General features: G+C 39.1%; 2 protein-coding genes across 2 annotated transcripts; both read left to right on the forward strand.

The window, feature by feature from the left end:
- The first annotated feature begins 22,785 nt into the window (after window positions 1–22,785).
- On the forward strand, window positions 22,786–23,190 carry LOC113352107 (putative wall-associated receptor kinase-like 16). The gene has a single exon (XM_026595975.1). The coding sequence runs from the start codon at window positions 22,786–22,788 to the stop codon at window positions 23,188–23,190; it is 405 nt and encodes a 134-aa protein (XP_026451760.1).
- A 1,029-nt stretch (window positions 23,191–24,219) lies between these two features.
- LOC113349310 (wall-associated receptor kinase 2-like) lies at window positions 24,220–27,177 on the forward strand. Its single transcript, XM_026593262.1, has 3 exons — window positions 24,220–25,392; window positions 25,623–25,790; window positions 25,868–27,177. Exons 1-3 carry the CDS (start codon window positions 24,417–24,419, stop codon window positions 27,061–27,063), a joined length of 2,340 nt encoding a protein of 779 aa, XP_026449047.1. The 5' UTR covers window positions 24,220–24,416; the 3' UTR covers window positions 27,064–27,177.
- Window positions 27,178–72,089: the final 44,912 nt, after the last annotated feature.

Raw genomic sequence — 72,089 nt, forward strand, 5'->3', positions numbered from 1 at the left:
ATTTGATTCACTCGAATCGGTTCATGAACTTTAACAACCATGGTTTGCAAATGCATTCCTTAGACTTTTAAGATTAAGTTCAGAAATCATCTTTAGATATATAACCTTCTAAAGTTCGCAGACTAGGTTCGCGGACTTAAGACACCAGATAGAGTTTACAAACTCCAGCAGAAATTCTTGGGTTCGAGAACTACGCTGGTTCGCGAACTGGGTTCGCGGACTTGGCTCACGCAAGTAGTTTGTCAACTCCAGCACAAATTCTCGGGTTTGAGAACTTCGGCAGTTCGAGGACTGAGTTCGCGGACTTGGCACTTGCCATACTTCCGGTTCTCTTGATCAAAAAATTTCGAGAACTTCGGTTCAAGGAATCCATTGGTTCTGTAATCTAAAATCTCATTCCAATCATTGAAACTTTCTTAGGGGACGTTATATAGTTGTTACACTATTTCTCGTCAAAGCAATTTTCAAAGTGATTGAAACATTCATGACTTTCGTCACTAGGTAAAGATAAACTTGGTCGAAGCGAAAAGCTTACCAACACATATTTCGAGATATAGATAGGCGAGATATACTCGGCTCGAAATACCAAATGTGTATGATCTAGTCTATATATATAGCATACGGATTTCGTCTCAAAGAGTAGGAGATAGAATAGATAGACTTTTGAGTGATAGATAAGTTCAAGTATCCACATACCTTTTTGTCGAGAAGTTCCACCGGTTCCTTGAGTAGGTCTTCTACTTGTATGATGAATCTCCATGAAGTCCTTGAGCTCAACTACACTTACTATCCTAGTCCGAGACTTAGATATAAAAGACTAGAAATCAAGACTTATAGCTTTGATCACTAACATTGACAAACATGCTTGAGATAACAACGCATGCGAGTTTGACCGAGCAGTGCTCTAAAAATCTCCCCTTTTGTCAATTTTAGTGACAAAACTATCAATACATATGGAATACAAAAGAAATAATGAAACTTTAGTAGCTCCTATTCCACATGTCTAATCTTCAACATTCCTCGAAATATTCGTCACTTCCAAGTAATCCAATGATCCCAAAGGTTGTAAGTTTAGCATCACCGTTTTTGAAGATCCGTAGCTATAACAATGAGAAGCATCGGTCTCGATCATTGTTATACAGTGTCATAGTATTATTACACAGTGTCAAAGTCCAATTGTATCACAACTTCAACAATAATACTATGGTGATATGTATCACTCCACCTTAGTCAATACTCCATCTCACATGAAAACCACTCCCCCTTACACAATAATCCGAAAACCATATGTATTTGTAGTGTGAACTGCATATTAATTCTCCCCCTTTTTGTCAATAAAATTGGCAAAGGTACAAGAACGGGTTCATAATGAAATTTCCGTAAGGGACATTTCATGACTAAGAGAAATAAACACACATCATCTTATTTAGATGCAATCATATAGCCGAAGATAACATCATTCATCAAGGAGTTTAAAGATACAAGATAACCCCTCTAAAATTCCACAGCTGCACACCCCTCAAGATATGACCATTAAGCACAAGTTCAAAAGAACTCTCCCCCATTTGATGTCATTCCCAAGGGAACAACAACGAGCGACCTTAATTTCAAGAGAAACGAAGGATTTTATTGGACACCAAAACCATGAGAATTATTTTTATATCCTACACTCAATCAAATTATTCATAACTAAACCCATGAATAATCTAATTGGAATACATAATCAACATAACCACAAAAGTGATCAATTTAATTAGTTGTGCTCAACATTAGTAAACTTACGGAGCAACGACTAAGTTAATCATACAAGAGATTGATTGGCTTAATCGTTCATATACTCAACACAAGAGAACTTATGGAGTAATAACTAAATAACCAAGAAGATGATTAATTTAGTTCTAAATGCTCAACATAACGTACCTCACGGAACAACCAACCAAGCTAATCAAAATAATCAACTTAGTTGTATCGTTCTCAACATAAGACACATCATGGAGCCTCACGGTAATACAAAAAGATGGATCAATGAAGATCTATACCGTGGAATACACAAGGATTCATTATTTTGCACAAGCATATACAATAGAAATAATCCTTGGATACAAAAGATTTTAACCTATTTTTCGTCAAGGGTTGACAATATAGGCTTAACTTTTGTATATGTCAAAAGTCTATTCATTCTTAAACCAATATATGAATACCAATCGTGAACGACTTTACTTTTAACAAAAATATGGGACAACAAAGTTCACGGACGTAAACACAAATATCCCATAACAAGTTGCAATATAACAAAATCAAAAATATTGCAAAACATCATCCTCCAAAAAGTTTTAGAATTTTAAACCAAAAAAAACTAAAAACAAGAAGATGAAAATAATAGCTATGTGTAGTCACAATCATCGCTATTCAAAGCACTAGTTATTCTTCCAACTAACCAAAAAGAAGACATACCAGGCAACTCAAAAATAGACTCTTATGCCAGAACCAAACATTAACAACATCAGATAGACGGTTCTGGAGGTTTGTGATTATCGAGCTTATGAGTGATAGCAATCTCTGCAACCTTTGAGGGAAAATCCTTTTTGGGAGGATCCTTAACACGATTCTTCATGAGAGAAAGACTACAGCTAACATTTTTTAACTCAGCTCTTACAACATCAAGACACTTTATAGTCCCTACAAGTTGCTGAGCATCAACAACCACCTTAGTTGGAATCTTCTCCCCAATATCTGAGTAGGAAACAGGAGATTGAGGAAAGGATCTTTCAACTTCAACAAGAGTTCCCTTCTCTTTATCAAACTCAAAATATATACCGTTGTCAACGAAGTCTTCAGGCAAATCCCACGAACAAGAAGAAGACGCCATTGAGAAACCTAGAGTGGAATACTTCTACTCAATAGGAAAGGTATATAAACGATTTGTGAGAATTAAGGTTTACAAGATAGGTATATGAGACAAAGCCCAAAACTGTGCATGTATCCTTACGAGAACAAAACTTGTAGTTTTTGAAGGTTAAGAAGAAAAACAAGATAAAATAACAAAAACCTTAAAAAGGTAAAATACTCATGTAAAAGTATGTGATTGATAATCCATCTAAGAACGATAAGGAATTAGATAGCTAATCAGAGTTACTTTACAAAGAGTATACCTATTCAATTCTCACACAACTAGGATTTTTGGTGGGTGAGATATCAACCTTGTGATTAATTTGCACAAGTATGAGCATTCATCTCATTAAATGAGCGTTGTTTTTGTTTAGCCTTCCTTTGATTATCACTCAGTCCAGAAAAATAAGACATAGCTTGTTCAGCATATCCTTTTGAAGACTTTCTCTGAGGACTAAATCTAGTACCTCTTGCAATTGGTTCAAGGGGATAGGAATAGATGGGAATCCATTTTCTAGATTTAGATTTACCAAAAACATTCTTATAAATACAGGGAATACTTTCATAAAAAATACGAGAGTTTATTCGATTAGAATGTACTTGTGCCCTGTGATGAATTCTAGAAAGAAAATCATGTTTATAAGGTTCTTGGTTTTCTGCGGATATTCGATTCACTGCAGTATTCGACTGACTGTTTGTTCCATTGACAGAGGATAGAAGCAAATTGCGAAGTTTAGAAATATGTTTCTTTCTGGCAAAACAATGGATATCATAGTGATTCTTTTTCCCACAGAAGGTACATGTTCGTGGAGGAGAAGCAACAACTGGTACTTGTTTAATCTTCATAGCCATCAGAGAAGATTGTAAGTTATGAATACTTTCCTTGACACAATCTTCATCTGGAGAAAATTTCATTCTGTGCAGTAACTCATGAGAATTAGTTTGTGAAGAAGAATTTTTTCTTAAGACAAAGTTTTCCTTTTCCAAGGATTTTCACTGTCCATGGGCTAGAACAAGTGATGCTTCAAGTTTCTCTTTCTCAATACGAAGTCTGTCAGGATTGGATGAATGAGCCTTGATCAAACATTTTTCTCTAATTGAGCCTTCTTTGATCAGATTTTCAAGATCACCAATCTTTTCATGTTGTAGATTATTCTCTTGAAGAAGTTTCTCAATATCCTTAGAGAATGACTCTATGATGTTATGGAGTACATGTTCACGATCAATAGACATTTCAAATTCATCAATGAGCTTTTCATGATTCTGAAAATCAACAAACTTAGTAGAATTTTTTGCAATTCTGGTGAGCTCCATTTCAGCTTTTGCTATTGTGTCCAATGTCTCATTGGAGGAAGAGTGGCCAACACAAGATGGGACAATCTTCCTACCTCGGGATTCGGAAGAATCAACTAAGGAGTAATCCTTTGAGGTATTTCCGAGACACTTGACATAGTTGAAAGCTTTAGGAGGCATTTTGGTATGCGTACGAGATTTCGTCCTCAGACTTAGATTGCTACAAACATACACTTGTAAGGTCTTGAACGTGTTTTCCTGCTCTGATACCAATTGAAAAAGAGACTCAATCTAGGTAAAACTATCTCAAGGAGTTAATATCTCTCTCTTGTTTTGATTTACTCAAGCTAATAGAAATCATCGAGTTCTAATGAAATACAAGGAATAACTCGGATGGTACCAAAGACCAATATCCGAGGATCAATCAATGACAATCAACAACTAAAGGTTGGATTACTCTAATTGATGATCTAACGCACAACCTGTATTATTTCAATTATAAAGATAAAAAAATATAATGCGGAAACTAAAATAACACAGACACCAGAAATTTTGTTAACGAGGAAACCGAAATGCAGAAAAACCCCGGGACCTAGTCCAGATTGAACACACACTGTATTAAGCCGCTACAGACACTAGCCTACTCCAATCTAACTTCGGAATGGACTATAGTTGAACCCCAATCAGTCTCCCACTGATCCAAGGTACATTTGTACTCCCTACGCCTCTGATACCAGCAAGATACTGCGCACTTGATTCCCTTAGCTGATCTCACCCAAAACTAAGAGTTACTACGACCTAAAATCGCAGGCTTTAACAATAAACAAATATGCCTCACACAGACAAGTCTATCAAAGGATCAATCTGTCTCCCATAGAAAAACCCTAAAAGTTTTTATTCCGTCTTTTGATAATAATCAAGGTGAACAGGAACCAATTGATAATCCGGTCTTATATTCCCGAAGAACAGCCTAGATTAATCAATCACCTCACAACAATTTTAATCGTATGGTAGCGAAACAATATGTCGTGGAATCACAAACGATGAGACGAAGGTGTTTGTGTTTACTTTTTATATCTTGCCTATCGGAGAACTCTCACGATCTCTAGACAATCAATATGATTGTACTATTACGATAGAAGAAGCAAGATCAGATCACACAACTATGATAAAAGTAGTATCGGTCTGGTTTCACAATCCCAATGAAGTCTTTAAGTCGTTAACCTGGTTTTAGAAGAAGAAAACCAAAGGTTAAAGGAGAAACGACTCTAGCACGCAAACTAGTATCACACGTAAGGTGTGGGGATTAGTTTTTCACAATACTAGATGTTTCCTTTATATAGCCTTCAAATCAGGGTTTTGCCTTAGTTACAAAGCAATCAATATTCACCGTTAGATGAAAACCTGATTTAGATTCAAGCTAATATTTCTCAACCATTATCGAAAACTTAGCTTGTCATACACAAATGACTGTACGTTTCTAGGTTTGTTAACCGCACCCAAACGTGTACATTGTTGTTTCAAAAATAGTCTACCCAAAGAGGTTAACCATATGAGCGTTTCATACCAACCATGTTCTTCTTCACCATAACTAGTTCAATTGACTCAAATGAACTGGTTAAGAGAGTTGTTCAATTGCAAGGAAATCTTATGTAACTACACAAGACACAATTGAAGCAAAGATGATTTGATTCACTCGAATCAGTTCATGAACTTTAACAGCCACGGTTTGCAAATGCATTCCCTAGTCTTTTAAGATTAATTTCAGAATTCATCTTTAGGTATATAATCTTCTAAAGTTTGCGGACTAGGTTCGCGGACTTAAGACACCGGATAGAGTTTACAAACTCTAGCAGAAATTCTCGGGTTCGAGAACTACGCTGGTTCGCGGACTTGGTTCACGCAAGTATTTTGTCAACTCCAGCAGAAATTCTCGGGTTTGAGAACTTCGGCAGTTCGCGGACTGAGTTTGCGAACTTGGCACTTGCCATACTTTCGGTTCTCTTGATCAACAAAGTTCGAGAACTTCGGTTCAAGGAATCCATTGGTTATGTAATCTAAACTCTCATTCCAATCATTGAAACATTCTTAGAGGAGGTTATATAGTTGTTACACTAAGAGACTAGAAATCAAGACTTATAGTTTTGATCACTAACATTGACAAACATGCTTGAGATAGCAACGCATGCGAGTTTGACCTAGCAGTGCTCTAACAGTTTCAATGATTGAAATGAGAGTTTAGAATATATAACCTTAGAAGGATATAAACATTGTGTGGTAACACATACATGTGTAAGTCCTTATTCCTTGAACCAAAGTATGCGTACTTTGTTGCTCATGAAAACCGGAACTAAAGTCGCGTACTGTCGGAAGTTCACATCCCGTGAATTTCTGCTGGAGTTTGTGAACTAAAAACAAACTTATTCCGGGTACTTAAGTCCGCGTATTTATGCGTACTTAAGTGGGTTAGTTTCTAAAAATGGTTATTCGTGAACTTAAACTTATATAAACTAAGGAATGCATAATCACAAACCATGGCTATAAAGTTCATGAATTGATTCTAGTGAATCAAATCGTTTTTGCTTCGATTGTGTATTGTATACTTCTATAAGATCTAAGCAATTAAACAACTCTCTAATTAGTTCTTTGAGTCATTTGAACTAGTTGTGGTAAAGAAGAATATGGTTGATATGGAAGTGCTCATATGGCTAACCATTTGGTTAACTACAGTTGAACCAACTAAGTGTACATGTTTGGGTACGGTTATACAAACTTAAATAAACGTGCATTTCATTTATGTGTAAGAGCAAGTCTTATGGTGGAATCCAACCTATTCCAAGTGTGGAAAAACCATGGAATGTCAAGTCTAGTGGCTTCCAAGTTGGTGTCTTCCAAAGAAAATCCAAGCAGGGTTCCACGGTTTCCTGGAAGGGTCCGTGGAATCCATGTGAACGCCAATAAGAATAGCGCAGTCGAAGACAAGAAACGCTATTAAGAATGGCACAAAAAAAAAAGTTATTAAGAATGACACAAAAAAAAGCTATTAAGAATGGCACAAAAAATCCGTAGATTTAAAATGAGTTGCTGAAATCTAACGGCTGAGAAAAAACGCTATTCTTAATAGCATTTTGTGCCATTCTTAATAGCATTTTTTTGTGCCATTCTTAATAGCTTTTTTTTTGTGCCATTCTTAATAGCGTTTTCACTATTCCACCATTACACTTGCGCTTCCATCCACAATTCCAAGTGCTGAGGTGGCATGGAAGATGGAAGATGGATGGATTCCACCATAATACTTGCTCTAACAAGCTAAGTTCGATCTAACAGTTGAAAGATATTGGCTTGAATCTAATCAGGTTTTCATCTAACGGTGAATATTGAATGCTTTGTTACTAAGCTAACATTGATTGCAAACCCTGATTTGAAAGACTATATAAAGGAGAACTCTAGCAACTGGGAAACCTAATACCCAAACCTCATGTGTGTTACTAGTTGCATAACTAGAGTCGATTCTCCTTTAACCTTGGGTTTCTTCTTGAGACCCTGTAGGTTAAAGACTTGAAGACTTCATTGGGATTGTGAAGCCAGACCCAATAATTTTCTTTGTAGTTGCGTGATATGATCTTGTTGGTTATATCGTATTTGAGTACAATCGTAAGATTGGCATGAGATTGATTTCTCCAATAGGCAAGATATAAAAGAAGTCACAAACACTTTCGTCTCATCGTTTGTGATTCCACAATATCTTCTTTCGCTAGTCGATTAAGATTATTGTGGGGTGATTGATAATTCTAGGTTGTTCTTCGGTAATATAAGTCCGGGTTATCAATTGGTTCCTATTCACCTTAATTTATCAAAAGACGAAACAAAACTCGTAGGTAATTCTGTGGGAGACAGATTTATCTATTACCGTAGACTTTTCTGTGTGATACAAATTTGTTTATTAAAGTCTTCGACGTTGGGTCGTATCAACTCTTAGTTGTGGGTGAGATCAGCTAAGGGAATCAAGTGTGTAGTATCATGCTGGGATCAGAGACGTAAGGAGCGCAATTGTACCTTGGATCAGTGCGAGATTGATTGGGGTTCAACTACAATCCAGACCGAAGTTAGTTTGTAGTAAGCTAGTGTCTGTAGCAGCTTAATACAATGTGTGTTCAATCTGGACTAGGCCCCAGGGTTTTTCTGCATTTGCGGTTTTCTCGTTAACAAAACTTCTGGTATCTGTGTTATTTCTTTTCGGCATTATATTTTTTTATATAATTGAAATATCACAGGTTGTGCATTGTATCGATCAATTGTGAAATCCAACCTTTGGTTGTTGATTGGATATTGGTCTTTGGTACCATCCAAGTTTATATCTCGTATATTCAATCAGGCTCGCAGATTCCTATTTGCTGATTGCAGATTGAGTTAGAGATTGAGATATTTAACTCCTTTGTATATATTTCTTAAAGATTGAGTCTAACTGTCTAGTTGATTCTCTTGAAAGTATATCGGAGTTAGTCCATACAGATTGCTAATCGAAATATTGGGTGTGGTTGTTAGACCCCCACTTTTTCAGTTGCTATGACCCAAAGTCGAAGACTTGATCAGCAAATCTGTCTCACACAGAAAAGTCTATTGAATAGATAAATTTGTCTCCCACGGAAATACCTACGAGTTTTGATCCGTCTTTTGATAAATCAAGGTGAACAGGAACCAATTGATACACCAGACTTATATTCCCGATGAACATCCTAGTAATATCAATCACCTCACAATAATCTTAATCGTATGGTAGCGAAACAAGATATTGTGAAATCACAAACAATGAGACGAAGATGTTTGTGACTACTTTTTATCTTGCCTATCGGAGATTAAAATATCGATCAAATCTTAGAGGAAATAGTACTCAATACGATAGAATACAACAAGATCAGAACACGCAACTACTGAGAAAATAGTTGGGTCCAGCTTCACAATCCCAATGAAGTCTTCAAGTCGTTAACCTACAGGGTTTTGGAGAAAACCTAAGGTTAAAAGAGAATCGACTCTAGTCGCAACTAGTATCACACAGGAGGTGCGGGGATTAGATCAATGTTATATAGTCATCAAATCAGGGTTTGCAATCAATGTTACCTGGTAACAAAGCATTCAATATTCACCGTTATTTGGAAACCTGATTAGATTCAAGCTAATATTTTTCAACTGTTCGATTGAACTTCTCTTGTTACACACAAATGAAACATACCTTCATTTAGATATAGGTAACCGTACCTAAACGTGAACACTTGGTTGGCTCAACAATAGTTAACCGAAGTTAGCCTTATTGTTAGAGCATAACTCGGTTAAAACCACCAAGTGTTGGTATGTCAAGTTTGGTTGTCATATTTTAGTGAACCAAAACGCATTTTAAAAGTCGCTTGATTATGTACTAGAGTCAACTTCGTATAGGTTAGCTTGAAAGTATTAGGATATGAGACATTACAAGTATTGCGAAGACTTGAAGAAGTGAAGAAGTTAAGAAGCTACAACGACAACATCATCCTGCCACTTGAGGTTAGTGATATTTGACTTGAATTGTTTCATTCCCTAACGTATCTTTCAAGTCGTGCATATTGAAAACAAAACTGCGAAGCATGAACACTCTAGATAGACATAGTATTAAGGAATACAATACGAGGTTTATTGCTTAACCATTAAACTTTGTAGATAAGACATCGACATAATCGTTTGAATGCTATTGTGATTATGTATGGGTATGAGGTGAGGATTTCATCCTAGGAAACAATGTTTTACATGTGTTTTAAGGAAGTAAGTTCATGAACTTTTTTTGTGAATCGAAAAGGAAATCGACAGGCGTTATTGGTATTGTTATTCATTGCATATCTTATGAACTACCAATATGTGTGATTAGTATAACCGCTAATGACTTGTTTGTGTTCTTGGTAAAACTATTCACAAAAACCTGACTTTTGTATTGGTATGACTTTTATTAGTGAAACCGATCTTAAGTAATCACTTGAGATGGTATGATCGATTTTGTGATTTTGTGTATGACCAACTCTGGGTAAAGGGGAACTGATCCTAGTAAGATGTGCAACACATCAGAAAGTGGAATCGATCCTTGTATGAGGTGCAGCAAGTTTGTAGCAGAAAGGGGAACCGATTCTACGGACATGTGCAACACGTTTTTAGGCAAAGTTGAACCGATCCTATGGACATGTGCAACACATACAAGTTAGATACCATATATATGTGAGGAACCGATCCTAGTACCTAGTCAACCGAATTTTGGAAAGCTAGTGTGACTACGCACAGTACTCACATGGAGGTAGAACCGAAACTTGTTTTGGTAGAACCGTTAAACCCATGATTTGTGATTGAGTGTTCTTGATCAATCACATAGTTCTTGAAAATCAGATGAACCAATTCTAAACTTGTTTGGAAGTGTGGCAAATCGGTTTCAAGGTTGTAAGTATGAAAGAGGACTTACAAAGTAAGGATGTCGACATACTTTGAACATGTGCAGTAACGCTTATCTTTAATTGTTCAAAGTTATTCCTTAATAGCTAAAGGAAGAAAATCCCAGGATCGAAAAATAAATAAGTTAAGAATCTTTTATTTAAGGTTTTTAATTTTATTTTAGGAAAATGAGAATTAGTAATGTGCATTTACTAGTTGAAGATTTTCCAAAGAGATTTTCGGTCAATATTTTAGACAGAGCATTTCCAGGAATTATGAAAACCGAATTTGGAATTTATTGCATATCTTGAGAATATTTTCGGTTTTGGAAATTCCTTGGTGTCCAAAATTCCTTGTATATAAATACTTAAAGTTTGCATTTCTAGCAAACTAACCCTTCGTGACATCAAACTTCCTCGGTTGTGTTGTTACTGGTGAAGCCTCCTATTCGGAAAGGAGAGTAACCTAATTAGGAGAAATCTCTTACGGCCGCTCAGTTTAAAGTCTTCTTTGGGATTGAGAAGCTCTATTGTACCGTTGGTGGGAAACTAGATAATTATGGTTTATCTTTTGTTTTCGATTGATTTGATTGACTAACGGTGGTTGAACTTTGATTGGACCTAGTTTGTTTATGTTTGAAAATCTTCTCTTCTGATATAAGATTCACTCAAACTAGATCGAAGTTTCGACATGGATCTTTAGACTGTTTGTAGTTCTAAAGACGATCTTGGGATAATCCATTGTTAACATACTTCGTTCTGTGCGTGATTAATCACAAGAGATTCAAGTTGTTGTGTGCGGGCGTTTACTGAAGATCTAATAATATTTGAAGACAAAGAAGATATTGAAGATTTCTTATTTGGGTTTATAATATTTGGTGTGCACAATACTTGTTTCGGTAAAAGAGGATCCAACTATAATCTGTTTATCCTTGTAGTAGATTAGATTGATTAGTTGTGTAGATCGGCATCAATACAATTCTTTGTGATTAAAAGTATTGATTGCAAAATATTAACAATTACCTTTGGTAGTTGGGAATAAGATAGATCTAAGATCCTGATGAAGGAGTTTATTGAGATAAACAGAAGAGCCTTTGTCAAACTCACATCACTTGGTTGAAGAGAGTTGATACCGAACAAATTTGTTGTTCCTTTACTTTTTGGAATACGAACCAAAGGAATTTTTCAAAGTACGTGACTCAATACAGGTCAGAGGCGTGGGAATACATACGGAACTAGGTGAACTATAGGATTAGTTGCTTGGTCTCAACTATACGAAGTTGGTTTGATATTGTATAACGGCTTAATCCTGAGAGTATTCAATTCTGGACAAGGTCCCGGGTTTTTTTTGCATTTGCGGTTTCCTTTTTAACAAAATCTTGTTGTGTCATTTACTTTTATTTTCCGCAATTATCATTGTTGTTATTATAATTTAAAGTAAATTACACAAACATTAATTCCTATTTACTTGATAGTAATCCTATTGTGTTTGGTTAAGTCTGAACCTCTTATCAAGTAAACATACTTCGTTGTTGTATTGTCTCGATCTCGTATCCATAGACGATCACACGAAGTGTGAATCGATTAGTTGTATTGTCTCGACTCAGTCGATAGACAATCACTTTCGTAGAAAGGAGTTATAGCTGGAAAAGTTTTAGCTTAAGGTATATTTGGGTACCCTCGCCTTTTCAATTGGTATCAGAGCAGGAAAACACGAAAAGATCTAACAATCTATGTTTGGTGCGAGCCAACCTATAAGAATTGAATCTAATGAATGATTCTTTTAACGTAAAGCAAGACATCAAGAGTGTTGAATTACACTTGATGATGGCATCTACGATTCAATATCTGAAGAAATCATCTCTAGAGAGTCTACGGGACAAGCTAATATTTTTAATGATGTAGAAACCGATAACAACTGGAAAAAATTCTAGAAGAAAGGATGGATGAAATTTCCGATGATGATGACTCGGATTTTGAACGAGAAGTAGAAGAGGATATTTCAGAATACTCTAAATTACTGAATCCTTTGAAAAATAAAAAACTGAGTTCTTCAGATTTCGTTAGTCTTATAACTCCTCTTTGTAGTGAGAACAAGAAATTGAAGAAGGTTTTTCAAGGATATTATATTGGTTACCAAACCAGTGACTATGTTCTTAAATATCGTACAGACGAGCTAAATTCTAAGAAATTAGAATGTGAAAATCTTCGAAGAGATCTTTTTTTGTCGAAAAAGAAACTTGCTGAATCTGAAGCAAGGGTTAATTCTCAACCAAAGAGTTTTGAAGAGAAAGAAGGTGTATATCTCTCACGAGAAAAACATCTTAAGGTTGATCTAGCTGGTGCTCTTGATAAAATCAAGACACTGGAAGAAGAAATTTTGGACCTTAAAAAGTTCAATGTTAGCTCAAACAATTTCACCTCAATGTTAGAAGCAAGTAGAAATCATCGTGATACACGAGGATTGGGATATAAGGGAATAAATGCTTCAAATATTAACAAAGAGGTAAAATTTGTTAAAGCTACTAATTATTCTCAACCAGAGGCTTCCACTGTTGTCAAAATTGATACTATTTCTTGTAAAGAAGTAAAGCCAGTCAAGCCTAAGAATTGTGTTCAACCAGCAGCAAATCAAAGAGAGCACTTCTGCTAATGTCAAGAAAGCAACAACGTTGAAGAAGAAGAAGAAGAAGAAGAAGAAAAATAAGAAGAAAACTCGTCGAGCTCCAATGCAAGAGGATCCACAAAAAGGTAACACTAAAACTCATACTTCGTATACTTATACTAAGCATTGTTATTATTATGGTAATAAAGGATACTTGCAATGGGGATGAAAAGTTCGTAAGATGCAAGATGCACTTTCTTTTGTATCAAAGAATTGGCTAAGATTGCTCCCCAAAGGAACTCAGATCGGTATTGTCCTAAGTTTAGGCAAAAGAATTATTATAATGATAGTTCAAATTTTGCATATCACTCGATAAGGTCATTTCATAAAAGACCCAATTATAGAAAGAAAGATGACTTTTTAAATGCAAAAACAAAATCTGATGTTCCAAATTAGAGAAAGGGTGTTTCGCAAAATATTCAAAAGGACGATGATCCTGATGGTATAAATGATAAAGCTGCTCCTGCGAAACCCAACTCTAAATGGGTCCCGAAGTCCTCCATAGCCAAGAAGGGACCAAAATTTAGTCACAAGAATGACTCTAAGCTGTTAATTGTTGGTGACAATAATTACAAGAGTGTTCTTGAAAGACTAAAGAAAGACATCATGTCTGAAATCTCTTGTACTAGTGAACGTTGTGATAATGACACTCTTCATCACAAGTCAAAAAGGAAAAACAAGAGATGGAACAAGAGAAAACAAACCAAAAAAGAGGTCAAGAATAATGAGTCTGTCTTAGTCACTCGTGACGAACAAGACAAGGCTCAACTTTACACAACCTAGTTGTGTTAGAATGTGCATGATCACCTTAGTGATCAATCTTTTTAAATGTGATGAAGCACATGAAAAACTGAGCACATGATCTCTCGGTTATTATATGACTAATTAACATCTTTAGGGAGATTTTCTTCTCTTCTATTCTCATACCCTCTCTATCTATATTTGAACTTTTGATAGAAACGGTAATTTGAACTTTATGATGTTGATATCTTCTTATCATATATGTGCAGTTCTTGTTTTTAAGGTTAAAACGAGCCAAAAATCACTAAATTCGGACATCGTATGCAAAAGTTATGTCAAAAAACAGTTTAGTATTGTGATCCTTCACTAGAAACACATGGGTACCGATCCTCGTGAGAGGTGAAACACATGGGTACCTATCCTATTGAGAGGTGAAACACATGGGTACCGATCCTCGTGAGAGTTACAACACATGGGTACCGATCCTAGTGATAGGTGCAATACGAAGGAGTGTAAAATTGTTTTGCCTATAACTTCTTCGTCCGAACTCGGAATGAACTCACTCTTTTTGCGTTGGTTTTGTAATTCAATTTCCTGCAAGATTGAGGTAATTGAAATACTTTATTTCATGTTGAATATTTATGGTGTATTGCAAATTGATTTATGAGATGTATGTTTTCGGTTTTATTACCTTGATATTCGATCTCATAATCTTATGGTTTGGGTGACCTTTTGATTTAGCGGGATTAAGTTCTAGACCATGTTGGTAGGCTTTATCAAAGGATCATGTGGGGTTCTAATAGAAACAATATGTGAAAAAGTCATAATATGTTTAATCTGTTTTGGTTTAGCATAAAAGCATATGTGTTTCGAGGTTTTCAATTTTTGCTTGCAATAGTTAAAAACCTGTTTTCAACCTTTCTTTGGTAAAGGTTGGTTGTTGTTATTATTTTGTTTTGCATAAGGATGACAACATAATGATATTTCAATATCAATTCTCCCTGGAAGAAGATGCAAATATATTGGAGAAGTGGATGCGAAATTTGAGGTAACGAGTTTGTTAGTAATTGTATTCTTGTTTAAGAAAAGCCTGATTTTATTGCGTATGTCTTTATTGCTTTTGCTTAACAAAATTTCGGTACAATTGATGTTTTATTACATTATGTGTGTATGGATGTGTGTATGATTCAATTGGTTCAGGTTAAGAAAAACTATTGTTATGTTGCTTTATTGTGTGGTATCAATTGTTTAGGCTTACAAAATTTCGGTGCAATTGCGGTGCTTTAATATTTATGTTGTTTCAATTGCTTCCGGTGGAGGTGAATAACTATGAAAGTTGATTTAGTTGGTTTGTATGAATTGTTTATGGCTTAACGAAAGAAAATGTTTACGGGATGAATTGTTTAGTCCAATTCGATTAACGGATAAGAGAAACTAAGTTAATTTTGATCTTAGTTAGAATTATCAAAGTGGAGGTTTCGGTTTTTCAAGTCTAATCGAATGCCTTAACAAGAAATACTAGTTCACTAACCTAGTATTTGTCTTGTTTAAAAGTTAAAGGTCTAAGTTATATGGATATAACCTGATGAGAAAAATAGAGTTATCTTTATTTTGTTCTTATCGAATGAAGCGGTTGTATTTGTACAATCGGTTTAGCAAAGGAACTAATGTTCTTAGTTGTTTTTTTGGTATGCTAAACTATTAGGGAAAATTTCTTCGGGAAATTATTTCCTTGGTAACATATCAAAAAAAATTACTTTGTAGTTTCGGTTTTGATATTGGTTATCAAAAATGGTGTGTGGAACCCTCGTGCTTAACTCTATAGGTTGCAAGTCTATTTGAGATTTGTAAGATCCTTTCGGTTTGTCCTTTTTTTTTTCGTTTTTTTGTTATTTTGTGACAAAAGGGGGGAGAAATATATGGAGTAAACAAGTGATACTGGTATTGATTTTATATTGATTGGTATCATTAAGGGAAAGGACATTGGTGCTTAAACGTTTATCTAAAGAAAGAGTAAAAGAATAGACTAAGGGGGAGTAACATATCATTACAAAGGTAATAACAAAGACATGCGGATTTAAAATCTACCTATCTCACCTTTAGGGGGAGTATTATCTTTGTTATTATAATGTCAACAACGGCATTTAAGGATTGAATGTATACAGGTTATTGTGCTGTTGAATTCGGGAATCAAGCGTATGTGTAATGAATTCTTGTAATTTGTTTATCCATATGATGTAAGAGTTTTGTCACTAAAATTGACAAAGGGGGAGATTATTAGAGCATAGATCAGTTGAACCCACCAAGCGTTGGTATGTCAAGTTTGGTTGTCATATTTTAGTGAACCAAAACTCATTTAAGAGTCGCTTGATTATGTACTAGAGTCAACTTCGTATAGGTTAGCTTGAAAGTATTAGGATATGAGACATTACAAGTATTGCGAAGACTTGAAGAAGTGAAGAAGTAAGAAGCTACAACGACAACATCATCCTTCCACTTGAGGTTAGTGATATTTGACTTGAACTGTTGTTTGTGGGTGAAAACCGTTTCTGCTGATTTCGGTAATTTCGTGTGAGTGCGGGTGAGAAACAAATCTAAACCCAAAACAATGTACTGCACGGGAGTATTTTTGATTCGAGAGATCAATCTGTACAATCCTGGACTAAACCAAGAAATGGACGTTCCAGGCTTGCTTCGGTCACAAAGTTAAGGGTTGGTCTTAGGGAGGGAAGCGAAGAAAGTGTTGAGGCCAGAATAGTTGATTCTGGAAGTGTGGGTGTTTTGCGACTTGTATCCGAAAGTTGAACTGGCGATCTGAATGGAAAGTTACCAGGTGATTTCTTGATGTGTATTGTTCTCCTGACCAAAAGCTTGTCGTTTGGTGGAAATTGGTGAAACTTATTTATACAAGTCGTAATAAAACGTACCTGGCCTCGTAAGAAGTGGAAGCGATTGAGTGGTGGAAAAGTGGTAATGGGTAACGCCTGGAATTGATGTTTCCATAATAAAGATGCGTTTCACCACTTATTTCTTTCCATTACTAACCGCCTCACTCTTTTGACACTTTCTTCTAAAGGGCGTATTGCATGCCACACGTTGTAAACCGCCAGACCAACACTCTGATGAGCATCCCCCAGTTTGTGACATGTTTTTATGTCTCGAGTGTTTTCATTGGAAAACGTATAGCATGTTGTTATGTGCGGCAAGTTAAGATAGAGAGGCTTGCCGGTTCAATGACGACCTTCGACGTCCGAGATTTTGCATCTCAGGAGGAAGGGTAGACGTTGATCGCGGCTACCTTCCGTTTGGCGGCCAGTGGCGTGATCGTGGTGCTGGCATGGATTGCGCATGCCTTTGGCGTGGCCGAATTAGGGATTGACACAAACCGTGAAATTTGTCATTGCGGCAAGAAGTTGCCACAGGCTTGGTGGCGAACTTGTACGGCTGAGATCCGCACCTCAAGAGGAAGGGTAGCCATTGATTATGGGTACCTTCCGTTGGTGGCCAGAGGCGTGGTAGCGTGGCTGGTATGGCTTGCGCATGCTTTTTGGCATGCGCGTGCGGCATGTGTGTCTGGCATGTGCGTCTGGTAAGCGCGTCTGGCATGCGCGTCTGGGAAGTGCGCCTGTCAAGCGCGTATGGCAAGCGCGTCTGGCATGCGCGTCTGGGAAGCGCGTCTGGTAAGCGCGTCTAGTAAGCACATCTGGCATGTGCGCCTGGCAAGCGCGCCTGGCAAGCACGTCTGGAAAGCGCGTCTGGCAAGCGTGTCTGGCATGCGCGTCTGGTAAGCGTGTCTGGCATGCGCATCTGGTAAGCGCGTCTGGCATGCACGTCTGGGAAGCGCGTCTGGCATGCGCGCCTGGCATGTGCGGCATGCGCGTCCGGGATGCTGGCGGTTTTTGGGAAGCTAGCGCGTTTTTGGGAAGCTGGCGTGTTTTGGGAAGCCAACTTAGTATGGCGACCTTTTTGAGGCCGTGGCAAGTTTTGGAGCAACCCGATTGGTTGACGGGAAATGGGGCCAGCATGCTAGGGTGTGGCCATACTTCCAACGCGCGGTGGCGGATTTGAAGCGAACTGATTGGTCGACGGAAAGAGGGACGACATGATAGGGCGCGACCGTACTTTTAGCGCGATGTGGCGGATTCGGTTGCCTAGCTTGTTTAAGCATGGTTTCGACCAAAGGGGTTCAGTATACTGCGCGGGGCGCGAAACCCTAATTTGCAAATTAGTTGGGTTTATGAGTTTTTTGCGAGTTATCACAATAATTAGCTGGTTTTTGTATGCTGCCATACAAAAATCTTTATCTACAGGATGCAGTGTGCTTTCTATCTGAGCATTTCCTGCAATGGCCTTAACTTTGGTACTTGGAGGTTCATGCTACTCCGCTGCGAGTGAACATAAATCTGTCATGCCATACCGATTAAGGGTTCTGCTGGGGAACATAGGACATGAAAGTACTCAGTGAGTCTCGTATTGGCGAGGTGCCGAAATTTACAGAGTGTTATGGATAAAAGTGTATTGAGCGGATCAATAAATGTGTCGGTGGAGAGGTTAGCACTCGCAGCACCGTTTCCGTGCAGAGTGACGTCACATATGATGCAAGGTTTTATGATTTTAACCCTAAGCTAAAAACCATCATCAACATTAAGTCCCCTGCTTAGCACGTAACAGTGACATTGTTGCTGGGTAAGCATGAGATGGTGACATGCGAGAGTAAAATCGAGAGAGCAATACGTGAAGAGATCGCCAAGGAAATTCAACTAACCTTTAGTGGAAGGCATAAGAAATCTGTGATCCTTGTGCTGGAGGATTTTGCATAGATTCGTCTTGGCGTTGGAACCGGTGCTAGCTTGACTTGGGCACGGCTTGGCTTGGTTTGGGCGTGACTTGGCTTGGAGCGGTTTGGAAGCGACTCGGCTTGGCGCGGCGCGGCTTGGACGCTGCTTGACTTAGCGCGGCTTGGACGCGGCGTGGCTTGCGCGCGCAGATGGCTTGGCTTGGATCCATTGTCTTAGCTTGGCGTAGAGATATCTTGGACGCGGAGACGTTTGCTCGGCTTGGGAGCGCAACTGTTGGCTAGGCTTGTCTTGGTCGCCCTCTTGCGTCGTTAACGCCTCTGTGGAAGGAGAACACATTCCAGGTACGCGTCTGTGCCAGGGTTCCGAGCTGGAAAATATATTCCTCCCTTGAATATTTGACCGATTTTTTTATTTGGGTTTCGACATGAGATTTCATTGTGGATGATTTTTCGGTTGTCATGTAGGCTCACCGCGTTTTTCCAATATCCGTTTCTTTCTAGGGTTTCCGCAATATATATGCTGGTGAAACTATATCATCCTTATGTACTGAACTAGTACGATTGATTTGAGATTCAAGGATTGTAATCGAAAAACAGATAGAAATTCAATTAAAACTCTGTCGTAGCGGCCTCAGTTTACTCATTCATCACATAAGCAAAAATGGTCGATTTCTTACATAGATAAAGCAAGCAATGGAAGGAGGACATTCCAGATCGGGATTAGCTAATCCTAGAGTGACACGTGTCACTTAGCTGTTAGCCACTCAATAATTCTAACTACACCCAGATGATTAATAAAGGCAACCCAAGGTTATAGTCTTGTCATATGCAGGTATATGAAAAATACCTCCCTCATTACCAAATCCTTGTCCTCAAGGATTAAACTTGGGAAAGTGGTGGTGAATGTGAGCAGAGTCTTCCCATGTTGCATCTTCTGGAGTTTCATTTGTCCAATGGATGAGAAGTTGTGGCACAATAACCCCATTGCGTACAATTGATATGGAAGCAAGAGAAACATCAGGGATGACCAAGACCTGACCTTTTTTGTTGATGATGGGAAGGCTGGGAGCAGGAGCATGCTTGGCTCCTATGTGCTTCTTCAGCTGAGATACATGGAATACATGGTGTATTCTAGCCTCTGCAGGGAGTTGCAACTTGTAAGATACACTGCCAATCTTCTGTAAAACAGGGAATGGTCCATAGTACTTGGCTTCCAATTTCAAATTCCTTCTCAGGGCTACAGAAGCCTGCCTATAAGGTTGGAGTTTTAGATAGACTAGATCACCCACCACAAAACTTCTCTCTACCCTGTGTTTGTTGGCATATAAACTCATCCTTTCCTGAGACTTGTGTAGAGAATATTTAAGTAGCTCCAAAATAGCATCTTTTTGTTTTAAATACTCCTCAACAGCAGCAACAGAGGTAGTAGTGGTGGAAGGAAAATCCAAGTGGGGAGAATTATAGCCATACAGCGCAGTGAAAGGACTTACTTTTAAACTGGAGTAATAATTGGTGTTATACCACCATTCAGCCAAAGGTAACCATTGATGCCATTTCTTTGGTTGATGACCACACATGCACCTGAGGTAGCTTTCCAAGCAAGAGTTTGCTCTTTCAGTTTGGCCATCAGTCTGTGGGTGGTGGGTTGTGCTGAGGTTGAGCTGAGTTCCCATGGCTTTGAATAAGTCCCGCCAAAAATGACTAGTAAACATTTTGTCTCTGTCAGAGACAATGGATGAGGGAAGACCATGGAGCTTGAAGACCTGAGAGATAAATTCTTTAGCTACAGAGGAGGATGTATAAGGATAATGTAACCCAATGAAGTGTGCATACTTGGTTAACCTGTCTACCACCACTAAAATGACATATTTGCCTTCACTCATAGGTAACCGTTCTACAAAGTCCATAGAGATGTGCTGCCATGCATGATCAGGGATGGGTAAGGGCTGCAATAGGCCAGCTGGGAAAGTGTGTTCATTCTTATTCCTTTTGCAAGTGTCACAGGTAGAGACAAGCATCAGTACATCTCTCTACAAGGCTTGACAGAAGAAGGTAGCCTTGGCTCTCATATAAGTGGCTTGGATGCCAGAGTGGACACCCACAACAGAGGAATGTATGGATGCCAAAATTCTGTTTTTAACAGCAGTGTTGGAGCCAATGTAAAGTCTGTACTTGTACCTGAGAATTTGCTCCATGTAGGAGTAATGAGGAAGTGTATAAGGGGAGAGAGATAATTGAGCAATGATGTGTTGCACCTTTTGATCACCAGCATCACTGTCAATAATTTCTTGTTCCCAAGATGGCTGAGAAACAAATATTGTGTGACAAACATCTTCAGCATGAGATCGTCTGGAAAGAGCATCAGCAACCTTGTTATCAGACCCCTTTGTATATCTGATTTCATAATCAAAGCCCATAAGCTTCACTAACCATTTCTGTTGTAATTCAGTGTTGATTTTTTTTCAAGGAAATACTTGATACTCTGGTGGTCAGTCTGTATAATGAAACGATTTCCTTGTAAGTATTACCTCCACTTGGTGACAGCTTGGATAATAGAGAGTAGTTCTTTATCATAAGTGGATAAGGCAGCCTCTCTTGGTCCAAGTGGTTTGCTGTAGAAAGCCAGTGGTTTACCTTCCTGCATCAGAACAGCCCCAAGACTAGCATCACAAGAATCAGTTTGCAGCACAAATTGTTTGTTGAAGTTTGGTAGAGCTAAGACTGGAGTTGTAGACATTGCAGCCTTAAGTTGAATGAAAGTTGCAGTAGCTGATGGAGACCACAAGAAAGCATTCTTCTTGAGAAGGTTTGTGAGGGGTCTGCTGATTAAACCATAGTTCTTGACAAATTTTCTGTAGTACCCTGTGAGGCCCAAAAACCCTCTGAGTTCCTTGAGGTTTGTAGGAAGTGTCCAAGTGACCATGACAGAGATTTTAGCAGGGTCAGCTTTAACTCCTTCAACAGTAATAATGTGGCCCAAATACTCAAGCTCATTTAGGCCAAAGCAACACTTGGAAAAATTTGCAAAAAGTTGGTGCTGCCTCAAGATGTCCAATGTAGTTTGCAAGTGAGAAATGTGCTCTTATAAGGTGGAGTTGTAAATGAGGATGTCATAAAAAAATACCAATATAAACTTCCTTAAATGCTCCTGAAATATTTCATTCATGAGTTCCTGGAAGGTGGCAGGGGCATTAGTGAGTCCAAAGGGCATTACTTTGAACTCAAAGTGACCATGATGAGTTCTAAAGGCTGTCTTGTAGATGTCAGCAGAAGTACCTCTAATCTGATGATACCCAGCTTTAAGGTCAATCTTAGAGAAGAATTTCTTACCATATAGCTCATCAAGTACTCCTCTTTGATTGGAATGGGGAACTTATCCTTAATTGTGATGCTATTAAGCTTTATGTAATCAACACAGAACCTCCATGTGTTGTATTTCTTTTTTACCAAAAGTATAGGGGCTGCAAAAGGACTATGGCTGGTCTGTATAATTCCAGATTGAAGCATCTCCTGGACCAATGTTTCCACCACTGATTTTTGGATGTAGGGACATTTATAGGGCCTCAAATTGACTGGTTCTGAGTTTGGTTTGAGGGGAATGAAATGATCCAAACTCCTTTGTGGGGGAAGAGTCTTGGGTTTAGAGAAAACATCTGAGTAATGTGTAAGTAGCTCTGAAATTTGAGGGGGCGGAGTGGGTGGTGGGGTGGATGTGGAAATGGTGAAAAGTTGGGCAATAATGCCATGAGTATGTTTCTTAAAGAATCTCTTAACTGCAGGACCACTCATCATGCTCAATGAGGCTTTATTTGGAGACCCAGCCAGTGTAATCTTCTTACCATTATGCTTGAAGGAAATGATAAGTTTGGGAAAGTCGTTTAAGGATTGCTGCTGAAACTGCCTCAGCACTTGGATATTTGCACTCTGCTGCCGCTGTACCAGTAATCCATAGAGATATGAAGTCGGCTAACATCCTTTTGGATGCAAATTACACTGCAAAAGTATCAGATTTTGGAGCATCAAGGTTGATTCCAATGGATCGAACCCAAGTAACCACACTGGTACAAGGCACAGTAAGATATTTGGATCGCGAGTACTTCTTTACCAGCCAATTGACCGCGAAAAGTGATGTCTACAGTTTTGGTGTGGTTCTTGTTGAGCTTTTAACAGGAAAAATACCAGTATGTCTTGAGAGATCTCCAGGACAAAGAAATCTTACAGGTTATTTTATGTCATTATTGGAAGATAGAAGATTGTTCGATCTTCTTGATGCTCGAGTTTTGAACGAGGGAAAGGAAGATCAAATTCTTATAGTTGCAAGGCTTGCAGAAAGATGTCTAAACATCAAATTCCGTACTTGAGCCTGTGGATCTTTATATAGTGCCATCAAACGTTGATCAATGTAGTTCGGAGACAAATACCATTATGTCTATGAACATTCCGCGATGATTGTACTTATAAGTGTTGCTTATACTCCATGGTCTCCGATTTTACAAATAAAATTTCTTTATCTTCGATTTTGTATGTTACTTTAGTTGGAGATATAAAAGATAGAAGGTAGAACAGCAAACAGAAAACAAATAACTAAAATCACTTCATTAACTGGTTTTTATTTTATTTCATTAATTTAGCTAGTGAGCTTATCAAATAAACCGACATAACTCAAATGGGTGAAGGTTCCAACCTTCCATAAGTAGAGTTAAGCTTCTTACCTTTCTGTACATTTACTGTCACTGGAACACACTTTTTTGTTACTCCTTCCATAAGTAGAGTTAGAAGGTACATACATGATACATGCACAATGTTTCAGTCTAACTACTCAACTGTTAACTGAAAACCTTATTAACTCGACCTGAATATGAAACAGGACGTGGGGGAGAGACTCAGCTGAGAGAGTGTACCAGGAGTTAATGTTTAAGGCTGGCCACTAACTTCTTTTATTTTGTTGGATCGGACTTGGTGCAGTCCCTGCATGATTTATCTTATCATGTGTCCCCACTACTTGATTTATTTTTCAAATGCAGCTCCATCTTTTTCAGCAAGTTGGTTACTGACCTTCATGTTGTGAGGTAAGAAGTGCTATCGCATTAGACTAGTTCTTCCTTGGTAGAGAACAAGAATATACTCCTCAATATACAAGGATATCCTTAACTACTTCTCTGTACATTGTACTTGTTGTATAAATATAGTTTACCAATTCATAGATAATTTAAAACAAAATGTTGATAATAAGGTTTAGGTCCTATCAGGTGTGGTTACTATTTGGAAAGTCTTCCATCCTATAAAAGAGAAAAGAAATCCAATGCTCAGTTATATGTATAGGAGCAGACACTGCCATATAGATGAACTAGTCAGCATGTGGCCTTTCACTAAGTCAACAGAGAACAGGCAAAGAGAGGACAATTTATCTGGCTTTAGCCAAGAGTTCCACCTAATAATCTATTGCAACTTGATTATAGACTAGCAAGCAATCAATTAAGCTATCATGTCCGTCTATCTATCCATGTATGCGCTTGCTGAAATGAACAAAGAAAGAGAGAAATAATTGCGCAAAAGATAGTACTGCAGATCGTGTGCTCTGATAATCATGATGATGTTGAAAAACTTCTCCCAGCTGATACTCTTCTGCTGGGTAGTGTTACCGTTTCAGGCGGCAATGGCTGCATCATTAATCCAAACAAAGCCCGGTTGCCTAGCCAAATGCGGGAATCTTGATGTTCCATATCCATTTGGTATTGATATCACTATTGGCGGCAGCAGTGGGAATCAATCAGGTTTAAACTGCTCTATTGGTGGATTCGGTAAGGGTTACAGCTTAAGGTGTGATGCTTCTTTTGACCCTCCCAAGCCCTTCTTGGGTATGGGCGTTGGCGAAGTTTTGAGTATATCAGAGAGTGAAATACGAATGAAGAACCAGCCAGCAGGCCACTTTTGTTACAATAAAAGTGACATAGCTCCGACTTCAAAGCTTCATCAAGCCCTACAGATAAATCTAGTTAGCACCCCACATACAATCTCATATAAAAAAAACAAGCTGTTTGGGGTCGGGTGCGATACAACCGCCTATTTAACCGGATTTGTCGTGGGTAGTAACATCAGCAATGATGGTAACGGTTATTCAAGCCTGTGTAAGTCCTCCTGTAATAGCAAAGAAAATGTGACAGAAGGATCTTGCCATGGCAATGGTTGTTGCGAGTTGTCCCTCCCAAAAAGGCTGAACTTCTTTAAAGCATTGGTGGACTCATTGGATAACCATACAAAAGTATGGCCTTTTGATCCTTGCAGTTATATCATGGTGGCTGAGCAAGAGCAGTACACCTTTCGTGCGTCAGATCTTCTTCCAGACACCAATTTCCTTGAAAGAGCAAAAGCTATGCCTTTTGTTCTGGATTGGGCGATAGGGAATATGACCTGCGAAGAAGCACAAAAAGGCTTGGCCAGCAACAACACTTTCGTTTGCAAAGAGAACAGTAATTGTATCAACTCTGATAACAATCCTGGATATCGTTGCACATGCTATGAAGGTTACGAGGGAAATCCATATCTCAGTCCTGGATGTCAAGGTACGTATATGTTACACATAAATACACAGAGGGGATATCTTAGTACGTGGCTATTTAAACTAGTACATTTCATTTATATATCGTCATTTGCTCATGTTACTTTTCAAAAAATAAAGTAAAAAATCATTTGCTCATGTAGCTTTTATTATCTTGATAGATATGCAAAATAACTAACTAATTCGTTCTTTATAAGTTAATTGGTGAGATTTCCTTGCTTTCTCGCTTAACAGACGTGAATGAGTGCGAGGATCAAACCAATAATCCTTGCGTAGGGATTTGCACGAATACTGAAGGAAGTTACACTTGTACTTGCCCTAAGGGAAGCAATGGTGATGGGAAGAAAGACGGGAGTGGTTGTACCAAGAAACAAGAATCTCCATTATTGCGGATCACTCTCGGTATTAACTGATGATAACCCTCAAGTTACACAAGTATTTTCATCATGGCCATGTTTCTGAAGCAAATTTTCCTGCAGGTGTTGGCTTAGGATTATTGTTTTTGATAATCGGCCTTTCTTGGCTATACATAAGCATAATGAAGAGAAACCGCATCAAACTCAGAGAAAAATTCTTCGAGCAGAATGGTGGATTGTTACAAACCCAAAATGTACCCTCAAGTGAAGGTGGTGTTGAGTCCACTAAGATTTACACAGCAAAAGAGCTAGAATTGGCAACCAACAATTATGATAAGAGTCGAGTACTCGGAGAAGGAGGTTATGGAACAGTTTACAAGGGAGTTTTATCGGACAATCGAGAAGTTGCCATTAAGAAATCCAAGATAGTTGACCAGAGTCAGATTGAGCAGTTCATAAATGAGGTTATCATTCTAACTCGGATTAATCATCGAAATGTGGTAAAACTATTGGGTTGTTGTCTAGAGGCTAAAGTTCCTTTGCTTGTCTATGAGTTTGTCTCTAATGGCACCCTTTTTCAACATATTCATTACAATAAAAGCGAGGCTGAGGCATCTTCTATTTCCTGGCATGATCGTTTGAGGATTGCTACCGAAACTGCAAGTGCAATTGCATATTTACACTCGGCAGCTTCAACACCCATCATTCACAGAGATATTAAGTCCGCAAACATTTTATTAGACGAAAATTACACTGCAAAAGTAGCTGATTTTGGAGCATCAAGGTTGATCCCTTTGGATCAAACCGAAATAGTGACGCTCGTTCAGGGGACCTTAGGATACTTGGATCCTGACTACTTCAAGACCAGTCTGTTGACAGAGAAAAGTGATGTTTACAGTTTTGGCGTAGTTCTTCTTGAACTCCTAACCGGAGAAAAACCGGTTTCTTTTGCAAGATCTGAAGAGCAAAGAAATCTTGCATCGTTTTTCCTTTTAAAAATGGAAGATGAAAATGCTCTACTTCAACTTCTTGATGCTCAAGTAGTAAAAGAGGAAAAGTTGGAGCATATCCTCCCAATTGGAGAGCTTGCAAAGCGATGTCTTGCACTGAAGAGTGAAGATAGACCTACAATGATGCAAGTAGCAGCGGAGCTGGAAGATTTGAGAAAGCTGGCAACCCAAAACAAAGATACGAGGTCTGTACCATCAGAGCCAACAGATTTGTATAGTGTGCCAATGAGCTTTTCCACCATCTTCGATTCTGGACAATATAGTTCTGACACCACAAATACAACAATGTCAATGGGGGAGCCCCGGTGAAATCAAACTAAAACAGATAGAAATTCAATTAAAACTCTTGTTCCTAACCCCTAAAATCACCGATTTTATCAATAATGTGAACCCAAAATTTTATAGATGCATTATTTGATATCAGTTTTTATTGATGAGAATGGGTGGTGGTGGTGGTAGTGCCTCTCACTGAGTGAACGTATCTGAGAAGCTAATTGTTCTCTGAAAACACAAAGTTTCCACTTTCCACATGTCCATTTTCTTCTTCTTTTCCATTCATCGTCTTTTGCCTCCTAAATTTCTTGCAAACTTAAAGCCCGTAAGGAAACTTAAATCTCAAGCAGTCAATCTGTAATGATTCGTACTTTAAATCTAAATTACAACAATATTGCAAATCTTATCAGGACGGACCCATAAACAGGAGGAACTCCAGTAATTCAAAATAACGACGAATCAAAAATTCTAGAAAAATTAGGTGTTAATACAATTTTATACTCTCTCTAAATTATCTGATGAGAAGGATTCGCTGCAATTATTTCGAGATTCAGACAAAAGGCTACATCACCTTCCCCTGATGTTAACACCTGCGGATCAAAAAGAAGCTAGTATTCTGCTCGTAGTGGTTTCAGAGGAAAAAGAGAAAGATGTGTTTGAGAAATCTCCATATACACAACAAATTGGTACGAATTATTTTAAGTCTTTCCCAGCCGTCCAAGACAGATAGAAATTCAATTAAAACTCTGTCGTAGCAGCCTCAGTTTACTCATTCATCACATAACCAAAAATGGTCGAGTTCTTACACAGATAAAACAAGAAATGGAAGGAGGACATTCCAAATCGGGATTAGTTAATCCTAGCGTGACACGTGTCACTTAGCTGTTAGCCACTCAACGATTCTTACTACACCCAGATGATTAATAAGGGCAGCCCAAGGTAATAGTCTTGTCATATGCAGGTATACGACACCTTCCCAGTTCACGACAAAGATTTCTCCTGTTGAAACCACATTTCTTTCATCTGGGTGTAGTTAGAAGTGAATCTTCCTCGAGCCAGCCTGATTCTTCAGTTAAGCGCGGAAGTTCTTGCTCCTGCGACAATTCCCCATCCGGATTATCCGAGTCAAGAAGATCATACCGGTATGCTTTCATTAACCAATAGATATTTGTTTATTATTGCTGGCGAGTGACGAAAGGAGATTTTCTTTTGCGCAGAGATATCCAACTGGGACATGTGTGACTGTCGTTGATGATGATGATCTGACCTCCCCCCTTTCTTCGAAACCGAGCACACCGACCGTTGCTGATTTGGCATCTCTTGCTATGAATATCCCAGTGCAGGCTTGTCATTTGAAATCCGCATGAAATGTTTGTCTTCTAGCTACCGAAGCGTCGGTAAATTCCTGGTGCGGAAGGAATTTGTGACTCTGTATACGAAAATATGGCCATATTGACACCAGGAACATGGTGAATCATTGTTCGTCGTCTTTGGTTACCACAATAAATTGTCTCCTGCCTATGATCGTTGAAATGGAGGGAACATCCATCCGCGACGGAATCAACTATTGAAAGGTGGGAAAACATGGTGTCTACCTGTGAATATCTTGAGTTCAATGTAAGTTGGCTGCGGCATCGCCTTGACATTGTGAAGGTTGACAGAGCCAGTATTCTTGCCAACGTCGTTCCTGCCACAAAAGCCGTTTTGGAAGAGGAGAAGGCTCTGGCAGTGGAATCTCAAAAGGTGGGAAAGGTTATCCAGGACTTGAAGAGTAGAACTGAAAGGTATCAAAACAGGTTGAAGATGATGCTTTCAAGGAATTATAATCTATTGGACGGGATTTTCTGAGTTATGTAGTTGTGAGACATCTGGTTTTCTTTCTAGTCTCGAACATATACATTTTTTCTTGTACTGGTTTTGGAGAAATAAGATAATTTTCATTGATATGCTTTGACTAAAATGAAGTTTTAATAACTGGGATGTGAAGGAAACATAAAAATGTCTGGCTAGCCGTGCCATGAGATGACAATGGGTGAGGTAATAGTTAGGTGTAGTATGCCTTGAGCAATTTTCCATTCATGACCTTGTAGTATCCGCTGTTGTATGCTTTGGTGACCACATACGACCCTTCCCATTTTGGGGAGAATTTTGGTGCGGTCATGTTTTGTTGAATGTGTTTGGCAGTCTTCAACACCAAATCTCCTGCTTGAAAAACTCGAGGTTTCACCGCTTTGTCATACGCTCGGGAAACTCTATTTATGTATGCTTGTGCATGATCCTATGCTTTAGATCTCTTGGAATCTAAAGTGTCTAGCTCCGCTACCCTGGCATTCGGTGCTTCGGCTTCATTCCATTCGACTCCACTTGCATCGGCAATCCTTGCTGACGGGATTTTAATTTCCGCTGGGAGAATGGCGTCTGCGCCGTAGACGAGAGATTAAGGGGAGGCGCCAGTAGAGATACTTGGTGATGTCCGATATGCCCAAAGCGCCATGGGTAACTGTTCATGCCACGTTCGAGGGTTATCGTGCACTGTCCGGCTGAGGATTCGAATTAGAGTCTTGTTGGTGCTTTCGGCCTGCCCATTACCTTGGGGGTAGTAAATGGTGGAGAAAACTTGTTTAATTCCATATTATTCAAGTAACTCCCGCACTTGTTTGTTGGCGAAAGGAGTGCCGTTGTCGGTGATGATGTGTTTAGGCACACCAAAACGGGCAAATGATATATTCCTTGATGAACGCTGTAATTATGGCTCCAGTAGTCCCTCGTAAAGGAATGTCTTTGACCCATTTAGTGAAATACTCCGTTGCGGTTATTATGTACTCGTGTTGTTTTGATGATGACGGGTTGATCTTCCCGATGATGTCGAGTCTCCAGCTATAAAACGGCCACAGACTACTTGCCGAATGCAGCGGAGTAGAGGGTGCGTGTATAAGATTCCCATGAATATGACATTTGTGGCATCTTTGAACAAAAGCAGCCGCGTCGTCTTCCATGGTCGGACAGTAGTATCGCTCGTGTATCTGGAGAAACAACTTCCTTTTCCCTTGGTGCTCTCCTTCGTGCATTTCTTTCAACATGATTTGGATTTCTGCCTTGCCCAGGCATCGTAATAAGTCTCCCCCAGAGATTTTACGATACAGGATTCCTTCGTGAAGTATGCATATTTTAGATCTTTGCTTTACCCTGGTTGCATATCTCTTGCTGGTAGGAAGTATGCTGTCGCGAAGATAACTGATGTACGGCTTCTGCCAGTCTCCAGCGTGGTTAATATTGAAAACTTCCAGTTGATATGGTGGTGCTTGGCAATTGGAACAAGATCCTTTGAGCAAACAATATTGAGTCTCCATTTCTGGCCAGTAGTAGCCAAGGCGTTGCAGACGACGGTTAAGCAGTTGTTGCGCCTCTTCATCTCCGAGGCATCTTGATAGGGAACCATCTGGGTTCCGATGATACAACATCCCGTGAAGCATGAAGAAGTTTTGTAAGGTTTTGAGGCTGATTTTCTCTTGAGAAAGCGAGTTGTTAAGTTCTTGAATAATCGGCATTCTCCAGTCTCCTTGGATCGTGAAATCCATGTTGATGCCATGGTTCGTCTCTTCACTGTCAAGGTTTCTTCCAAACCCTCGAAATGCAACTTTGATGCTAATGTGGCTAGGCAGTCATCATGTCTGTTCTTACTACTGCTGAAAAAGCGGGGGTCTAACAACACCACCCAATATTTCACTTAGAAATCTGTATGGACTAACTCTGAAATACTTTATAGAGAATCAACTAGACATTCAGACTCAATCTAGGTAAAAGTATCTCAAGTAGTTAATATCTCTCTCTTGTTTTGATTTACTCAAGCTAATAGACATCAACGAGTCCTAATCAAACACAAGGAATAACTTGGAGGGTACCAAAGACCAATGTCCAAGGATCAATCAATGATAATCAACAACCAAAGGTTGGATTAATCTAATTAATGATCTAAACGCACAACCTGTATTATTTCAATTATAAAGATAAACAATATAATGCGGAAACTGAAATAACACAGACAACAGAAATTTTGCTAACGAGGAAACCGCAAATGCAGAAAAACCCCGGGACCTAGTCCAGATTGAATACACACTGTATTAAGCCGCTACAGACACTAGCCTACTTCAAGCTAACTTCGGACTAGACTATAGTTGAACCCCAATTAGTCTCCCGCTGATCCAAGGTACAGTTGTACTCCTATGCCTCTGATCCCAGCAGGATACTGCGCACTTGATTCCCGTAGCTGATCTCACCCACAACTAAGAGTTGTTAGGACCCAAAATCGCAGGCTTTAACAATAAACAAATCTATCACACACAGACAAGTATATCAAAGGATCAATCTGTCTCCCACAGAAAAACCCAAAAATTTTGTTCCGTCTTTTGATAATAATTAAGGCGAACAAGAACTAATTGATAATCCGGTCTTATATTCCCGATGAACTGCCTAAATTAATCAATCACCTCATAACAATCTTAATCGTATGGTAGCGAAACAAGATGTTGCGAATCACAAACAATGAGACGAAGATGTTTGTGATTACTTTTATATCTTGCCTATCGGAGAAATCAAACAATCTCAAGCCAATCAATATGATTGTACTGTTACGATATAATATACAAGATCAGATCACACAACTATGATAAAAGTAGTATCGGTCTGGCTTCACAATCCCAATGAAGTATTTAAGTCGTCAACCTGGTTTTAGAAGAAGAAAACCAAAGGTTAAAGGAGAATCGACTCTAATCAGGGTTTTGCCTTAGTTACAAAGCAATCAATATCCACCATTAGATGAAAACCTGATTTAGATTCAAGCTAATATTTCTCAACCGTTAGATCGAAAACTTAGCTTGTTATACACAAATGAACTGCACGCTTATAGGTTTGTTAACCGTACCCAAACGTGTGCATTGTTGGTTCAACAATAGTTTAACTGAAAGGTTAACCATATGAGCATTTCATACCAACCATGTTCTTCTTCACCATAACTAGCTCAAATGACTCAAATGGACTAGTTAAGAGAGTTGTTCAATTGCAAGGAAATCTTATGTAAGTACACAAGACACAATTGAAGCAAAGATGATTTGATTCACTCGAATCGGTTCATGAATTTTAATAGCCACGGTTTGCAAAAGCATTCCTTATTCTTTTAATATTAAGTTCATAAATCATCTTTAGATATATAACCTTCTCAAGTTCGCAGACTAGGTTCGCGGACTTAAGACACCGGACAGAGTTTACAAACTTCAGCAGAAATTCTCGGGATGAGAACTTCGCCGGTTTTCGGACTGGGTTCGCGGACTTGGCTCACGCAAGTAGTTTGTCAACTCCAGCAGAAATTTTCGGGTTTGAGAACTTCGGCAGTTCACGGACTGAGTTCGCGGACTTGACACTTGCCATACTTCCGGTTCTCTTGATTAACAAAGTTCGAGAACTTTGGTTCAAGGAATCCATTGGTTATGTAATCTAAACTCTCATTCCAATCATTGAAACATTCTTAGAGGACGTTATACAGTTGTTACACCATTTCTCGTCAAAGAAATTTTCAAAGTGATTGAAACATTCATGACTTTCGTCACTAGGTAAAGATAAACTTGGTCAAAGCGAAAAGCTTGCCAACACATATTTCGAGATATAGATAGGCGAGGTATACTTGGCTCGAAATACCAAATGTGTATAATCTAGTCTATATATATAGCATACGACTTTTGTCTCAAAGAGTAGGAGATAGAATATATAAACTTTTAAGTGACAAAAAAATTCAAGTCCCCACATACCTTTTTGTCAAGAAGTTCCATCGGTTCCTTGAGTAGATCTTCTACTTGTATGATGAATTTCCATGAAGTCCTTGATCTCAACTACACTTACTATCCTAGTCCGAGACTTAGCTATAATAGACTAGAAATCAAGACTTATAGTTTTGATCACTAACATTGACAAACATGCTTGAGATAGCAACGCATGCGAGTTTGACCGAGCAGTGCTCTAACAATCTCCCCCTTTGTCAATTTTAGTGACAAAATTATCAATACATATGGAATACAAAAAAGATAATGAAACTTTAGTAGATCCTATTCCACATCTCTAATCTTCAACATTCCTCGAAATCTTCGTCACTTACAAGTACTCCAATGATCCCAAAGGTTGTAAGTTTAGCATCACCGTTGTTGAAGATCCGTAGATATAACAATGAGAAAGCATCGGTCTCGATCATTGTTATACAGTGTCATAATATTATTACACAATGTCAAAGTCCAATTGTATCACAACTTCAACAATAATACTATAGTGATATGTATCACTCCCCCTTAGTCAATACTCCATCTCACATGAAAACCACTCCCCCTTACACAATGATCCGAAAACCACATGTATTTGTAGTGTGAACTACATATTAATTCTCCCCCTTTTTGTCAATAAAATTGGCAAAGGTACAAGAACGGGATCATAATGAAATTTCCGTAAGAGACATTTCATGACTAAGAGAAAGAAACACACATCATCTTATTTAGATGCAATCATATAGCCGAAGCTAACAACATTCATCAAGGAGTTTAAAGATATAAGATAACCCCTCTAAAATTCCACAGCCTCACACCCCTCAAGATATGACCATTAAGCACAAGTTCAAAAGAACTTTCCCCCATTTGATGTCATTCCCGAAAGAACAACAACGAGCGACCTTAATTTCAAGAGAGAAGAAGTATTTTTTATTGGACACTAAAACCATGAGAATAGTTTTTATATCCAAAACTCAATCAATTATTCATAAGTAAACCCATGAATAATTTAATCGGAATACATAATCAAACTAACCACACAAGTGATTAATTTAATTCATTGTGCTCAACATAAGTAAACTTACGGAGCAACGACTAAGATAATCATACAAGAGAGTGATTGGCTTAATCGTTCATATACTCAACAGAGAACTTGTGGAGTAATAACTAAATAACCAAGAAGATGATTAATTTAGTTCTAAATGCTCAACATAATGTACCTTACGGAACAACTAACCAATCTAATTCAAAAATAATCAACTTAGTTGTATCGTTCTCAACATAAGACATATTACGGAGCCTCGCGGTAATACAAAAAGGATGGATCAATGAAGATCAATACCGTGGAAAACAGAAGGATTCATTCTTTTGTACAAGCATATACAATAGCAATAATCCTTGGATACAAAATATTTTAACCTATCTTCCGTCAAAGACTGACAATATAGGCTTAACTTTTATATATGTCAAAAGTCAATTCATTCCTAAACCAATAAACGAATACCGATCATGAACGACTTTACTTTTGACAAAATATGGGACAACATAGTTCACGGACGTAAACACCAATATCCCATAACAAATTGCAATATAACAAATCATAAAGATTAAATACTGCAAAATATCATCCTCCAAAAAGTTTTAGAATTTAAACCAAAAACCTAAAAATAAGAATTAGGATGATCTTCTTCTTCTTCTACAAGAGTAACATGAAGCATTAGGATGATCTTCTTCTACAAGAGTTCTTTTCTTCTTAGACTCGACAATAACTTCTTTGTCAAGGAATCCTCTTGCAAAACCACCATAGCAAGATGAAGAAGAAGACATACTTGATAACCCAGAAACCACCCTAGAGTGTGCGTACGCGGCCTTTGCAACTTAGGGTAAAACTTTAAATGTTTCCCGAGGGAAGGTTTTTAGGGTTTAAATAGTTGACTCGTGCCAGAGTAAAGATACCCGAACGAGTAACACTACCCAGAAACGTAAAGCACACAAGTAAAACTCTTGAGATTAAGGCACAGAAAACTCAAGTTGTACCAAGGACCAAGATAAAGACAAACTTCCTAACAACGAAAAACGAAAAACGAAAAAAAACAAAAAAAAAACAAAAACAAATACTTTAAGTAGAGTTGGTCTGCAAAAGTTTATCTATAGACGATAAGAAAATAGTTCCACTCAACAGACCAAACAACCAAAAGTATACTTATTACCACATCTTACTCAAGAGGATTTTTATGAGTAAGCTCTTTAAACCTTGTGATTAATTAGCACAAGTATGAGAAATATGCTCATCAAGATATTTGTGTCCATGGCCAAGTTTCTTTTTCCTTCCGAGACAAGGAAATGATCCCTTGTTATGTGAGAAATTATCATAAAACTTACTGTCATCAAAATATGAGACATAGTTTGAGTTCTTACCAGAGGAACTTAGGTTTGATGAGGAAGACAACCTATTGACGAATTCTTTATACCCTTCAATCATTTTCTTCAGATTATCTCTCATTTCATCAATTTTCTTCTTTTATCCGAACTTTCTTTCTCAACAGGAGCAATGTTATTTTTAGAGATCATCACAAGATCTTCCTTTAGACGATGTTTATTCAGATGTCTGTTTTGTTCTCGAGTGTTTGAGGAACTCATTGAACTGACTTTCCTGGTAACATACACATGTTAAGTACGAAAACCAATTAGTTTAGACATACGAATGTCAGTTACACCTTTAAGAATCAATTCTAAGGTGTGCTGAAGTTGAACCAAGGAGTTTTTCTTGAACTTAGAGATTCACTTTCGTTTCACCGAACACTTTGTTTCACAGACAAGACATACTTTCTGATCATCAGAATGATTAGATAGTACAACCTTAAAAACATCGTTAGAATATTTCCTCCATTCATTTGATGTGCAGCCTTTTTGATTGATGGTGACTTTAGGCACATTCGTTTTACAAGAAGGATTTTCAGTTTTTGCTTCTAAGCAAGAACCATCTTTTGTGTCAGAATTACTTGGTATATTAGATTGCTTTGAGCATCCTTGAATAGAGAGTTTACTCAAGCGATGTTCTATTTCCAAGGCATCTCTTCTGAGACTAGCTTCAAGAGACGTACACGATGACTGAACATCAGAATTTCCTTTGGATTGGGAATATCTTATTACACCAAATAGAACATCGACATGATGTTTTAACCGATTAAATCTATCAGCTTGGATTCTAGCAAGATTTAGAATCAATTGACTCTCTTCAACTGTTTCCCGTTCAATTGAAGGGTTATCGGAAGAACTCATGTCGGTGTTAGTCTGTCTCGTCGGTGTGGAAGGTTTATCTATGTACAATATAGTAGAACTCTTCTTTTTAGAATTAGACGATTTAGAACTTTTACTTCTGGTAATGCGTTTATCATAGATAGTACTCTTATCCGTAGATTCAAGTCGCTACAAACACAGACTTGTGAGGTCTTAACATGGTTGCCTGCTCTGATACCAATTGAAAAAGTGGGGGTCTAACAACACCACCCAATATTTTGTTTAGAAATATGTATGGACTAACTCTGAAATACTTTCTAGAGAATCAACTAGATAGTCAGACTCAATCTAGGTAAAAGTATCTCAAGGAGTTAATATCTCTCTCTTGTTTTGATTTACTCAAGCTAATAAAAATCAGCGAGTCCTAATCAAACACAAGGAATAACTTGGACGGTACCAAAGACCAATGTCCAAGGATCAATCAATGATAATAAACCACCAAAGGTGGGATTAATCTAATTGATGATCTAAACGCACATCCTGTATTATTTCAATTATAAAGATAAACAATATAATGCGGAAACTGAAATAACACAGACACGAGAAATTTTGTTAACGAGGAAACCGCAAATGCAGAAAAACCACGGGACCTAGTCCAGATTGAACACACACTGTATTAAGCCGCTACAGACACTAGCCTACTCCAAGCTAACTTCGGACTGGACTATAGTTGAACCCCAATCAGTCTCCCACTGATCCATAGTACAGTTGTACTCCTACGCCTATGATCCCAGCAGGATACTGCGCACTTGATTCCCTTAGATGATCTCACCCACAACTAAGAGTTGCTACGACAAAAATCGCAGGCTTTAACAATAAACAAATCTGTCTCACACAGACAAGTCTATCAAAGGATCAATATGTCTCCCACAGAAAAACCCTAAAGTTTTTGTTCCATCTTTTGATAATAATCAAGGAGAACATGAACCAATTGATAATCCGGTATTATATTCCCGAAGAACAGCCTATATTAATCAATCATATCACAACAATCTTAATCGTATGGTAGAGAAACAAGATGTTGCGGAATCACAAACAATAAGACGAAGACGTTTGTGATTACTTTTATATCTTGCCTATCGGATAAATCAAACAATCTCAAGACAATCAATATGATTGTACTGTTACGATAGAAGATGCAAGATCAGATCACACAACTACGATAAAAGTAGTATCGGTCTTGCTTCACAATCCCAATAAAGTCATTAAGTCGTTAACCTGGTTTTAGAAGAAGAAAACCAAAGGTTAAAGGATAATCGATTCTAGAACGCAAACTAGTATCACACGAAAGGTGTGGGGATTAGTTTTGCAGAGTTGCTAAATGTCCCGTTATATAGCCTTTCAAATCAGGGTTTTGCCTTAGTTACAAAGCAATAAAACCTGATTTATATTCAAGCTAATATTTTAAACCGTTAGATCGAAAACTTAGCTTGTTATACACAAATGAACTCCACGCTTCTAGGTTTGTTAACCGTACCCAAACGTGTGCATTGTTGGTTAAACAATAGTTTAACTGAAAGGTTAACCATATGAGCATTTCACACCAACCATGTTCTTCTTCACCATAACAAGCTCAAATGACTCAAATGAACTAGCTAAGAGAGTTGTTCAATTCCAAGGATATCTTATGTAACTACACAAGACACAATTGAAGCAAAGATGATTTGATTCACTCGAATCCGTTCATGAACTTTAATAGCCACGGTTTGCAAAAGCATTCCTTAGTCTTTTAAGATTAAGTTCAGAAATCATCTTTAGATATATAACCTTCTCAAGTTCGCAGACTAGGTTCGCGGACTTAAGACACCGGACAGAGTTTACAAACTCCAGCATAAATTCTCGGGATGAGAACTTCGCCGGTTCGCGGACTTGGCTCACGCAAGTAGTTTGTCAACTCCAGCAGAAATTCTCGGGTTTGAGAACTTCGGCAGTTCGGACTGAGTTCGCGGACTTGGAACTTGCCATACATCCGGTTTTCTTAATCAATGAAGTTCGAAAACTTCGGTTCAAGGAATCCATTGGTTATGTAATCTAAACTATCATTCCAATCATTGAAACATTCTTACATGACGTTATACAATTGTTACACCATTTCTTGTCAAAGAAATTTCCAAAGTGATTGAAACATTCATGAATTTCTTCACTAGGTAAAGATAAACTTGGTCGAAGCGAAAATCTTACCAACACATATTTCGATATATATATAGGCGAGGTATACTCGGCTCGAAATACCAAATGTGTATAATCTAGTCTATATATATAGCAAACGACTTTTGTCTCAAAGATTAGGATATAGAATAGATAGACTTTTGAGTTACAGATAAGTTCAAGTCTCCACATACCTTTTTGTCGAGAAGTTCCACCGACTCCTTGAGTAAATCTTCTACTTGTATGATGAATCGCCATGAAGTCCTTGATCTCAACTACACTTATTATCCTAGTCTGAGACTTAGATATAAGAGACTAGAAATCAAGACTTATAGTTTTGATCACTAACATTGACAAACATGCTTGAGATAGCAATGCATGCGAGTTTGACCGAGCATTGCTCTAACAACGGCCAATATGCGTTATGGTTGCATCAGCGAAGTAATTTAGCAGCTTTTGCGCTTCGGATCTATACGGGTCCAGCGTTACCTCTTTCAGCGCGTATACTCCATTCATCTGATTAACCAGCAACTTAGAATCACCCCTTATTTCCATACGCGTATCTCTAGCTTGCTTGGCTAATGATAACCCTATGAGAAAAGCTTCATATTCTGCTGAATTGTTGGTGTAGTGAAAGTCTAGATTGAAGGAATGCGAGAAAACTTCACCGGTTGGGGATACTAGAACCACGTCTGCTCCTCCGGTATTATTGCTAGGGGTGGATGAGCCATCTAAGAATAGTAGCCATGCCTCTTCCTTGACGAGAGATACTTCCGTAAACTCTCCAGGAAGATCTTCGTGCAGTGTTGTGGTACCTTCCCATGGGAAAGCTGCGAGTAAATATGCGACCGCTTGTACCTTGATAGCTTTTGGGGAAGCGCACGTTTTATCAAACTCTGACATTTGGAGGAGCCATTTGGCTGGCCTTCCTATCACAGCCGGTTTTGAAAGCAAGAACTTCACGGGATCGGACCTGGATATCAGCACTACTTTGTTTCAAAGTAAATAATGCATGAACTTCTGAATGGAATGAATCAGAGCTAGGCATGCTTTTCCTGCTTTAGGGTATCTGAGTTCAGCATCCGTCAAAGTCCGACTGAAGTAGTTTATAGGGTTCTCAATACATTCCTCATCTTCTTGGGAGAGGAAAGCTTCGACAACAGTATCACTAAAAGCAGTGTTGAGACATAACAGTCTTCCTTGTACAGGAGATTTCATGACGGCTGGAGAAAACAGTATCTGTTGAATCTTCCGAAAAGCCTCTTGTTGCAGCGGCGTCCAAACAAAACTTGCCCCTTTCTTCAGCAAGTGAGTGAATGAGGCAACCAATTGAGCTAAACCTGGTATGAAACGCCGGATGTAGTTTACCCTACCCATGAATCTCTGGAGTTCTTTCACAGTTCGTGGAGGTGGCATCGTGAGGATGGCTTGGGTTTTGGCTGGGTCGACTTTGATTCCCTCGGCAGTCACTTGGAAACCTAGAAATTTGCCCGAAGAGATGCTAAAGGCACATTTCAAAGGATTCATCTTTAGCTTGTATTCACGACACCTTTCAAACACCTGTCGCAGCACTTCTATATGGGATGCCCGGGTTTTGGATTTAACCACTATGTCATCCACGTAGTCCTCAACTTGTTTATGCATCATATCATGGAAAATTGCTGTCATGGCGCGCTGGTAGGTGCCGCCAGCATTTTTTAAACCGAAAGGCATCACGGTATAGTAAAAGTTTCCGAGAGGAGTACGAAAGGCTGTCTTACTTGCGTCGTGCTTGTACATCTTTATTTGATTGTAGCCACTCTACCCATCCATGAAATAGAACATGTCGTGTCCACTGGTGGAGTCTACCAGCATATCGATGTTAGGGAGAGGAAAATCGTCCTTGAGGCAGCATTTGTTCAGATCCCTAAAATCAACGCAACAACTGATTTGGCCGCTCTTTTTTTTTACTGGAACCACATTGGCTAACCAGGTGGGATGGTGAATGGGTTTGATGAAACCAGCGGCTAATAGTTTTTGAACTTCAATTTTGATCTATTCTTCTATATCGTGTTTGAATTGCCTTGGGGATTGTTTGACTGGCTTGGATCTGGATATTACATGTAGATGATGTGTGACCAGTTTCTCGTCCAGGCCAGGCATCTCCTCGTACGTCCACGCGAATACATATCGATATTACTTAAGAATGTTCACAAGTTTTTCACGTTCGTCAGCGCATAGAGTTGAACTGATGGAGATAGGCCATGGAGATTTCTCGCTTCCGATGTTGACGACTTCGAGTTCGTCTGTGGTGGAGTTGGTTCCGTTCTGCAGTTGTTGTGGTGCGTTTGGCACCTCCTCTTGTGGCTCACTGCTGTGATTCCATTCCATTGGGCGGAGAGACTGGGTGGTAGTCTCCCCTGCTAATTGCTAACAGTGGCGCCGATATACGGTTTTCCCTTTTTCGTCACGATTTGCGATAAAATCCCTCTCCCGCTTGGTATGAGTGTGAGTTATGCTTTCACTTGATGAGGGGATATTGGCATGTTTTTCTTTTGGAGGGAGAACATGAGGTCGGGTATCTTGGTGCAGCGATGTGAGTCTGTCCTTTTCTTCGATTGATGTCGATGTCGGGAGCGGAGTGCAGTGGAATCTGCCTGACGAGTCCCGCGAATTTTCCCTTGGTTCGAATATCTCCATACTGCAGATTGGAGCATAAGGAGATAACGACGCGGGGATACGAATAACTTCTTCATTCAACATGGTCTTCAGACACTGGTGATATGTTGAATGAATGATCCTGTTATCGTGGAGCCACGGTCTCCCCAGTATCATTTGGTAGTTTGGATCCTTTTCAATTACCTCTAACTTTACCTTTGACTTGATTGGCCCTACCGACAGATTCAGGTTGATGTATTCATATGTGCTGGTTAGGTTGCCTTCGAAATCCGTCATCATGGTAGACTGACATATGATTTTGCTTGACCGCACCTTGGATATCCTGAGAGTTCTGAGAGTAACAACGTTGGAGGACGCCCCCGTGTCGACGAGGGACCTTTTGAACTCCGAATCTTTGATGCGAGAAGTGACGTGTAGGGCCCGGATATTCCCTTCTTCTTCCATCATGTCGTCCTCAGTAAATGTAATATTGTTGACGGACATCTCTGATCTTGGAGTCTTTGATCGCGAGGGAACTAAACATGCGACTAGGGCTATTTGATTGATAGCAGCAAATGTTTCTGCTCGCTGGTCTTTTGAAAGGTGTAAAAGTTCACATAAATTTTCCACCAACGCAGCTGCTTCCTTGTCTACCGGTTTCTGATTGGTGGTGAAGTTGTTAACTTGAGAGTGATCATCCGTGACGTCAGTCCCCAGTCTTTGAGTTTCTGGGGTGGATGAATCATTCGGATCCGATGTCAGGCTGATAAGAAAGTTGAGTATGTTGTTGATTGCATCGTTCATCAGGTCCATGTTTCTTCCGTGGATCTCCTGGACTCATGACAATTCGTCCAACTTCGGAATTTCTCCATTGGTTGCGCCATTAGGTGTCGTATTGGGAGGAGGAGCGTTGTCATTTCCCGGAGCCTGAGTGGAGTTTGAGATTGTGGACTCAGCTCCAAGACCGACCATCTTCTGAAAATTGAATCGAAAAGTGAAATTGGGAATTGAAAATTGATATTGTAACCGAGAGATTAATCTCCCACTATGGTCGCCAATTGTTTGTGGGTGAAAACCGTTTCTGTTGATTTCGTAATTTCGTGTGAGTGCGGGTGAGAAACAAATCTAAACCCAAAACAATGTACTGAACAGGAGTACTTTTGATTCGAGAGATCAATTTGTAAAATCCTGTCCTAATCCAATAAATGTCCGTTCCAGGCTTGCTTCGGTCACAAAGTGAAGGAGAAGGGTTGGTCTTAGGGAGGGAAGTGAAGAAAGTGTTGAGGCCAGAATAGTTGATTCTGGAATGTGGGTGTTTTGTGACTTGTATCCGAAAGTTGAACTGGCGAGTTGAATGGAAAGCTACCGGGTGATTTCTGTATGTGTATTGTTCTCCTGACCAAAAACTTGTCGTTTGGTGGAAATAGGTGAAACCTATTTATACAAGTCATAATAAAACGTACCCTGGCCTCGTAAGAAGTTGAAGCGGTTGAGTGGTGGAAAAGTGGTAACGGATAACGCCTGGAATTTATGTTTCCACAATGAAGATGCATTTCACCACTTATTTCTTGCCATTACTAACCACCTCACTCTTATGACACTTTCTTGTAACGGGCGTATTGCACGCCGCACGCTGTAAACCGCCAGACCAATACCCTGATGAGCATCCCCCAGTTTGTGACATGTTTTGATGTCTCGAGTGTTTTCATTGGAAAACATGTAGCATGTTGCTATATGCGGCAAGTTAAGATAGAGAGTCTTCCGGTTCAGTGACGACCTTCGACGGCCGAGATTTTGCATCTCAGGAGGAAGGGCAGTCGTTGATCGCGGCTATCTTCCGTTTGGCGGCCAGTGGCGTGTCCGTGGTGCTGGCATGGATTGCGCATGCCTTTGGAGTGGCCGAATTAGGGTTTGACACAAACCGTGGAATTTGGCATTGCGGCCAGAAGTTGCCACAGACTTGGTGGCGAACTTGTACGACTGAGATCCTCACCTCAAGAGGAAGGGTAGCCATTGATTATGTCTACCTTCCGTTGGTGGCCAGAGGCGTGGTAGCGTAGCTGGCATGCGCGTGCGGCGAGCGCGTCTGGCATGCGCGTCTGGCATACACGTCTGGCATGCGCATCTGGCATGCGCGTATGGCATGCGCGTATGGCATGCGCGTATGGCATGCGCGTATGGCATGCGCGTCTGGCATGCGCGCCTGGCATGTGCGGCATGCGCGTGCGACATGCTGGCGTTTTTTGGGAAGCTAGCGCGTTTTTGGGAAGCTGAAGTGTTTTTGGAAGCCAACTTAGTATGGCAACCTTTTTGAGGCCGTGGAAAGTTTTGGAGCAACCCGATTGGTTGACGGGAAGTGGGGTCAGCATGCTAGGGCGTGGACATACTTCCAACGCGCAGTGGCGGATTTGAAGTGACCTGATTGGTCGACAGAAAGAGGGTTAGCATGCTTGGGCGCGTCCGCACTTTTAGCGCACTGTGGGCGATTCGGTTGCCTAGATTTATTAACCATGGTTTCGACCAACGGGGTCCAGTATACTTTGCGGGGCGCGAAACCCTAATTTTCAAATTAGTTAGGTTTATGAGTTTTTTGCGAGTTATCACAATAATTAGCTGGATTTTGTATCCTGTCATACAAAAATCTTTATCTACAGGATGCAGTGTGCTTTCTGTCTGAGCATTTCGTGCGATGGCCTTAACTTTGGTACTTCGAGGTTCATGCTACTCCGCTGGGAGTGAACATAAATCCGTCATGCCATACCGATCAAGGGTTCTGCTGGGGAACATAGCACAAGAAAGTACTCAGTGAATCTCGTATTGGCGAGGTGCCGAAATTTACAGAGTGTTATGGATAAAAGTGTATTGAGCGGCTCAATAAATGTGTCGGTGGAGAGGTTAGTACTCCCAGCACCGTTTCCTTGCAGAGTGACGTCACATCTGATGCAAGGTTTTATGATTTTAACCCTAAGCTAAAAACCACCATCAACAACTGTTTCATTCCCTAATATATCTTTCAAGTCGTGCATATTGAACACAAAACTGTGAAGCATGAACACTCTAGATAGACATAATATTAAGGAATACAATAAGAGGTTTATTTCTTAACCATTAAAATTTGTAGATAAGACATTGACATAGTCGTTTGAACGCTATTGTGATTATGTATGGGTATGAGCTGAGGATTTCATCCTAGGAAACAATGTTTTACATGTGTTTTAAGGAAGTAAGTTCATGAACTTGTTTTGTGAATCGAAAAGGAAATCGCCAGGCGTTATTGGTAGTGTTATTCATTGCATATCTTATGAACTACCAATATGTGTGATTAGTATAACCGCTCATGACTTGTGTTGTGTTCTTGGTAAAACTATTCACAAAGGCCTTACTTTTGTATTGGTATGATTTTTATTAGTGAAACCGATCTTAAGTAATCACCTGAGATGGTATGATCTATTTTGTGATTTTGTGTATGACCAACTCTGGCTAAAGGGGAACCGATCCTAGTAAGATGTGAAACACATCACAAAGGGGAATCAATCCTTGTATAAGGTGCAGCAAGTTTGTATCAGAAAGGGGAACCGATCATATGGACATGTGCAACACGTTTTTAGGCATAGGGGAACCGATCCTATGGACATGTGCAAAACATACAAGTTAGATACCATATATATGTGAGGAACCGATCCTAATACCTAGTCAACCGAATTTTGGAAAGCCAGTGTGACTATGCACAGTACTCACATGGAGGTAGAACCGAAACTTGTTTTGGTAGAACCGTTAAACCCATGATTTGTGATTGAGTGTTCTTGATTAATTGCATAGTTCTTAAAAATCAGATGAACCAATTCTAAACTTGTTTGGAAGTGTGGAAAATTGGTTTCAAGGTTGTAAGTATGAAAGAGGACTTACAAAGTAAGGATGTCGACATACTTTGAACATTTGCAGTTGGTAGGCTTCTAAAAGGTCCTACAAATTATAACCGCAAGTGCACGGTCGTCAGTTGTAGCTCGTGCAAGTACGGGTCGATCCACAGAGATCGGGTGTGTTTTGTAGTGTTCTAGCTAATTGGGTTCCTAATTAGCTGTTGGGCTATGAATACCCTTTGAAATGGGTTGAACTGAGCTTGGGCTCAGTTGGTCCTTGAAGTGTAAATGGGCTTGTGATTAAAGTTGGCTTTGGCCTTATTCCTAAGAATGAACTGGGCTTAAACTTTTGGTTCAAACCTGGGCTTGGTAACTGTGAACTGGGCCTTTGGGCTTCACTGAATTGGACTTTGGCTTTGTAACTTATTAGCTTTGGAACAGCAGCAGACAACAACAACAGTAGCAGTGCAGCAGAAGCACAAGGCAGTAAAGAGGAAGGAAAACAGCAGCACTGCAAGTGAAGCAACAGCAGCAGGAGAAGTGCTGCAGGGCAAGTGCAAGAGAAGTGGAGTGGCAGCAGGAACTGCAGAAAGGCAGCAGCAGCAGCTGCAAGGGAAGGAAAGCAGCAGCACTGCAGCTGCACAAGCAGTGCACAGAAAGAAGGCAGCAGCACTGTACACAGCTGCACAAGCAGTGGAGAAGCAAGGTAGGGAAACAACAAGAGAAGCAACAGAGTTGCAGCAAGCCAAAAGAAGTAGCAGCAATAGAAGTAAATCAGCAAATAAAATGAACATGGAAGTAAAACAGTGACAGAAACAAAGAACAAAGCAACTACAAGCATAAAACAGTGCAAGATGAACCAAGGCCTAAGCCAAGGGCAGGGGTGATAAAGAAACTGAAATGAAGCAAGGCTAGACTAAGGCATTCAGGAGGTATACTAAAAGAATGGGAAGAGAACTAGCTTGCTATGAGCACTAGTTTCTCCCAAAGCTCAATCAACACTGCAACCTAAGCATACACAAGGAATGGCAAGAAAATCAGCTTGCTATGAGCACTGATTTCTTCCATTGCACAATTAGTTCAAAGCTTCACAGATACCTAGCCTAGCATTCCATCAATTGTGACAGCAAATTAAACACAACATTACACAAACATTACATGGCAGTGAGCAACAACACATGTTAACAGGACAAATGTAACAGGAATGAATTGGAAATCAAACATGAAATTAAACAATCACATAACATTAACAAAACATAACATAAGCACATTTAACAGTGACAAAGCAAGAAATTAAAACATACACATTTAACTGAAATTGAACTGAAACATGAACTGAGCTGAAACTGAAAATTAACAGGACATGAAAGTCCTGGATGCTGGCTATTCCAAGCATAGTTTCTACAACACACCCAAAGTTCCTATTTATACCCACAGACAATTAGGGTTCTACCCATTTTCACCCAAAATATCAGTAGCTAGGGTTGGTGATTACTCACCCAATTTGACACAATCACTCCATTTTGATGTCGACCCATGCTTCTATTTGTCCTTCTCTACCTCTCCATGCCTTCAATTTCACTCTAGCTCGACCTAATTTACCTATTTCACACTTTAGGGTTTCGGTTGAAAATGTGTGGAATAAGTGAATTAGATGGACTAGGGAGATGGGAACAATGATGGGTTATCATTGTTTGACGTGGTGACAGAGAGTGGGTGGCGGAGCAGGTGGTGACAGAGGTGGAGAAGGTGGTGGCGGACATGGTGTCTCTGCAGAGCTGCAGAGGGGAGGTGATGGAGGAGAGGCTCGACTGTTTGGGAGAGAAGGGGGGTGTTTGGTTAGGTGGATGGGTTCGGTCGCTAGGGTGTGAGGCGGGTCTACCGAATCTTGATGTTCTGTGACTCTGAGCTGCGAGATGCGAAGATGGTAGGTAGATCGGACGGTGATGTGAAGTGAAGCTTGTAGCGACCGTCAGATTTTTTGATACAACGAAGTTAACGGCTCTAGATGGGGTTAGGTGTTGTAGTGTAAGGCGGAGATATCAAACGTTGATGAACAGCAAGGGAGCGACCGTTGGATTCAACTACTATCTAATCTGAAGGCTTGGAATTTCAGCGCTGTGGTGTTTGGCAGAGACTTCAGATTTTGATGCTCTATGAAGGAGCGACCATCGGATGCTTCTGAGAACTGATCTGATGGCTGAGAACGGAGGCGCTTTTGTGTGTAGAAAATGAGGTTGTGCGCACCATTCTTCGCGGTTTCCTTGCGTAATTTCTCCCGGCTTTTCACTACTTTTCTGCTCTTTTCGCTCCGCGACTCATCCGAACTTTATTTATTACCTAAAAATGCAAAATTAAGTAAGAAAAATATTTATTCTTGAAAACAATGAAAATACAGAATATGGGATAAAATGTAGAATTAGTGCACAAAAGATGAGTTAAATGCCAACAAAAAGGGATAAATATATACAATATTTGGCACTCATCAGCAGTAACGCTTATCTTTAATTGTTCAAAGTTATTCCTTAATAGCTAAAGGAAGAAAATCCCAGGATCGAAAAATGAATAAGTTAAGAATCTTTTATTTAAGGTTTTTAATTTTATTTTAGGAAAACGAGAATTAGTAATGTGCATTTACTAGTTGAAGATTTTTCAAAGAGATTTTCGGTCAATATTTTGGACAGAGCATTTCCAGGAATTACGAAAACCGAATTTGGAATTTATTGCATATCTTGAGAATATTTTCGGTTTTGGAAATTCCTTGGTGTCCAAACTTCCTTGTCTATAAATACTTGAAGTTTGCATTTCTAGCAAACTAATCCTTCGTGACAGCAAACTTCCTCGGTTGTGTTGTTACTGGTGAAGCCGCCTATTCGGAGAGGAGAGTAACCTAATTAGGAGAAATCTCATACGACCGCTCAGTTTAAAGTCTTCTTTGGGATTGAGAAGCTCTATTAGTACCGTTGGTGGGAAACTAGATAATTGTGGTTTATCTTTTGTTTTCGATTGATTTGATTGACTAACGGTGGTTGAATTTTGATTGCACCTAGTTTGTTTATGCTTGAGAATCTTCTCTTCTGATATAAGATTCACTCAAACAAGATCGAAGTTTCGACAGGGATATTTAGATTGTTTGTAGTTTTAAAGACGATCTTGTGATAATCCGTTGTTAACGGACTCCGTTTTGTGCGTGATTAATCACAAGAGATTCAAGTTGTTGTGTGCGGGAGTTTATTGAAGATTTAATAAGATTTGAAGACAAAGAAGATATTGAAGATTTCTGATTTGGGTTTATAATCTTTGGTGTGCACAATACATGTTTCGGTAAAAGAGGATCCAACTATAATCGGTTTATCCTTGTGGTAGATTAGATTGATTAGTTGTGTAGATTGGCATCAATATAATTCTTTGTGATTAAAAGTATTGATTGCAAAATCTTAAAAATTACCTTTGGTAGTTGAGAATAACATAGATCTAAGAACCTAACGAAGGAGTTTATTGAGATAAACAGAAGAGCCTTTGTCGAACTCACATCTGTTAGAGCATAGCTCGGTCGACCTCACATGCGTTGCTATCTCAAGCATGTTTGTCAATGTTAGTGATCAAAACTATGAGTCTTGATTTCTAGCCTACATAGCTAAGTATCAGACTAGGATAGAAAAGTGTAGTTGAGCTCAAGGACTTCATGGCGATTCATCATACAACGACGAAGATTTACTCAAGGAACCGTGGAACTTCATCAACAAAAAGGTATGTGGAGACTTGAACTTATCTATCACTCCAAAGTCTATCTCTTCTATCTCTTACTTCTTATGAGACAAAAGTCGTATGCTATATAGACTGGATCATACACATTTGATATTTCGAGCCGAGTATATCTCGCCTATCTTTATCTCGAAATCATCTGTTGGTAAAGCGTTTCGCTTTGATCAAGTTTACCTTCACCTAGTGACGAAAGTCATGAAAAGTTTCAATTACTTTGAGATGCTCTGACGTGAAATGGTCTGTGAATAACGACTATATAACGTCCTCTCAGAATGTCTCAATGATTGGAATGAGATTTTAGATTACATAACCATGTATTCCTTAATCCTAAGTTTTCAAAATTTGTTGATTGAGAGAAACCGGAGGAATTGGCTCCGCGAACCCAGTCCGCGAACTGACGGAAGTTCTCGACCGAGAATTTCTATTGGGACTTTCCAAAAACTCGTTTGCGTGTAAGTCCGCAAACTGGCGAAAGTCTCTTTTCCGAGATTTTCTATTGAGTTTGGAAAACTCCACCGGTTGTCTTAAGTACGCGACCTTGTTTGTGAGCTTAAGTGGTTATGATCTAAAGATGTGTTTTGAACATAAAACTTAAATTACTAAGGAATGACTAATGCAAACCGTGGCTATAAAGTTCATGAGCCGATTCAATCGAATCGAATCATCTTTGTTTCAATTGTATCTTGTGTAGTTACATATCTCATAGCAATTGAACAACTCTCTCACTAGTTCATTTGAGTCAATTGAACTAGTTAGGTGAAGAAGAACAAGGTTAATATGAAATTCTCATATGTTGAACCAACATACACGTACACGTTTGGGCATGGTTTTCACAAACCCAGTAAACTTCTACCCAAGTGTGTGTGACAAGCTAAGTTTTCGATCTAACGGTTGAGAAATATTAGCTTGAATATAAATCAGGTTTTCATCTAACGGTGAATATGGATTGCTTTGTAACTAAGGCAAAACCCTGATTTGAAGGCTATATAAAGAAGACATCTATCATTGTGCAAAATTAATCCCCACACGGCTGTGTGATACTAGTGCGCTCGCTAGAGTCGATTCTCCTTTAACCTTTGGTTTTCTTCTCTAAAACCAGGTTAACGACTTAAAGACTTCATTGGGATCGTGAAGCCAGACCGATACTACGTTTATCGTAGTTGTGTGATCTGATATTGTATCTTCTATCGTACAAGTACAATATTTGATTGGCTTGAGATCGTGAGGGTTCTCTGATAGGCGAGATAAAGAAGTCATAAACATCTTCGGCTCACTGCTTGTAATTCCTCGACAAACCGCTTGTGTAGTCAGGAAGGATTATAGAGAGGTGATTGATTAATCTAGGCTGTTCTTCGGGAATATAAGAACGGATTATCAATTGGTTCATGTTCACCTTGATTTCTTATCTTAAGACGGAACAAAACCTAGGGTTTATCTATGGGAGACAGATTTATCCTTTGATAGACTTTTTTGTGTGAGACATAATTATTTATTATCAAGTCTGCGATTTTGGGTTGCAGCAAGTCTTGGTTGTGGGTGAGATCATCTAAGAGAATCAAGTACGCAGTATTCTGCTGGGATCAGAGGCGTAGGAGTAAACTGTACCTTGGATCGTTGGGAGACTGATTGGGGTGCACTATAGTCCATCCGAAGTTAGCTTGGAGTAGGCTAGTGTCTGTAGCGGCTTAATACAGTGTGTATTCAATCTGGACTAGGTCCCGAGGTTTTTCTGCATTTCCGGTTTCCTCGTTAACAAAATCTCTGGTGTCTGTGATATTTCTTTTCCTCATTATATTTGTTATATAATTGAAATAATACAGGTTGTGTGTTCGTGATCATCAATTGGAAATCCAACCTTTGGTTGTTGATTGATATTGATTGATCCTTGGACATTGGTCTTTGGTACCGTACAAGTATTCCTTGTATTTGATAAAGACTCGCTATTGTTTTTAGCTCGAGTAAAAATCAAATCAAGAGAGAGATATTAACTCCTTGAGATACTTTTATCTAGATTGAGTCTGACTGTCTAGTTGATTCTCTAGCAAAGAATTTCGGAGTTAGTCCATACAGATTGCTAACCGAAATATTGGGTGGTTGACCGGTTGTCAGCCGTGCAAATGTAATTCACTTCCTCACTCAACTAGAAATAAATATAGTATGCGATAAGAAAGAGTTCGTTCCCACAGAGAGGCTTTTGTTGTTATCAATTTTCAGTTTCTTTGTAACCAAGGGGGGGTTGTTTTATCTAAATAAACAAAGCAATGAAAGTAAATTAAAAGCAATAAAATAATTGAATAATCAATAAGGAGAAGATATTGGTCACGTGATAGTATCATTCACAAACATGTATTTTCATCAATGATTAGAATTGAAATTTAATCTCTCATCTATTAGAAGTCCTAGGATATCTTGATCGCAAGAGTATCCCGTTTATTTCCCGATTTTATCACAAATAACATTAAAAGATGCTAATGTGAAATCTACCTAGAAAGCAACCTAAAGTGTAAAAGCACAATTAAGTTTAACTCCCTAAAAGCAATAAGTTCTATGAAATAAGACTAATCAATGCAAACAAAATGTGTAAAAGCACTAATTCGTTTTAACAAAGGTTATGATTCATATGTGACTAGTAGGATGTATCACTACAAGCACTACCCACAATTATGCTACTTAAAATCAGGGAAAAACAACTTTTTCGTATTGAAAACCCTAATATAGCAATAGAGATGAAGACTTAATTGATTCCGGACTCAAACAAACTAGCATTCAAATCATATGACAATATTAATAATGAAACATAAACAATAAAGTATTGAGACAAAACTAATTCATTGAATCAAATAACATGTTGGAAATCAACTTTTATCCCATAACCAATAAGTGAGTTTAGTTACTCATAATAATGGAGTTCATCATAATCATAATCAATAAAATAAATAAAGAAGATGAAAGCAAAGCAAACCCTAGAAGTAGTTTCCTCCAAAGATCCAAGAAGAATACGTGATTTTAAAAGTTGTAGAAAACTTTTCTTTTTGTAGCTTTTTTCCCTTCCAAAATTAGGTCAAGTCTTTAAAAGCCCAAAATCCAATAGCAAGATGTCCACCAAGCCCATATGTGAGAAAAACCCATGTAGAAAATATGTCCAAAATCGTCGCCGGAAATTGGCCGGAAATGTAGCCGGAAAACAGCACAGGTGACCGGCAAAGTCCGCCCGGTCAACGAGTCAACTCGGTTAGACTCAGTGAGACACACTGAGTCAGACAGTTGGTACCAGTCAAACGAGTCAGGTCTGAGTCAGAGTCTAACTCAGCAGCTGACTAGACCTGGCCAAACTGTTGCACAGCCTGAGCTTGTCGTTGCACAATGATTGTGCTTCACTGCAACTCAGCCAGCCAGAACTGCACCTTCACTTTCTTCTATTCATTGCATCAGCTAAATGGTGCCTATAACTTCTTTGTCCTGCATCTGTAGTTGCACCACTGCAAACCAATTGCATCCCCATTCTTTGCATTTTATATTCGCTAACACTTTCAGCTAAGACCCATTCTACCACCAAACTGCAGCTCACCATCATAATCATTTCATTGTTGGCTGTAAACATAGCCAACTACAATTCTGTAGCTTCACAACTCCAAAACAAACAACACAATAATACTCATTGCTATTTCAGTTCAGCTGCAATCATCATTTCCATCTGCAGCTCACTTTCCATTGCGCTTCTCGACCATCTCAACTCAGTTAACCATCAATTGCAACAAGTCTTCGTATTCTTCTCTCATCCAACATCAAACCATCCAACCACACAACACCATTCATCTGAAATCTGAACTTTTAAGCACATAATGTAATGCTTAGTTAACAGCTCCAGCAACTCTTTACTGCAGTACTCAAATGCCTACAATGCTTCTTTTCAGCTCAGTTTCATTTCAGTTAGGCCATGTGCAATCACCCACCATTTCAGTTCAACAGGAACTCCATTGTAGAAATCCATTGCAATCCAACCACACAAGGCTAGGATATGACAACATAATAACATCAGCAGCATCAACCAAGACACCAGAACACCCCACTTCATCTCAGACCAAATTCCAACACAAAGACTTTGTAATTTGCACAACCAGCTTCTTGAGTATCAGCTGCACTCTTCTTGTATAACAGCACAACCACCAGTCTGTACACAGATATTCCCATGCTCATTCCTTCTCGCCACTCTACAGTATCAAGCCGCAATCACCACTAAACTTCAGACACAGCTTCATATCAACTCCCTGTAGCGCATTCTGCTCTTGCATTAGCTTTCTTTGCATCAACAACCATCACCACAGCACCTTCCATTCTCAGCTGCAGCTCATTTCTCGAATTCGGGTTACCCGCAGCATCGCATCAGAATCCCTACGACTGCAGCTTCGTTTCTGCAATTTGAACGGCAGCAACAATTCTTCATTGACAACGTCTAAATACCCATCAGAACCATTTCCTGAGTCTTGCACAGCAGCAACAACTACGACTTTTTCTTCACCTGAGTTCAAACACCAACTCAATCTCCTATAATTCCACCAGAAACCCATCTCAGTTCATGCCTCCCAACTCAGCACTTGACTGCAATTCTTCTCTGCAATCCTGATTCAAACACAATGCATTCAACCCTGTCAATTCCACCATCTGTAGCTCCTTGCATTACTAGCACCTCCTAGTTGAGATCAAACCAAACCCATACACCAGACTCATAGCTCAGTTCCTTGACCAACACCCATCTCAAACCCATGAATCAATATCCTGCAACCTGAGCTACATCCAACATTCAGCTGCGAAATCTTCAGTGGCATCCATTCTGTAGCTCCTCCCTGCTTGTAATGTGCAATCACATTCAATCAATCCTAAGCATACATCTAGTTTCATTCTGTAGCTGCACATTTCCTTCCTGCAGCAGCAACATCTCAATCACCAGCAAAGAATCTATCTCAGTCTTGTTCACCACTTCCATTTCAAGCCAAACCCAAATTCCAGCTTCAAACCCTCAATTCACTGAAGCTTCCTCAATCCTAGCTTTTATTTCAGAGGGATCTTCTCTTCTTCATCCATTTCATCTCAAAATCATACAGAATCCATAGTTCCTAGATCAGAAGCAAACCCTTAATTCATACCACCAACTTCAATTTCATCCTCAATTCAGAATCCATCTAAAACCCATTTTTGAACTCACACAATCGAACCCAACTCTCTTTTCTTCACTGATTCAAACACAACCCCTCTTCTCAGGTCCAATTCTTCGATCTCCATTTGCAATTCAATCAAACACTCATCAAATATGAGTTTCCCTATTAAGCAGCAGCAGAAATCAATGGCATCAGCATCGTTTTTTTCTCTTTGTTCGATCCATACTTCAATCACTGTCTCAATTTCATCTCCTTTTACCGAGTTTCACTGCCGCCATGGCTTTTCTCAATTTCGGGGGAATAATGGGAAGAGAAGAAAACTTCTCTTGAATTTAGGGCTTGTAATGATATAAAGTGATATTGGCACCCTGCATTCCTGGACAAGGGCTAACCGCTTCGAACATGGATTTTAGGTTACAGAAACCGACAGCTTAATTCTCAATTCAACCGTCAGTTCTAAGAGACTGACAATATAATTTTCTGCATAACTCCTTTTGCATGACCTAGTCTGCTCCAAATATCGCCAGTGAATTGACCTCTTTGCGCTTTTCGCTCCAAATGGACGTTTCTCCTTCTTTTGCTCCAAATGACTCCATTGCACCTAATAAACTCAAACTCAAACATAAGATACATAATTTTCAAGAAAAATAGTAAAGAAAGCATAAACTATAGATATAAAATTAGGTGTTTTACAACACCTATCAAATTCCCCCACACTTAGACTTTGCTAGTCCTCGAGCAAATCAAACAAAACTTATTCTAAAAGATACATACAACTCTCATGAGGGTTTACTAGAGATATACCCACAAAACCTGTTTTTCCAACTTACTAGTTCTCCATAAAGATAGCATCCAACTCGCTAAGAAGACATAGAGATTCTGCATACTAGTCATAAGAAGTTAGACACATAAATGAACACGATCTCATCCTTAAAAGTCGAGAGAGAAATAACCATCCCTTCTCGAAATAAATTCGGGTTCGGAGTGATCAAAAGTCTTGACTCTGCCTCACAAGAAAGGGTTTTATGAAGTTGCTCTCAATAATAAATAGCTCTTTATGGGTCACACATGTGTCGAGGTAGGAATGAAGAGAGAATCCTGCGACACGTTGAATGGTAGGAAAGTAAAAACCCTCCGAATTGTTTTGAAAACCCACATCTTTTATTCATTTTTGAAAACCCTTTTTTCTGACGATCTCTAAGAAAGGAAATCAACCACTTAACGAAGGTGGGAATATGCTTACTTACCTCGTTATCCGTTCAGCTAGCACCACTCTCACATCATCCATAGAAACGTCTTCGGTCTTCAATCGGTGTCTTCATCTTCATCTTCGGTCTACAACTCTTGATGATGAAATCTTGAACTTCATAGAATCTTGACAATGTGATTCTTTCCTCTAATTCCTTGTTGCTTGAAACTTCATTACGGATATTTCTTCTTCCATTGGCTTTACTGAATAAATACAAAACCAAAAACGAACTAAACAAACAAAAATATGATGCAATGAATATTTTTTTTCTTTTTTTTTTCTTTTTTTTCTTTTTTTTTTGTTTTTTTTATAATAATAAAATAAATACAAAAAAAAATAAACAAAATATGAAAACTAATGATGAACCTAATAAAATTTTCTCTTGTCTTTTTTTTTTTTTTATGGAAAGGGACCTAGCATAATAATGACCATGTCCCAAGTTTTTTTTTTTTTTTTTTTTTGACAAGAGAAAATGATACAAATACAAAATAAAGATAAAAATAAAAATGTAAGTACAAAGGCCATGGTGTAAGTACTTTACCGCTCGATTCTCCACAACTCGTATGTCTGGATATCATAAACTTCTTGAATTCTCATCTTGATAATATTCACTCTTGCACAATAGTCTTCAACTTGTAATCGGAAATATGCTCTTTGTATTGTTGCTTTACTCAAATCTGAAATCTGCTCATTTGTACATAGTTGGTTGCAAACCTTGAACGTTTTCAACTTTCCTTCGAATTTCTGATGCTCCTCTTGTTGATGATGATGGTGTTTCTATGGACCCGTTGGTGTAGAGAGAGATAAAGTGGATGGTGCTAACTGGGAACAAGAATACAAGTGTAGGTGAGTTAGCAATCGATGTCACCATTCATGATTGATAAAAGTAGCACTCAAGAGATCAAAATAGTGCTGAAAATTGGTGTGAAGTTGGGTAGCTCACCATTCTACCCGGAATTTACGTACGGTGACACACACTCTAAAAGCACATATTTAAACAGGTACAAAAATTGAAGGTCGGTGCCTCACATGATGTAACAATAGGCACCTCATTTTCCACTGGGATGGTTAAATCCAACTTTAACTCTTATACAAGTAAGAAACCCGATCATGTTCTCTGTCATCTCTAAGTTCAGTCACTATTATGAGATTCTCGATGTAATCTTAACGACATGTATACTATGTGACTCTAAACTAACTACAAGTTGGAGTTTCTTATTCACTAATTTACAAAAAAGTTGAAAATTTATGAAAAATTTACAATGCAAATGCAACCACTCCCCAACACTTAAACTTTACATTGTCCTCAATGTAAATTGAATCGTCCAAAGAAAGTCAAGGTGGGAAATCCTATATGATAATGACAAGAAATCAGACAAATAAAATAAAAATAAAAAACAAGACAAGAAAAACTAAAAACAAAACAAGAAATAAATACAAGACAAGAAATACTCATCCTATGGGTTGCCTCCCATTTAGCGCTTGGTTTAAAGTCGTCAGCCCGACTATCTCCTTGCTTTCTATGCCTCCTATAGAGGGAGTGCATCCACAAAATTAGCTCCTTCCACCACTTCGGAAGTGAAATTCTCATAATATGGTTTCAACCAGTGCCCATTAACTTTAAGTTCCTTGCCTGTAGCTATGCTACGAAGTTCCACTGCACCATGAGAAAACACATTAGTAACAATAAAAGGTCCAATCCAACGTGACCTTAATTTACCCGAAAATAAATGCAAGAGAGAATTAAACAAAAGAAATTTCTGCCCAATGCAAAATTGTTTCCTAGAAATCATATTATCATGAAAAGCCTTCGTTTTCTCCTTATAAATGTGTGAGCTTTCAAATGCATCATTGTGAAGCTCCTCTAGCTCTTGGAGTTGTAACTTCCTTTGCTTTCCAGCCCCATCCATCTCCATATTGCATTGCTTAATAGCCCAAAACGCCTTATGCTCAATTTCAACGGGGAAATGACAAGGTTTACCATACACAAGCCTAAAGGGAGACATCCCGATAGGTGTCTTATATGCGGTTCTATAAGCCCACAAAGCATCATTAAGTCGCATGCTCCAATCTTTCCTTGTCGGGTTCACCGTCTTCTTTAGAATGGATTTCACCTCCCGGTTAGAAACCTCGGCTTGTCCATTTGTTTAGGGATGATAAGGTGTTGCAATCTTGTGCGACACATTGTACTTCTTCAACAAGCTTTGTAAGATCCTGTTTTGAAGTGAGAACCCCCATCGCTAATTATGGCTCTTGGAATTCCAAACCTTGCAAAGATATTAGCTTGCACAAAATCTGAAACCACTTTAGAATCATTAGTCGGGGTGGCCTTAGCTTCCACCCATTTGGAACATAATCCACAGCAAGTAAGATATAAAAATTCCCATGAGAGTTGACAAAAGGACCCATAAAAAATACCCCATACATCGAAAACTTCAATAAATTGAATAAAAGTTTGTGGCATTTGATTTCGGGCACCTAGATTGCCTGTTCTTTGGCACCTATCACAAGTTGTACAAAATATATATGCATCTCTAAACAAGGTTGGCCAATAAAAACCGCTTTCAAGTACCTTGTGAGCGGTTCTCTTACTCCCAAAATGTCCTCCACAAGCATAGGAGTGACAAAAAGACAAGATAGAATTAAACTCGGATTCGGGAACGCACCTTCGTAATACTTGGTCACTACCTTGTTTCCATAAGTATGGATCATCCCATATGTATTGGTTCCCTAACCTCTTAAGTTTGTCCCTCTCAGCACGAGACAAGTTCTTTGGGATTTTTTTAGACACCAAGTAGTTCACAATGTCAGCATACCATGGTTCTCCAAAGGCAATTGAGAATAGTTGCTCATCCGGGAAACTTTCACGCAATGGGATAGCTTCCTTGTCCACAGCAAGACGGCTCAAATGATCCGCAACGGTGTTCTCAATTCCTTTCTTGTCTTTGATTTCAATATCGAACTCTTGCAAAGTAGAATCCATCGTATGAGCCTCGGTTTCGCCTCTTTTTCATAAGCAAGTACCTAAGCGCTGCATGATCAGAAAAGACAACAACTTTTGTACCAATTAGATAAGAGCGAAACTTTTCCAAAGCAAAAACAATAGCTAAAACTCTTTTTCAGTGGTTGTGTAGTTTTGTTGGGCCTCATTTAACGTTCTAGAAGCATAATAAATAGCATGAGGTATCTTCCCCACACGTTGCCCAAGCACCGCACCAACCGCAAAGTCACTTGCATCACACATGAGCTCAAAAGGCTTGCTCCAATCCGGTGGTTTAATGATAGGGGCTGAAATCAAAAGTTCTTTCAAACGATTGAATGCCGCCATACACTTTTCATCAAAGTTAAAAACCACTTTTTGCAATAAGTTGCAAAGTGGTGATGCTATCTTGGAAAATCCTTGATAAATCTACGATAAAAACCTGCATGACCAAGAAAAGAGCGTATCTCCCTCACCGTAGTGGGAGGGGTTAGGCACGAATAAGGTCTATTTTAGATTTATCGACTTCCAAGCCTTTAGAAGATATTATATGGCCTAAAACTATGCCATGAGTTACCATGAAATGGCACTTCTCCCAATTTAGCACAAGATTTGTTTCAACACATCGTTCAAGGATTAATGACAAGTTGTGCAAGCAAAGGTCAAATGAATCACCAAAGACACTAAAGTCATCCATAAACACTTCGATTATGTTTTCAACATATTCTGAGAAGATACTTACCATACACCTTTGAAAGGTAGCTGGAGCATTGCACAAGCCAAAAGGCATCCTTCTATAAGCAAAAGTACCGAAAGGACAAGTGAAAGTGGTTTTCTCTTGATCCTCCGGCGCTATCATAATCTGATTGTAACCTGAATAACCATCAAGGAAGCAATAATAAGAATGTCCAGCTAAACGTTCAAGCATTTGATCAATAAAAGGCAATGGAAAATGATCCTTCCTAGTGGTGGCATTCAATTTCCTGTAATCAATACAAACCCTCCAACCGGTTTGCACACGAGTTGGGACAAGTTCGTTCTTATCATTCTCCACCACCGTCCTGATTTCTTTGGTACTACTTGTACCGGGCTCACCCACTTGCTATCGGATATGGGGTAGATAACACCCACGTCCAAAAGCTTTAGTATCTCCTTTTTCACAACTTCCATCATGGGAGGGTTCAAACGACGTTGCGCATCCCTTGTAGGCTTTGCATCGTCCTCCAAACGATTTTGTGCATACAAACGGCAGGGCTTATACCCTTGATATCAGCAATTGTCCATCCTATGGCCGTCTTGTACTTCCTTAGCACCCTTAGAAGTTTTTGCTCCTGTAATTCACTAAGCTTGTTAGAAACAATCACAGGTAAATCTTCCTTGTCACCCAAGTATAAGTACTTTAGGTGATCGGGAAGAGGTTTCAATTCTAACTTTGGAGATTTAACAATGGAAGGTACAAGCTTTTCATCACTGCATGGTAAAGAAATAAAAGAGATATTATGAGTTTTCGGGCATCCTTGTAGTGAATTGAGATCACCAAGGGTTTCCTTGACTTCATTACCACACTCTACACCATTATCCATGGATGTAGTCAAAACGGTTTCCAAAGCATCATCACCATTCAATTCAAACACTTGTTGTGCCAATGTATCCATAACATCAATGGAGAAACAAGAGTGGACATCACTAGGATATCTCATCGTCTCGAAAATGTTGAAACGTATTGTTTCTCCATCAAACTCCATAGTTAGCGTTCCTTTATCCACATCAATAATGGTTTTCGCCGTTTTCATGAAGGGACGCCCAAGTAGCAATGGAAGAGACGAGTCCGGTGAGCCTTCATTCATCTCTAACACACAAAAGTCAGCTGGAAATACTAATTGATTAACCTGCACAAGAACATCCTCAACAATACCCATTGGGTAGACATTAGAACGATCGACTAATTTCAATAAAATTCCAGCCTTTTTAAGAGGACCTAACTCAAGTGAATTGTACATAGATGCAGGCATAACATTAACGGATGCACCTAAATCCAACATAGCTTTGTTAAATGTGGTGTTAACAATTGTGAATGGAATGTCAAAGCTACCGGTATCCTTACATTTCAGTGGGAGTTTGTGTTGTAAGATTGTCGAAGCATTCTCCCCCACACTTAGCACTTCATTATCTTTGAGCCTTCGCTTATTGGTACACAAGTCCTCCAACACTTTCGCATACTTGGGAACTTGCTTGATCGCATCAATGAGTGGTATGTTCACATGAATCTTCTTTAAAACGTCTAAAATCTCATTTTGTAGTTCCGCCTTCTTGGAACTTGCAAATCTGCGAGGGAAAGGTAAAGGAGGAACATAAGTAGAAACCGGAGTTTTAGAGTTAGGAATAGGTACCTCGGGTGTTTGGGGAATTTCATCCCTCTTTTCCTCCAAAACCGGCTCCTTTGGTGTTTCCACCTTGCCCGAATCAGTAACTTCGGGTTGCACAAGTTGTGTAACACTTCTCAACGTAATAGCATTGACACCCTCTTTTGGGTTAATAGGTTGAGAAGGGAGTTTCCCACTATTTTGTGCCTTCAATTTGTTTATATCAACCTCCACGGAGCCCATTTGAGTCTGCAACTCCTTGATAGCACTCTTAGTTTCTTGTTGACTTTCCTTAAACATGGTAGAAATGCCTTGCATAAAAGTTTGAAGCTTTGCATCGATATCGGAACCTTGATTTTGCATCGATTGTTGTGGTTGTTGAAATTGTTGATGTTGCGGATGGAATTGTTGTTGTTGTGGTTGAAATCCACCCGAACGGTTGAATGTAGGTTGTTGAACCGCGCCTTGCTTGTTTGCATAGCTAAAGTTGGGGTGATCTCTCCATCCCGTATTGTAAGTATTGGAGTAGGGATCATACCGTCTTTGTTGATTTGGAAAGACTGCACTAGCTTCCTCCAACTCTTCACCATATGAAGGTAAAATAACCGCAGCCATCTTTTGCATCATTTGTTCCATGTTATCCATCCTTTGATCACGGTGTGATGATGAATTTGTAATTTCATGCACTCGCCTAACCATTGGTTCACCTCTTGTGTAGAATTGTTGCGAGTTTGCAGCCATGATTTCAATCAACTCGGTAGCTTGGGCCACCGTCTTGTTCACTAAAGCTCCACCACCCGCTGCATCAAGAAGATATCTATCACTTGATTGGAGACCTTCGTAGAAGTATTGTATTATCATTAAGTCACTAAATTGGTGGTGTGTACAACTTGCCACCAATCTATTGTATCGCTCCCAACATTCATACAAAGATTCTCCTACGTGTTGCTTTATCCCACAAATGTCTTTGCGAATTTGAGTAGCCTTTGACGCAGGAAAATACCTCTCTAGAAAGAGTTTCTTCAACCCGTTCCATGTAGTGACACTTCCGGATGGTAAATAATACAACCATTCCTTAGCATTGTCCGCCAAAGAGAATGGAAAATCTTTCAACATTGCTCCATCCGCATTAGTCTCCGGTGGAAGCATAGCCATGATAACGTTGTGGGAATCCATGAGATGCTTGTTTGGATCTTCATTCGCCACGCCATGAAACTTCGGTAACTCTCTAATCAACCCCGGCTTGATCTCGAAGGTTGAGTTTGTCTCAATACACCACCGTTGTGCATCAAGCCTGTGAGAAGCCAAGTCCTTGAGTGTACGATTTGCATCACCCATTGCTTCTTCTTCAACTAGTGGTTCTTCTACAAATGGAACCTCTTGTTCTTCTTATAGTTGTAATGCTTCTTCCACTTCTAACTCTTGTTCTTCCGTCGTGTCTTGACTTGGTTGGAGTATTGTTCCTCTTCGAGTAGCTATCCCGTACCTTGGATAGTTCCAATCTTTAGAAGCCAGGGATTAGGTACCTGAAAAACAATTCTCGCAAACAAGTGAGAAACAAGACAAACAAAAAGCAAATATGAAAGCAGAAATAATGATAAGAAACTAAAAACTTAATAACAAGCCGTATGCCTCCCCGGAAGCGGCGCCAAAATTTGACCGGTTGTCAGCCGTGCAAATATAATTCACTTCCTCACTCAACTAGAAATAAATATAGTATGCGATAAGAAAGAGTTTGATCCCACATAGAGCCTTTTGTTGTTATCAATTTTCAGTTTCTTAGTAACCAAGGGGGGGTTTGTTTTATCTAAATAAACAAAGCAATGAAAGTAAATTAAAAACAATAAAATAATTGAATAATCAATAAGGAGAAGATATTGGTCACGGGATAGTATCATTCACAAACATGTATTTTCATCAATGATTAGAATTGAAATTTAATCTCTCATCTATTAGAAGTCCTAAGATATCTTGATCGCAAGAGTATCCCGTTTATTTCCCGATTTTATCACAAATAACATTAAAAGATGCTAATGTGAAATCTACCTAGAAAGCAACCTAAAGTGTAAAAGCACAATTAAGTTTAACTCCCTAAGAGCAATAAGTTCTATGAAATAAGACTAATCAATGCAAATAAAATGTGTAAAAGCACTAATTCGTTTTAAAAAAGGTTATGATTCATATGTGACTAGTAGGATGTATCACTACAAGCACTACCCACATTATGCTACTTAAAATCAGGGACAAACAACTTTTTCGTATTGAAAACCCTAATATAGCAATAGAGATGAAGACTTAATTGATTCCGGACTCAAACAAACTAGCATTCAAATCATATGAAAATATTAATAATGAAACATAAACAATAAAGTATTGAGACAAAACTAATTCATTGAATCAAATAACATGTTGGAAATCAACTTTTATCCCATAACCAATAACTGAGTTTAGTTACTCATAATAATGGAGTTCATCATAATCATAATCAATAAAATAAATAAAGAAGATGAAAGTAAAGCAAACCCTAGAAGTAGTTTCCTCCAAAGATCCGAGAAGAATACGTGATTATAAAAGTTGTAGAAAACTTTTCTTTTTGTAGATTTTTTCCCTTCCAAAATTAGGTCAAGTCTTTAAAAGCCCAAAGTCCAATAGCAAGATGTCCACCAAGCCCATATGTGAGAAAAACCCATGTAGAAAATATGTCCAAAATCGTCGCCGGGAATTGGCCGGAAAATTCGCCGGAAAACAGCTCTGGTAACCGGCAAAGTCCGCCCAGTCGTCGGTCAACGAGTCAAATCGGTTAGACTCGGTGAGTTACACCGAGTCAGTCAGACGAGTCAGGTCTGAGTTTTCTAAGTCAGACTCTAACTCAGCAGCTGACTAGACCTGGCCAAACTGTTGCACAGCCTGAGCTTGTTGTTGCACAATGATTGTGCTTCACTGCAACTCAGCCATCCAGAACTGCACCTTCACTTTCTTCTCTTCATTGCATCAGCTAAATGGTACCTATAACTTCTTTGTCCTGCATCTGTAGTTGCACCACTGCAAACCAATTGCAGCTCCATTCTTTGCATTTTATATTCGCCAACACTTTCACCTAAGACCCATTCTACCACCAAACTACAGCTCACCATCATAACCATTTCATTGTTGGATGTAAACATAGCCAACTACAATTCTGTAGCTTCACAACTCCAAAACAAACAACACAATAATACACATTGCTATTTCAGTTCAGGTGCAATCATCATTTCCATCTGCAGCTCACTTTCCATTGCGCTTCTCGACCATCTCAACTCAGTTAACCATCAATTGCAACAAGTCTTCGTATTCTTCTCTCAGCCAGCATCAAACCATCCAACCACACAGCACCATTCATATGAAATCTGAACTTTTAAGCACATAATGTACTGCTTAGTTAACAGCTCCAGCAACTCCTTACTGCAGTGCTCAAATGCATGCAATGCTTCTTTTCAGCTCAGTTTCATTTCAGTTAGGCCACGTGCAATCACCCACCATTTCAGTTCAATAGGAACTCCATTGTAGAAATCCATTGCAATCCAACCACACAAGGATAGGATATGACAACATAATAACATCAGCAGCATCAACCAAGACACCAAAACACCCCAATTCATCTCATACCAAATTCCAACACAAAGACTTTGTAATTTGCACAACTAGCTTCTTGAGTATCAGCTGCACTCTTCTTGTATAACAGCACAACCACCAGTCTGTACACAGACATTCACATGCTCATTCCTTCTCGCCACTCTACAGTATCAAGCCGCAATCACCACTAAACTTCAGACGCAGCTTCATATCAACTCCCTGTAGCGCATTCTGATCTTGCATTAGCTTTCTTTGCATAAACAACCATCACCACAGCACCTGCCATTCTCAGCTGCAGCTCATTTCTCGAATTCGGGTTACCCGCAGCATCGCATCAGAATCCCTACGACTGCAGCTTCGTTTCTGCAATTTGAACGGCAGCAACAATTCTTCATTGACAATGTCTAAATACCCATCAGAACCATTTCCTGAGTCTTGCACAGCAGCAACAACTACGACTTTTTCTTCACCTGAGTTCAAACACCAACTCAATCTCCTATAATTCCACCAGAAACCCATCTCAGTTCATGCCTCCCAACTCAGCACTTGACTGCAATTCTTCTCTGCAATCCTGATTCAAACACAAAGCATTCAACCCTGTCAATTCCACCATCTGTAGCTCCTTGCATTACTAGCACCTCCTATTTGAGCTCAAACCAAACCCATACACCAGACTCATAGCTCAGTTCCTTGACCAACACCCAGCTCAAACCCATGAATCAATATCCTGCAACCTGAGCTACATCCAACATTCAGCTATGAAATCTTCAGTGGCATCCATTCTGTAGCTCCTCCCTGCTTGTAATGTGCAATCACATTCAATCAATCCTAAGCATACATCTAGTTTCATTCTGTAGCTGCACATTTCCTTCTGCAGCAGCAACATCTCAATCACCAACAAAGAATCTATCTCAGTCTTGTTCACCACTTCCATTTCAAGCCAAACCCAAATTCCAGCTTCAAACCCTCAATTCACTGAAGCTTCCTCAAACCCTAGCTTTTATTTTAGAGGGATCTTCTCTTCTTCATACATTTCATCTCAAAATCATACAGAATTCCTAGTTCCTAGATCAGAAGAAAACCCTTAATTTATACCACCAACTTCAATTTCATCCTCAATTTAGAATCCATCTAAAACCCATTTTTGAACTCACACAATCGAACCCAACTCTCTTTTCTTCACTGATTCAAACACAACCCCTCTTCTCAGGTCCAATTCTTCGATCTTCATTTGCAATTCAATCAAACACTCATCAAATATGAGTTTTCCTATTAAGCAGCATCAGAAATCAATGGCATCAGCATCGAGTTTTTCTCTCTTTGTTCGATCCAGACTTCAATCACTGTCTCAATTTCATCTCCTTTTACCGAGTTTCACTGCCGCCATGGCTTCTCTCAATTTCGGGGGAAGAATGGGAAGTGAAGAAAACTTCTCTTGAATTTAGGGCTTGTAATGATACAAAGTGATATTGGCACCCTGCATTCCTGGACAAGGGATAACCGCTTCGAACATGGCTTGTCGGTTTCAGAAACCGACAGCTTAATTCTCAATTCAACTGTCAGTTCTAAGAGACTGACAATATAATTTTCTGCATAACTCCTTTTGCATAACCTAGTCTGCTCCAAATATCGCCAGTGAATTGACCTTTTTGCGCTTTTCGCTCCAAATGGACGTTTCTCCTTCTTTTGCTCCAAATGACTTCATTGCACCTAATAAACTCAAACTCAAACATAAGATACATAATTTTCAAGAAAAATAGCAAAGAAAGCATCAACTATAGATATAAAATTAGGTGTTTTACAACACCTATCAGTGGTGTTGTTAGACCCACGCTTTTTCAATTGGTATCAGAGCAGGCAAACACGTTAAATACCTCAAAAGTCTGTGTTTGTGGCAATCTGACTATATGGACCGTATAGTCTCAATTGACGCTTCACCAGGTGTAAAAAACAACCGCAAGAAAAGGTCTGACAAACTGATGTCTCTTCAAAAAGGTTTGGATGAACAAATCCGGATCAACCGTGGTCTTGGTGCAGAAATTGCAGTTCTTAAGGATTTGATATCTGGAAATACTCCCTTTGAGAATTTGAAAAATCTCAGTTGTTCCTCTCTCAAAAAATGTCATAAGTCTGATAGTAATCGACGACAGGATGTTGAGAAAACTGATATGACAAGGAACCAGTCAGACAATCTTCAAAGCATAGGCTCATGTTATGATCCATCCGATCATATACAGCAAACATGTATGTCTTTTCAAAAGAGTCTTAACGTTGCAAGTAATCTTGGTAAGAAAGCTAAACAACTGTATGATTCTCTAAAAGCTCATACAACACTACCAGGAAACTCTAAATTGATGAGTACTAGTAGTATGGGTGCCTTTTCTCTAAGATCTACATCTCCCTTTCAATGGTTTCTTGATAGTGGATGTAGTCGACACATGACATGAGACATTACATGGTTTGTTTCGTCTGTTGACTATGAAGGAGGACCTGTAACGTTCGGAGATGAAAGTTGTTGCTACATCATCAAAAAGGGAACGATCAAGCTACCCGGTGTTCCAGAAATCCATGATGTGGTATACGTTAAAGGTATGACTTCTAATCTTCTTTATATAATTCAAATTTGCGACAAGGGCCATCGAGTTATCTTCAATGCAAATGGATGTGACATTGTTGACAAATCTGGGAAAGTGATTTTCCAAGGAACTCGTGGTAAAAACAACTGTTATCTTCTTGATACTCAGGTTAGCAACCGCTGCAATTTGACTAAGGTGGAATTTACACATCTTTGGCATGAGCGTTTTGGTCACATCAATTATCGCCTTCTAACTAAGATCATTAACAAAGAACTTGTTAGAGGCATTCCCAAAATCAATGAAAATATTTAAGGTGTATGTGGTGCCTGTCAAAAGGGTAAGCAAACAAAAGTTCACCACAAATCATCTCTAGATATCCTCACTAAAACTCCACTTGATTTAATTCATATGGATCTCTTCGGACCAATTCAACAACCCACGGTTGCCGGTAAGAAGTACGCTTTAGTTATGGTAGATGATTACACCAGATTTACTTGGGTTGCATTCTTATCCCATAAGAATGAAACCCTTGGTGAATTCAAGATTATTGTTAAAAGAATCCAGAACGAACAAGGTCGCAAACTAAAGAAAATTAGAAGCGATCGTGGCACTGAATTCAAATACACCAAGGTATTTGAATTCTGTGACGAACTGGGGATCATTCAACAATACTCACCACCGATTACTCCTCAAGCTAATAGAGTTGCTGAAAGAAAGAATAGGAACATCCAGGAAATAGCAAGGGTAATGCTCCACAACAAAAAACTTACCTTTAAGATTTTGGAGAGAAGCTGTCTTTACAGCATGCTACTTGATCAACCGTGTGTATTTGCGGTCTAAAACCATTAACACTCCTTATGAGTTATGGTATGGAAGGAAACCTAACCTACATTATCTCAGGGTGTTTGTAAGTAAGTGCTATATTCTGAAAGATCGAGAACAGAGAGGGAAATTCGACACCAAAAGTGACGAAGGTATCTTTCTTGGCTATGCGTCTGATAGTCGTGGTTTTCGAGTTTTTAATCTCAGAACAAAATCATGATGGAATCTGCTAATGTTATCATCGACGACATTAGCAATTTTAGTCAAAATAGATCTCCTGTTGAGTTACCTCCAACAGAGACATTTGAGAAAGTCAAAGAAATTCCAGAATCAGTTGAAGTTATCCCAACTGTTACTGATCCTGACATTTCTAGTGACGAGGAGAAGAGCACTGATCAAGCCATTCCTGATGAACAAGAACATGTCTCTCCACGACATCTATGGGTTCAAAGGAATCATGACCCCAACAGTATCATTGGAGGAAGGGATTCTACAGCCAAAACAAGGGGTCAACTTCAAAATATATGCAATTTTGGTTGTTATCTTTTGCAAGTGGAACCAATGAATGTTGATGAAGCTATGAAAGATCCTTTTTGGGTCAATGCGATGCATGAAGAGTTAAATCAATTTTAAACATAAGATGTCTGGGAACGTGTACCTTGTCCTCTAAATGTCAATATTGTCGGTACCAAATGGATATTCAAGAATAAGTCCGATGAATTTGGCACAATTGTCAGAAATAAAGCTAGACTTGTCGCTCAAGGATATTCACAGATTGAAGGAATCGATTTTGACGAAACCTTTGCTCCTGTGGCACGTCTTGAGTCCATTCGAATTTTATTGGCCCATGCCTGCTTTCTCAAGGTTAAGTTGTTTCAGATGGACATAAAATCAGCGTTCCTGAATGGAATTCTAAAAGAGGAAGTCTTAGTTGCTCAACTTAAGGGATTCGAAAATCCTGATTTCCTAAATCATGTGCTGAAGCTCAAGAAAGCATTATATGGATTGAAGCAAGCACCAAGAGCCTGGTTTGAGAAACTTACTACTTCTCTTATTAGAAAAGAATTTTCAAGAGGAGGAGTTGATAAAACATTATTTACCAAATGTAGTGGGAAAGATGTTGTAATTTATCAAATCTATGTAGATGATATCATCTATGGATCAACTTCTGAGAAATTCGCAAAATACTTTCAAGTCTCTCTTGCTAAAGAATTTGAAATGAGCAATGTTGGTGAATTAAGATACTTCTTAGGATTACAGATTCAACAATATAAGGAGGGGATTTACTTATCCCAGGAGAAGTACGCTTGTGTCAAGATTCGGTCTGGATAAGTCGTCTCCAAGCTGACTCCCATGCCTACTACTGGTAAATTACACAGGGATGATAAAGGAGAAGAAGTGGATCAAAAACTACATTGAACCATTATAGGTAGCGTTTTGTATCTTACATCTACTAGACCTGATATTTCCTTCAGTGTTGGTTGTTGTGCCAGATTTCAGACGAATCCAAGAGAATCTCATCTTGCAGCTGCAAAAAGAATCATACGATATGTAAATCACACTGTTGGGTATGGTCTCTCGTACACTTTTGATACTAATATTGACCTTTCTGCTTATTCTGATGTTGATTGGGCAGGATGTGTAGAAGACAGAAAAAGTACATCAGGGGGCTTCTACTATGTGGGTCTCAATCTTGTAGCGTGGCATAGCATGAAGCAAAACTCTCAATCCCTGTCTACATGTGAAACAGAATACATTGATGCTGGATCATGTTGTACTCAACTCCTATGGATGAAACAGATGCTTGCTGATTATTGAATTGATACTGGAATAATGAAGATCTTTTGTGATAACTCCAGTGCGATTCGAATTACTGAGAATCCTGTTGAGCACTCAAGAACAAAGCACATTGACATAAGATACCATTTTATTCGTGATCTTTATGAAAATGGTATCATCGGTCCGGAGTTTGTGCCTTCCGAACAACAATTGGCTGATATTCTCACCAAACCCTTAGACACTGCAACGTTTTAACACTTGCGGCAGTCTATGTAGTAGTCTACACTACAATGGGGGAGAATTATAGATCTGAGGATGGATTAAGATGAGAAGAAGAGAAGAATAGAAGGAAGAAGATAATAGAAGAGGTTGAGAGCAAGTAAGAGAGAGAAAAGATTTTAATTATTAATTGTCTAAGGAATCCAAGATAGGCCAGATACAAATATATCCCATTGGTTCCAACCACACAAACTAGCCACACACACACACACACATATTTATACACCCTTACAATTAATCAGGGCACCCTATAACTAGTGAGGTTCATGACAAATACCCCTTACTCCAAAACATTCTTGTCCTCAAGAATGAATTTGGGAAACTGTTGTAGTAAGGCTTCCTTGTCTTCCCATGTAGCATCAGCCTCTGAAGAATGAGCCCAGTGAATAAGAACCTAATCCACTATCTTCTGATGTTTCTTGACAGTCCTGGAGGATAGCACCTGAAGTGGGGTGACCTTCATGCATCCCTTGGAGTCTAAGGCTGGAAATGTGGTTTGGGGAAGTAGTCCTGCTCCAAGTTTTGTCTTTAACTGAGATACATGGAACACTAGATGAATTCTAGAATTTGGAGGAAGTTGAATCTTGTATGCCACCTTCCCTAAGTTTGCAAGGACTTGATATGGACCAAAGAACTTGGCAGATAACTTTAAATTTTTCCTGAGATGCACTGATGTCTGTCTGTAAGGTTGCAGTCTCAGATAAACCCAATCACCAATATGAAATTCCCTTTCAGTTCTATTTTTATCAGCTTGTTGCTTCATTCTGTGTTGAGCTTCTTCAAGGGTAGACTTGAGAATGATTCCCATGGCATGTCTTTTCTGTAAATAGTCCTCTACAGCAGCATTTGGGGATGTATTATGAGAAAATAGACCAAATTGTTGGGGATTGTAACCATACAAGGCTTGAAAAGTAGTGATCTTAATACTTGAATGATAAGTAGAGTTGAACCACCACTCAGCTAAGGAAAGTCAGCTAACCCATTTAGTAGGTCTGTAACTGGTCATGCATCTCAAGTAAGACTCGAAACATGCATTCACTCTTTCTGTTTTCCCATCAGTTTGTGGGTGGTAGGCAGAGCTCATATGTTATGTTGTTCCCATCTTAGTGAATATCTCTTTCCAAAAGTTACTCAAGAATACACTGTCTCTGTCAGAGACAATGGTAGCAGGCAACCCATGTAACTTAAAAATGTTATCAAGAAATACCTTAGCCACTGAGGAAGCTGTGAAGGGATGACTGAGTGGTAGGAAGTGGAAATATTTGGTGAATCTGTCCACTACCACCATGATAACTTCCCTACCTTCTGATTTTGGCAATCCCGTGATAAAGTCCATTGAAATGTGCTTTCATGCCTGGTCTGGAACAGGAAGAGGTTGCATCATCCCTCCTGGGGCAGTATGAGGTACCTTATGTTGTTGACAAATGTCACACTCCTTGATATATTGAAGCAAGTCCTTTTTCATTCCCACCCAATGAAAGTAAGTCTTGGCTCTTTGGTAGCTGGCTTGAGTACCTGAATGACCTCCAATAGAAGAAGAGTGAATGGCTGCCATTACCTGGTGTCTTAAGTTTACGGTGGACCCAATGTATACTCTGTTTTTGTATCTTAGCACACCTTGTTGTAGAGAGTAGTGGATCTTGCTTTCAGGTAACACTGTCAGTTGTGGAATTAACTCAGAAGCTAACTTATCTGAGGAATAACTTGCTTGCACTTCACTCAGGCATGTTGGTTGTAGTTGAGTGATTAACTGACAATGAGAGGAATCAGAGTGGGAAAACCTGGATAAGGCATCATCTACCTTATTCTCTACACCTTTTTGTAGCACACTGTATAATCATAACCTAGCAATTTGGAAAGCCACTTTTGTTGCACAATGGTATGAAGCTTCTGTTCTAAGAAATACTTCAAGCTTTGATGGTCTGTAAAAATGGTGAAATGGTTTTCCATTAAATAAGGCCTAAACTTTGTTACTGCCATGACCACAGCAAGGAGTTCCTTTTCATAAGTGGACATAGATAGAAATCTGGACTTCATGCCTTTACTGAAATAAACAATTGGCTTCATGTGTTGCATCAAAGCTACTCCAACTCCTATATCACAAGCATCGGTTTCCACTTCAAATGGTTGAGTGAAGTCAGGAAGGATCAAAACTGGGGTGGTAGTAACAGCTTTCTTGAGAGACTCAAAAGCAGATTGGGCTTCAGCATTCCACTTAAAGTTGTCCTTCTTCAATAGGTCTGTTAAAGACCTGCAAATGACTCCATAACCCTTGACAAATTTCCTGTAGTAACCAGTGAGTCCTAGGAATCCCCTAAGTTCTTTTAATGTGGTGGGTGTAGGCCAATTAACCATGCAACTAATCTTGTCAGGGTCAGCAGCTACGCCTTCACCTGTGATGATGTGGCCTAAGTACTCTGCTTGGTTATATCCAAATGTACACTTGCTGAGCTTGGCAAATAAGGAGTGGTCTTGTAAGGTCTTGAGTGTAACCTCTAGATGCTTCAAATGTGTGTCCATGTCAGGACTATACACCAAAATGTCATCAAAGAATACTAAGATGAACTTCCTCAGATGTGCCCAAAAACATCATTCATCAAGGACTGCAAGGAAGCAGGTGAATTGGTTAAGACAAAAGGCATCACCATGAACTCATAATGCCCTTGATATGTCTTGAAATATGTCTTGTAGGTATCTGGTGGATAAACTCGTATTTGATGATATCCAGCCCT

The sequence above is a fragment of the Papaver somniferum genome, chromosome 2 (assembly GCF_003573695.1).
Source record: "Papaver somniferum cultivar HN1 chromosome 2, ASM357369v1, whole genome shotgun sequence".
NCBI classification, from domain to species: domain Eukaryota; kingdom Viridiplantae; phylum Streptophyta; class Magnoliopsida; order Ranunculales; family Papaveraceae; genus Papaver; species Papaver somniferum.

Excerpts from the sequence above, each read along its gene's own strand:
- LOC113352107 (XM_026595975.1), top strand. The coding sequence starts at position 22,786 with ATGAAGTCGGCTAACATCCTTTTGGATGCAAATTACACTGCAAAAGTA.
- LOC113349310 (XM_026593262.1), top strand. The coding sequence starts at position 24,417 with ATGATGATGTTGAAAAACTTCTCCCAGCTGATACTCTTCTGCTGGGTA. Across the intron at positions 25,393-25,622 it reads TCTCAGTCCTGGATGTCAAG|ACGTGAATGAGTGCGAGGAT; the intron begins GTACGTATATGT and ends CTCGCTTAACAG. Across the intron at positions 25,791-25,867 it reads ATTATTGCGGATCACTCTCG|GTGTTGGCTTAGGATTATTG; the intron begins GTATTAACTGAT and ends ATTTTCCTGCAG.